At 40.1% G+C, this 72,089-nt stretch overlaps 1 protein-coding gene across 6 annotated transcripts; it reads right to left on the bottom strand.

Annotated features, from left to right (window-relative positions):
* Nucleotides 1–25,745: 25,745 nt before the first annotated feature.
* CDC7 (cell division cycle 7) lies at nt 25,746–52,657 on the bottom strand. Of its 6 annotated transcripts, XM_036445613.2 has the most exons (13): nt 52,530–52,657; nt 51,320–51,458; nt 51,108–51,110; nt 45,421–45,504; nt 43,646–43,781; nt 38,925–39,018; nt 38,698–38,840; nt 37,339–37,591; nt 36,623–36,718; nt 35,731–35,909; nt 34,944–35,026; nt 32,518–32,667; nt 25,746–26,710 (listed from the first exon to the last, which is right to left on the bottom strand). In XM_036445613.2, the coding sequence occupies exons 2-13, from the start codon at nt 51,393–51,395 to the stop codon at nt 26,322–26,324; spliced, it is 1,686 nt and encodes a 561-aa protein (XP_036301506.1). In that variant the 5' UTR covers nt 51,396–51,458; nt 52,530–52,657; the 3' UTR covers nt 25,746–26,321. The 6 variants fall into 6 exon arrangements, with proteins under 6 accessions (XP_036301506.1, XP_036301504.1, XP_036301509.1 ...); XM_036445611.2 differs by lacking the exon at nt 51,108–51,110 and having other exon boundaries at nt 51,293–51,458; XM_036445616.2 differs by lacking the exons at nt 38,698–38,840; nt 43,646–43,781.
* Between the last annotated feature and the right edge of the window lie 19,432 nt (nt 52,658–72,089).

The following is a 72,089-nucleotide window of genomic DNA, read 5'->3' on the forward strand; positions in this document are numbered from 1 at the left end:
GAGAGATCTGGTCCACTGATTCTGAAAGAAATTCACCAGGAAATTCAGGAATTGGATTGTTATGATGATGTTCCAGAAGATGATGACATGATTGTCATTGAATAAATGAGTAAATTCTTGATACTGTAGGATTCACAGTTTGTCTGGTTTGTGTTGACAGCTACCGTACTACTGTACTGTATACAGGTAATAAATTTCCTTTATTTTCATTTAACAATAAATGTGTACTGTATTCTTCTTTATGGAAAAATAAGACATTCCCTGAAAATAAGACCTAGCACATCTTTGGGAGCAAAAATTAATATAAGACACTGTCTTATTTTGGGGGAAACAGGGTATTTTGTTCAGCTACTCAGTTGTGTTTGTTATTACTATAATCAGTAGTGGTTACTAGAAAAGAAGCGGAATGTGTTTGTGGGAGCAAGAAGTATTAATAGCCTATGAGGCTGGTCTGAGAGGGAGACCCTAGTATCTTTCACAAGCCTGTATTCCATGCTCACTCAGACATTCTCCGCCTCCTGCAGAGGTGTTCCCCTCAGTAACCTTAGTTCCTATGAACGTTCTGTTCCTTTATCCTGATTCTGCTTTTTCTAGTTCTTGACATTTTGACTTTTTTTTTTTTCCTGTTCCAGACCCCTCACTTGCTTCTTGGCCTCCAATATGACTCTTTCTTTTACCTTCAAGCCTGTGACAGATAATTTTTTGGCACCTTCTGTGTACTCCGATTAGCATGGAGAATCCAAAATGAATCCGAGGCACACCTCCCATCTCACGGGGCTTACAGCTTTGCGTGGATGACCTCACTGCATTTTAGGGACTGTGCTAAATGCTTCACTTATCTAATCTAACTCTGTTTGCACAGTCATACCCAGAGGGTTCTAGTTGAAGAAGCCCAAGTTACAAAAGGTCAAGTAACTTCCCGAGGGTCACAGCTTATTAGTGACATTGGCAGGATGGAAGCCCACATCTGATTGCTTTAAAAGTCTGTCTTAACCCAAAACTATAAAGGACTTTTTGTTTTTAATCCCTGTATCTCCAGAGCTCAGGACAATGCCTGGGCTTGTGTCACACAATCAACATTTGTGGAAGGGAGAAAGTGTTGTTTTGAACCGTCTCTTGGGCTCCACCCTTCAACCATGGAGCCTCCTCCAGCCAAGGTCCCTCAGCACCTCTGGGCATCTCAGTCTCCCGGGTCCACAGGCCCAGCCCATCCTGTGGGGCCCTACCTCCCTGATTCCCTCTGCCGCTCAGGGGCAGGCAGCCAGACCAAGACTCTCTGGTCTGAGTGTGCAGTTAGAGCACATGTGTCAAACACAAGGCCCTCGGGCCAAATCCGTCCCGCCAGGCCTTGCAATGTGGCCCGCACCGCGCTGTCATCACTGCACTCCGCTGCGTTTCCATCACAATGACAGTTTATGACTGTTCAGTAAACCATTCGGCCCGCAATTTAGGCTGGATTTTAGATTTTGGCCCCTTCTCTGATTGAGTTCGACACCCCTAAGTTAGAGGAAGATTTCTGCCTAGAAAACACCTAGGCAGAAATGCAATACTACCCTGAAGCTGAATAATTTCTATAGTAGAACATAAAAATGTTGAAGGAATTTAAGTAGAAGAAGGATAGGCACAATCTGTGCTCTCCTGGTGTTCTACGGCTGCCACACGATGCCAGCTGCCTCCAACAAGGGCTGTGCGGTGAGAACCTGGTGTTCACTCCTCTTCCAGGCGACCTCATGCTGCCTCCTCAGCAAAGATGATAAGACCTTCCTTCCCTTTTCTGTTTCTCTAAAGGGAGAAAGCAACACGGGCACAGAGGGTGATTTAGGTTTCCTGTAGTGCAGTTGAGATTTTGATTGTCATTCTACTGTGGCATTTCCTTTTTCTGTGTACCTAGTGGGCAGTGAAATAAAGGCCTGAAGGCTAAAATAGATGAAAACTGGATAGCCAACCTAAATTAGACTTTTATCTTGTTAGCCCCTTTGGAAAGCTTTTTCAAGACTGGGAAATAAAGGGGAAGAATGAGTCCCATATTATAGACTAGGAAACCGAGTTAGAGAAAATGCGTGAGGGACCTGGAGTCACACTAATGGTTATTATACGGGACAAACAGACTTCTATATGCTGTATTCTTTCCACTGCACCACACATTGACCTGTGTATTGACCATTTTTGATCCTCATTATTGTAAGAAAATGCAAAAAAACACGCCACATATCTATATGTGTTTTTTTTTAATCGCCCCCCCCCCCCTTATTTTCCCACTTTAGAAGCATTTTCCATGACATTCGTAATAACTGATAAGGTTAACTAGGTTGTGGTTAAAACATTGAATTTTAAAGTCAGGAAAATCTTTCTATACTTGGGCAAACTAATTAGCCTCAGTTTCCTGGCCTGTAGGTAGAAATTACTACGCCCTCCCTCATTGGCTTAAGTCATGAGTAATTAAGTGAGATGATGCATTTAAAGCACTTGGCAGTGTCTGGCACACAGTTAGCACTAAATACTAGTAAATATTAGTTGCTGTAACTGTTCCTGAAGTTACTATGTGATCCCGGCTTGACTCCAAACAAGCCCACGCATGCGGCTTTCCGAGGCGCCCTCCTCGTTTGGGGAACCAGCAGCGTTTAGGCTTGTAAAGCCCAGTCCCCTGTAGTTGGTGTTTGTCAGTTATTTTCTTGACCAATTGTATGGCTTGTAGCTCCAGAATTGCAACCACATCCCTTTAGCCTTTACACTCATTTCAAACACGACTTTCAAAACCGTAATTTTAGCTGATTGTTTTTGATTAAGTCACAGAACGTTCCTCCTACATGTTCTTATGATTTCCTAGTAACTTGGGTCTGAAATGCCCATGCCTCAGGGTCTGGAGAAATTAGGTCAGAAATCATATCCATTTTGAAAGAGAGATCTTGCTTCCTTCATTCTCTATAGAAAAAAAAAAAAAAATGCCTCCTGGGAATCAAATGATCTGAAACATGTTGCAATAGAGGGGTTTAATGTGTATGAATTACATTAGATCGAAATCTATTTACATCTCTGGGGCTTTGCCAAGTCTAAAGAAGGAATTCTCCAGGAATAGACCTGCTCTAGTGTGTCATTTCATAAAATTTTTTTCAAAAGAGGCAAGCAATCGATGCCAACTGACATTGGCTTTTCTCGATGCAGAATGATAAGTATGGCTCCTTCATAGTTCTCATTTGAGGCACATTCCAAGCTTGGCCATTCAGTATATTTACAAATAATGTTTCAACATTAAGCATTTGCTTTTTCACCCCTGTTCAGTCTCCACCATTTATTTATTTGATAAGCATTTATGCAGTGCCTACTGTGTTCTCTCCACTGCTCAGTGTGCTGGAGACAATGTTGAACGAAGTGTTCTTTCCCTCATTCTAGTGAGGAGACAGCCAGTAACAAAACAAACAAAACCCATAAGCCAATGACATATCTAATATTGAGGGAATAGGGAAATCTAATAGGAAGTAACTGATGACTACTTTATATTATACCTCGCTGTTAACACAGCATTCTCTGAGGAAGCAAAGGACAAAAGCCTTCCTGGGAGGGGAAGACAATCTAGGCCCAAGGCTGTAGGAATTGGATGAGCCTGAGAGTCTCTCCCTGCTCTCCTCTCTTCTACCACATCCAATTGTACATTCCAAATAGCCAAGAACTGAATGACCCATTCTTATGACAGGAACTTGATTCCTTCAACTAAACCTTTACCTCCTTCACTCTTATTAAAACTTTCTAAAGTGTGAGTCTGAACTTTTCAGGACGTTTCTATAATCTCTACTGCTGATGAATGCAGCCACTATGCTCAGCTGATCAAGTAGAAACCTGGGGTTCATTTCAAGACTCTGGTATTTGATCAAGATATTTTGTTTGGTAAGCTGGCTATTTTTTTTAATATATTTCTAACTAGAAAAAGATAATTAAAAGTGCTCACATTACTTGACTTAGCCTAGATAATTTCTTCTTCTCTTTCCATCTTAAAGTTAGACATCCCTACACTTAGAGAGTACGTGCAGGCTGATTTCATTTTATGTCATTTCAGTTTATTGCATTTCACAGGTGGTGGGTTTTTCACAAATTGAAGGCAAGACTCCCCATTAGCAAAAAGATTACAACCACTTTATTGTGGTGGTCTGGGCTCAAACCTGCAATACTCGAGGTATGCCTGTGTCAGTCAGGGAGAGCAAGGTTGGGTTATAATGAGTAAACTCCATACCACAGTCCTCCGTGGCTCTCCTCCAAGTGATGCTGCAGGATCCATATTCCTTTCATCTTATATTGCTGCCATCTGGATTCACTGCAGAAGGGAAAGTGAGAACCTGGACAACAGCACAAGGAACTTCATGGCCAACCCTGAGAGTGACATACATCATATGTACCCTGTCCTATTAGGTAGAATCCGGTCATGTGACTGTAAGCTAATATGGGTCCCCAAGGGTTTCTGTGAAATGTAGTTTCACTGTGGGCTTGGGAAAGAGATGAACAACATGGGATTTGGTGAGCTCTGGGTTAGAAAAGTGAACTAGAATGAATACCCTGTTCCCCCGAAAATAAGACAGTGTCTTATATTAAATTTTGCTCCCAAAGATGCCCTAGGTCTTATTTTCAGGGGATGTCTTATTTTTCCATGAAGAAGAATACAGTACACATTTATTGTTAAATGAAAATAAAGGAAATTTATTAACTGTATATGGTACGGTAGTATGGTAGTTGTCTACACACACCAGACAAACTGTGAATCCTACAGTATCAAGAATTTACTCATTTATTCAATGACAATCATGTCATCATCTTCTGGAACATCATCATAACAATCCAATTCCTGAATTTCCTGGTGAATTTCTTGTGACTCCATTTCTTTCTGAATTAGTGGATCAAATCTCTTGTTTAGCCTGGGGGGGGGGGTTATTTTCAGGGGGATGCCTTATATTTCAGTCAGAAGGAAACCTGTAAGTAGGTCTTATTTTCGGGGAAACACGGCAGTTCGCTTATTAGATGCCGTTTGCAAGATCTGGGGGCAGAAAGATAGGCTCTTGAGATCATATTCCCAAACCAGAGCTGGGGCTGCTCAAACTTCCCTCCCACCCCTTTCAGCCCCACCTACCGTCTCCCAACAAGTCCAATGCAAGAGTAATAGTTCTTACATCTTAGTGTGTGCATCAATCACCTGGAGATCTTGTTAAAATGCAGATTATGATTCAGTAAGTCTGGATGGGGCCCAAGATTCTGCATTTCTTAAAAACTCTCAGGTGAGACTGATGCTATTTGTCTAAGGACCACACTTTCAGTAGCAAAGATCTCCCATTGGTTCTCAAACATAACTGCATATCAGCGTCACTGTGGTTGCTTGTTTAAGTTACAGGCTCAGTCACCTATCTGATGTGCTCAAGGGCTCAGAAAGTCCTGCTCTGAAATAGTTCCCCTTCAGAAATTTCCATCTGCCTTTTCCACCAACCCTCTTCCTTGGGCTAAGAGGATGCACACAGAAAATCAACCTTGTGGGGGCCAGACATGGCGGGGATTTCCCTTTTCTGCATCCAGCACAGAAAGAGAGATGAACAAACCGGTTCTAAGTGGAGGTGGCCATGGATTGAGAAATAATAGAAAGAAAGAAAGAAAGAAAGAAAGAAAGAAAGAAAGAAAGAAAGAAAGAAAGAAAGAAAGAAAGGAAGGAAGGAAGGAAGGAAGGAAGGAAGGAAGGAAGACACAGAAATAGATTTAAAGCTGGGAGCTGGATGGGATGCCATCCTCTCTGGTGGAGAAGCAGGTAGACAACAACAACGTGACCCCTCCCAGCATGTTTATTTTATACCTCCAATACCAGGAAGTAATATTATACAAAGCTTAGGATCAAAGGAGCTTATTTGCATTCTTAAGTAGGCCCTAGCATTCCTGTTGCTTGTCTGGATTTACATATCTAGACCCATCCCTGCCTGGGCTGATATGAAGGCCAAGTTGATTACATTTTCTGCCATCCTGTGGAAATGTGTATCCTAATGCGGCTCTGCCAATCGTCTCGGACTCAGCTGGCAACAATTAAAAGAAATGCCCATGTGCCTTCCCAGGCGTCCCTCTACACAACCTGTTGACCTCACTGCACACACATCTTGGTCTACACAGAGGAGGCATTGGGGGACCTGGGGTTTTGAGATGGGGGGTATGGGAAAGGGTAGCAGCTCTTCCAGTTCTAAGGAGCTACTCTTGGGCTTTTCCTTCAGACATCCAAGAGTTTGTTTAGTTGTGAGGCACCCATGAGGTTTGGTGGGAGTTGGTCAACACAGGCATACCTTGGAGCAGTTCCTGAACACCGTAGTAAAGGAAGTCATAATCTTTTTGCTGGTGGAGAGTCTTGCCTTCTATTTGTTAATAAATAAATAAATAAATAAATAAATAAATAAAAGAATAAAAGCAGCATCTGTGAAGCACCATAAAGCGAAACACAAATAAGAGGAGGTCTGCCTGTATACTATGGGCCAAGAACTGAAGGGGGCAATCTGGGAGATGGGGAAAAGAGGTGAAAAGAAGCAACCCCTGGCTTTAGGGAATTTAAAGTTAAGGGATAGAATTTTAGATCTTTCAAAGCCCCAACTAAACACATGCAAAAGTAATCAAACAGAACCCTGGGCTGCTGAAAAGAAAACACAGGGAAATGAACTGCCTCGGGTTCAGAGAGGGAGACTTCAGGTAGAAGTGAATCTCACACTGGTTTTGCAGGAGGTAATCCAGGGGGATTAGTGGAAGTGGTGGAGGAGGTGGCAGAGATTAGGGACTGAAAGGTAAAGGCCCTGGGGTGGGAGGAGGCAGGGGGAGATGAAGGGAGAGGGAGAGGAACAAGGTCTAGGAAGGACTGCCCTTAAAAGCCATCAGATTTTCAAAATTGGAAAGAAATTGAGGTATTTGTCAAGGACCCACAGGCACTCTCCTCTAACAGCTCCAACAGTGAGGTGAGGCCTGGGACAGCGACCAGACCACATCCTGCCTCCTGGCACCTGGATGGGCCCTCCACACTTCCTGCCTGGGCTTTCAGAGACCTCCGACTGGTGTTATTGTGATCATTCTTGCCCAGCAGTCAAATAACACCCAACTAGAGGGCTGTCAACTGCAAACTGTTCCAGTCTACTGCACCCCTCCCCGCCCTATTCCCAACTATTCCGAAGTAGCTGATTTTCCACACGCTTCTGAGCAGGGTCAAGTGAAAGGCACAATCGGGGCTTCTGAGGGGGAGGAGAGGGGCAGGGAAAGAGCTGTCTCCCTTCAAGACAAAGCTGGGTGAACAACTGAGTCTTTGCCTCGTTGACAAAGAAGAATGAGGGACTCATGCCAGACTGGCTTGAATTGACTGGAGAAAAGCAACTTTTGTAATTCACGGCCCTCTGCGTGCTATGGGAACGCTGGCAAAGCAGCGAGACTGGCATGTACTCTGCAGGCAGAAAGAGCATGAACTGTGAAACAATTGCAGACTCCAGGGTCAAGCATGGAGTTCCCCAGTGCCCCAGGGAGACAGGGATGGAGTTCCCCAGTGCAGCTTTAGGGAGACAGGGGCTGCTGGGGGAGGGGCCTGGCTGCCCCTGCAGGCCTCAGGATCTCCAGCTTTGGCAGCACTAACCAGCAGGCGAGAAAGGACTGTGCCAGCCCATCTACTTCCATAATCACGTGAGATTAAATTAGCCAATCGGCGGTGGCCACTGCAGGGTCCTATGGAATGTCTCGGAGGGTTGGAAGGCTGCTCTGTTTGGAGAACAGGTGCAAAGACAAGTCAGGAGGTAGCATGAGGGAACCCCTTCTGTCACTTGGTCAATGAAGCTTCTCTGGGTGTCTGCCCTGAGCTCAGCATGGCGGCTGAATTTGGCTCCCACTACTTAACCACTGGGCTTTGGGGCATAGAATAGTGAATAACTTTGCAGAAATGAGGAGTACTGAAGACTTGCCCCTACAGCCACTACATGAACCTCAAAGATATGGAGATATCCCTATTAGTGGCCCATGTTAGAATGGGAATAATATAAGCAGACTGGGAAAATCCATACTGATTACATAGCATAAACCAGCTGTGATGATGTGCTAATTTGGGTGGAGAGATCTTTGGGGCCTGTGTGATCAGGAAGTTCTGCGGAAGAGGGAGAACTGGAGTCGGGTGCTAATGATGGGCAGACTATGAACAGGCAGAGTGAAGAGGGAAGACATGCCAGTTGGGAGGAGGCAGCATGGGAAGAGCATGGGGGAGAGAGAGCACAGGCAGCTGGAGTCTAGAAAGGAGCTCACACAGGACCCCACAGGGCCTAGCTGCCAGGGTCTTCTCCTAAGACTCGCACTGAGCTCTGTTTGGGGTTTAGAGAGAACTTTCATCAGAGTTCCAAGCATTTTAGTTGATTTTCAGTTCCCCCTTATAATCCCCATGAAACAGGGCAAAGACACATGTGCTACTCCGCTGAGATTCTTAAACTCTGGTGCTGAGAGGATCAGGCTGTTCGGAGGGAACTTTAGGAGAGAAACATAGGTTTCTTAAGAACTTTGAGTCTTTTAGGCATGAAGTCAAGAAAGCAGGAGGAGCTACTGAAGGGATGCCCTAAAGAAGCAGACAGTCTTTGAGCACGGGACTGGCTGTGAAGGCAGAAAATTGGGCTGTTAGACAAGGATCATGGGTTGGGGAGAAGAGAGCTGACAAGAGAGTCTCAGACCACGGCTGGCAAGTTTCTGTACCGTAGGATCCTGCGTATCCGCAATACCTTCTTCTTTTTTGGAAGAGGCATCAGGGCTCCCTCTGAGAAGAGAGCATCCAGGATCTGTCAAAAGAACAGGGCAGAAAAAGGCAAAAATGTTTGTTCGCACCACTTCTATTCAATAGTATACAGGAGGTCCAAGCCAATATAACTGGGCAAGGGAAAGACATTAAGGACATACAGATTGCAGAGAAAGAAGTAAGATTGTCCTTATTTGATCTTGTATGTAGCAAAGCCTAAGATTTACTGCCAGGGTTCCTCACACAGGGCGCCACTTTGCTGGGGCTGGCCAGCAGCTCCGAATGCTGGATGAACAGATTACTCCGGCAGAGTTTCACTGTGGGGAAGAGGGCTCAGGGACAGCCCGGCAGCCTCGATTGCCTGCCTCGTTGGGCTTATATTGGAATTTTTATCTTTAGCTACAATCAGGAGGGTGAGTAATCTTGGGAGGACACATGTTTACATTGTCCTCTAGGCAAGGACATCCAGGGATTAAGCATAAGGATCGCAGCAAACACCTGAGGGTCTGCACATGCACAGGCTTGTTTGGAAAGATCAAGGAATAAGTAGGGATGCTGCCTTCCACACTCCCCTAAATTGGAATTCTGATAAATAAGTCAGGCAGCCTTCCACACATTTCTCTTTTCTCCGAATGTCCTTCTTACAAACTTTCCAGCCAAGTCTTGAGTGCTCCCCAACAATTTACAAAAGTCTACTAGACCCAATAAGCAAGTTTAGTAGAATTATTGCAGGATATACACTATTAACAAACAATCAAAAATGAAATTAAGGAAACATTTCCATTCATGACAGCATAAAATAATAAAATACTTAGAAGTAATTTTAACAGAAGTATAAGACCTATACACTGAAAACTTCAAAACATTGCTAAGATAAAGTAAAGAAGATCTAATCAAATGGAGATATTCCATATTCATGGGTTTGAAGATTCAATGTTGTTAAAATTGAAATTGTTCCCAAATTGATCTATTGTTTTAATGTAACCAAATCAAAATCTCAACAGACTTTTGTTTTGTTTAATTCTAACATTTATATAAAAATGCAAAGGGCCTAGAAAAATCAAAATAATTTTGAAAAAGAAAAACAAAACTGGAGTTTTTATTATCAAGACAGTGTGGTATTGACCTAAGGATATGCATATAGGTCAATGAGACAGAATAAACTCCAGAAATAAACCCTTACATTTATGATCAAATGATTTTGACAAAGGTACAAAGGCAATTCACTAGTTTTTTCAATAAGTGATGCTGAAACAATTGGCTATCCATATGTAAAAGAAGAAGAAGGAGAAGAAAAAGGAGAAGGAGAAGAAGGAGGAGGAGGAAAAGGAGGATGAGGAGAAGAAGGAGGAGGAGGAGGAGGAGGAGGAGGAGGAGGAGGAGGAGGAGGAGAAGAAGAACTTATATCCTAACTTAAATTTAAAACTAAAACTTCTAAAGGAAAATAGAAGAAAGGCTTTGTGAACAAGGATTAGGCAAAGATTTCTTAGGTATGACACAAAAACATGACCATTAAAAAAAAAAAAACATTGATAAATTGGACTTCATCAAAATTAAAAACCTTTGCTTTTCAGAAGATACCATTAAAAAAAATGAAAAGGCAAACCATAGCCTGGGAGAAATTATCTGCAAATTATATTTCTGCTAGAGGACTTGTATCCAGAATATGTAAAGAACTCTTACAACTCATAAGAAGATAAACAAATTGTTTTGAAAGAGCAAAAGATTTTAATAAGCATTTCTCTAAAGGAGATATACATGATCAATAAGCATATGAAAAGATGCTAACATCATTAGACATAAGGAAATGCAAATTAAAACCACAATGAACTACTGTTTCCCACCACTAGAATGGCTATAATAATAGATCCACAATATCAAGTATTGACAAGTGTGGGAGAAAAGAGGGCCACATGCTACCCTGACAAGCCCAGGGGAGACCTGCATGGAGGCCTTACATGAACTCGTGCTGAAAGTAACCACACAGGATGGTCCGCACATAAAAATTCCTAACTAAAAGCAGGTCATGGAGGATAGTCATATTCTAGGCCTGTGGCTTCCTTGACAAAGTCAATCTTTACCTAAGCAAGTCTGTCTATTGTTTTTTTTAAAAAATTGATTTGAGAGAGAAAAAAAAGAAAACATACCCATTGATTTGTTGTTCCACTTGTTTGTGCACTCATTGGTTGACTCTTGTATATGTGCTCTGACCAGGGACCACAACCTTGGTACACTGGGATGATGCTCTAACCAACTGAGCTACCTGGCCAGGACCTGTCTATTGTCTTTTTGCTTTTAAGGTAACATACTTTTGAAATGTCAGAGTAATCCTTTCCAGTCACCTCAGGGTACAACTGCACACAATAGAATCAATCCCTCATTCTTATCTTCTTCCCCAAATAGCCTCTCTCTGTGTTAATTATTAACTATCCCATTCCCACCAATGTAAAAGAAGGATGTGCTTCTCTATTTTGCCTTATTATCCAATCTCAGAGATTTCCTCACTTTACTTTCTCCCTCCCCCTTAATCTATCACCAATGGATTTCATGTAACCCTCCTTACATCTCCTTCTCTGGAGCATTTTTCTCAATTCATTGAGATTTTTCTTCCTGGCAATTGTCAGTTTTGCTCAAAAATGATTGTGGAGGAAAAAGGGGTCCCATACTAAACCTGACAAACTCCAGGGAGGCCTTACAAACTCAGACACCTAACTGCAAACACAGAGGATGGGCTGAAATTAAAACCTTCTAGCTGAAAGCAAGCTATGGCAGGTAGTCACGTCCTAGATCAATATCTTCCCTGACAAAGGCCAGTTCTTTATCTTAACTGAGCCTGTCTATTGTCTTTTTGTATCTAAGATAACATACCTTGGGAATGTCAGGGTATTTCCTTTTTTTCCCTGAACCCCTCAGGGCACAACCAGAGCAGAAACCACAAATCCCCTCATTGTTATTGTTAGGTGCTCACTGTTGACTGTTAACTATCCTAAACCTACTGATGTACAAGAAGTGTGTCTCTGCATTATACTTTTTATCCAATCCCAGAGAGTTCCCTGCTTTGCTTTCTCCTACCTCCCTAATCCATCACCAATGGATTTCATGTAATGCCTTTATGCCTCCTCCTCTGATTGTAAAGTATAGTAAAATGAGGTGCAAAACTGCCATTCTCAGGAGCATTTTCTCAATCGTTAAGGTTTTGCTTCCCAGCAATTGTCATCAGAGTTTGGCTCAAATAAACTCATAAAAATTCTTACAGATTTGAACATTTCTTTTTTTTTTAATTTTAAAAATTCTTTATTGTTGAAAGTATTACATGTCCCGCTTTTACACCCTAAGACCCCCTCCAGCCCACCCCAGGTCTTCACCACCCCATTGTCTGAGTCTATGGGCAATGCATTTCTTATGTTGATAAAATAAAGGTTAAGTGAGGGCCCTGGAGCCAGATCGTTTTCAATATTATTTTCCTCATTTCTTATCCATCATTCAACTCAACTCAGACTCCAGGAGTTTAATAGGCAATAGGAGGGCACTACACCTGTATTGACAGCCCCATCAAGACTGTACATAACTGGGAGAAGAAACCCCCTCCCCACAAGAATCCAAGTGATTTTACCAGAACGATGTAGGAACATGTGCTGGGCATCCATAACCACAGCAAGTGTCCACTGCGCATTGCTGGGTGGAGGACCGCCAGCATCCTGAGGCAGAAATGAGTTGTCCCATTAAACCACCACATTCCCCTCCGCTTCTCCAGGAGGCATTCACGGAGGAAGGGAGGAGAGGGTGGAGGAATCTCTCACAAAGCCATCTTTGAATGCCAGCTGGTCTCCTACTTGGGAGTTTCTACAGTGTTTTTGGAAAGTGAGAACTCACTTGTCTTCCAATCCAACCACCCCCCCCCCCCCACACACACACACCCTCCTGCTCCCCCCACTTAGACCTGGCCTGGTTGGCTTTGTTTGTTGCTTCTGTTGTTATTCACACCTTCCTGTGGGATCATTTCAAATCCCCATTTCCTGACGATCCAACATCCTTCTGCAATCAATGGGCAGGGGGTAAAGCCTGCCAAAACCTCAGGTAGCAGGCCTACCCGGCACCATTTTCAGCAACATCCTGTGTTCACAGCTTTCCAGTTCAGCTCCAGATGCCAATTTTGGTTTGTGAAATTTTCCATGGCCTCCTGCTAGGCTGGTGTTTACATATCCCAGCCCATAGGCCTAGTGACCTTGGCCAGATTATACTCTTACGCCAGGCTCCATCTCCAGCCTGTGCCTTGTGCCATTCCTACCCACACAGGACACATTTGATGTAGGCATGCGCTCTTACTTCTGAAGCACCCCAACAACCCCACTTGGGGGTGGGGCGTATGTCAGGAACCCAGAGAGGTTTAAGGACCCCCGGGGTTGGTCATATGGTGTGACTATGGTAGAACCAGTTTTGAAAACCAAGGCTTTCAGGCCATGGCCCTGTTACACCCAGACTTCGTGATCCCCAAGGACCACCAGGGAGCCGAGTCCTATGCAATAAACAAAAGAGCCTGTTCCATGCTAGCATGGGCTTCTCCCACTCACGCAGGCAGCATGGCGGAAGAGAGAGTGAATTTCGCCCAGTCCAAGGGTTTTACTCCGGTCGGTGGTGATGTCCCTGCCTCGGCTAACCCTGATTGGTTGGGCGAGGGCTAGAAATAACTCCGCCCTGTGGGGCGGAGTAGGGAGCTCATCCTCCCCCCACCCTGCCCTCTCAGACCTAGATGCCTTCATTAATAAAAATGCCAAATCAGGTCAATGAGAGGCTTGCAGTCTGGAACAATACACCCGGAGAGTCCGAAGTTCTATATTTACAACAAAGCTCGACTTTTCTGTAGAAGTAATTGGCCCAGAGTTTTCCTTTAGCAAGTACCCACGATGTTGTCAGGCTCTGGGCTAAGCAGTTGATGTATATTATCGACAATGTTCACAGCTGCCTTGGTATTTACTTCACAGTGGCTCAAAGTCATTTGTCTCAAATCCATACAGATAGTAAGTGCTACAACCAAGAGTCAGACACAGCAGTCTGATTCCAGAGCTCTCATTTTCCCACTGCACTGAAATTCATAACTGCCTCCCGTAGGTGTTTTCTCTTTCTGTGATCACTATATGTATTCTCTTCTCTCTTCCTCTCTAAAACCTTTCTAGGAGTCTCCCTGTCCTTTGTTTTAGCAGCTTTGTTGACGTGTAATTGACATACTACCAAATTCACCCCTGTGTACAGTTTAATCATTTAAGTAACTTTATACAGCTGTACAATCACTGCAATTATCTTAATAATCCAGTTTTAGAACACTTCCATCTGTGGATATAAGAAATGTTCAAACCAATAGGGCATTTCTATAATGTCAACATAAGAAATGTCCAAACCTGTAGAATTTTTATGAGTTTACTTGAGCCAAACTGATGACAATTGCTGGGAAGCAAAACCTTAACGGATTGAGAAAATGCTCCTGAGAATGACAGTTTTGCACCTCATTTTACTATACATTACAATCAAAGGAGGAGGCATAAAAGCATTACATGAAATCCATTAGTGATGGATTAGGGAGGTCAGAAAAAAGCAGAGCAGGGAAATCTCTGGGATTGGATAAAAAGTAAAATGCATAGACACACACTTCTTGTACATTGGTAGGTTTAGGATGTTAACAGTCAACAATAAGCACCTAACAATAACAGTAAGGGGATTTGTGGTTTCTGCTCTAGTTGTGCCCTGAGGGGTACAGAAAAAAAGGAAATACACTGACTTTTTTTTTTTTCTTTTACTATCTTACATGCAAAAGAAGAATAAACAGGCTCAGTTTAGATAAAGAACTGACCTTTGTCAGGGAAGACGTGACTACCTGCCAGGGCCTGCTTTCAGCTGGAAGGTTTTAAGTTCAGCCCATCCTGTGTGCTGCGTTAGGTGTCTGAGTTTGTAAGGCCCCTGTGCAGGCCTGCCTAGAGCTTGTCAGGTTTAGGATGTGGCCCCTTTTCCTTCGCAATGTACACCTGCTACCTGAATCTCATCTCTGCCTCTCATGTCGTGTCTTCGGCCACACTTTCTCAACTCCTCAGTTTTGTAAGCCCTGATATCATGCCAGTGAATTCTGTTTTGATTAAATTAGCTGCGTCCATTCTGTTTCAAAGAGCAGGCAGAGAGCACGGCGGTGGCACCCTTGCTCAGGCCGTTTTCACAGATGCAGTGGGAGGAGAAAGAGCCCACCCTCAGTGCCCCGCTCAGTAATCTGACTCCTGAGCTTCCGAACCGCCTGACCACAGATAGGCCAGTCACTCACTGCCCCTGAGCCTTAACCTCCTCGGTGAAAGGAAAATGCTCTTACTTTGCAGAACCATTAGGATTAAATGTATGTACCCATTTGTTCATTTAATATTTACCCTGCAGCCACCATTTTCCTGGCACTCTGAGAGGAGCCAGAACAGAGGAGTGAACAAGACAGATGTGGTAAGTCCCTGTCTGCATGGAGCATACACTCTAATGGAAAGGGAGACATTGCACATCCATTTGTAAATCCCTCAGCACTGACTTGAATCACGTGATTTCAAGATGCGAGTGCGAGGCTCAGGGTTTGCGATTGTACTATATTACACAGCAGGTGCAAGGCAATGCCAGGCCTCAAAGCCCAGGAGGCTTTCCTTGTGCCCTTGGATTCCTTGTATTGGCTCAGGTCCTTTGAGCATGTACGACAGAAACCGACCCTCATCAACTCAAGCACAAAAGGGATTTTTTTTTGGAAGGAAAGTGGGGCAACTCAGCTAATTGAAGGAACTGAAGGACCAGACCCCCAGGTGAAGTGGGAACAAGGGTAGCTTCAGGGACATGTCTTTGATCTTCCTTCAGCTCAAGGACTAAGCTCAAGCTCATACTAAAGTTGTAAATACCTAGAAGTGAAAATCTGAGAGCCCGCCCCCCCCCCCCCCCCCCAGGTGTAAGCCCTGGATCAATCAGCCATGGTGGAGTGTGTTGGCGGGTGGGGAGGGAGAGTAGGAGAGGGCAGGATAACAGAACACTGATGTGATGGCTGAGGGCCACGCCTGTGTATTAGAGAGTTTCCCAAAGTAAAAAGAAACTGTTGAGATCTGGGCATACGCCCCTACCTGAGTCTGCTGCAGCCATCTTTCTAAATTCCCCAAATAAAACTGGGTAATGGAAGGGTTAAGTGAGAAAAGCTCCAAAGCAACTTTAACGTTTTAACAATTAGCCATTGAACACTTAGTCTGTACAAAGTGCTATGCTAGACGCAGTGTGGGGAAAGAGATGCGGTTGGGATGTGGAAACCAGCAAGGCCTGGCTCAGGGTAAGAGAGGCATTTAAATCATGACGACGCAAGGCTGGACAAAGGAAGCGGGCCTCCGAAAGAGGTACAGAGTGCTGTGAGGTCCTAGAGTACGGAGAGATTTCCTAAAATTTATATTCGGGGGGGGGGGGGGGGGGGGGGGTCCGCGGGGGAGGGGAGGACCAGGAAACGAAAGTCCAGATTTTCCTCCTTATTGTCACTTCATCATTTGCTGGAGAAGCTACAGGACACCACGCGGAGAGGAACACAATGTTCTTATTTCCACCTGCTGCAGCTCCGCTGCCAGTTCCAACATCTGCACCCTGTAAGAGTGCATTTCGGGAAGCTTCAGGCTCAGGGGGCTCCGGTGCCCCTGCCAGGCCTCCACTCAGACGGACTGTTGTAAGCACAGCATCTGGGACGGACAAAGGGAATCGCCGCCGAGGACTCCTGGGAGATTTCAGACGTTTGCTCCCCCGGGGAGGCACTTCTGAAAATCTGCGAGCACAGAAGGAGGAACCCCTAGAATCCTGAGGGAGCGGGTTAAGGACAGAGCCCTTTGCTGATAACAAGCTGTTCAGGGAGGGTTTGCTGCGACATTTCCTAACTCAAGAGCCGCAGGCCCAAGGCCGGGGTGTCGCAACAGATTTGGCTCCCTCTCACGCTGTGGTGGTGAGAGAGTGAGAAGAGTTTAAACATCTTGATCCCCTTGGGGTTATCCAAACAGTCTTGCGTTATTGAGAGCTCCAGGTGCATCTCGGGACCCTTCAGGTCAGGGAAGAGGACCTTAGGGCTTGATGTGGAGGTGGGAACGCCAGGGCTTCCTCACGTTTGTTCTGTTCTGCCAGGCCTCTTAGCTTGTTTTCAGTGGGTGGTTCCAGGAGGAGGGAGGGCAAAGGGGATCCAGAGGAAGGGAGGGAAGCAGGGGCAGGGAGAAGAAGGAGGGTGCATGGGAACAGGGAGAAAGGGGAAGACGCATGGGTTTCACTATTGAAGTGGGAAAGCTAAACCAAAACATAATCAGTCTCACCCTTAGCAGTAGAGAGCAAGGAAGTGATTGAGGTGAAAACTGAGCCAGTCAATCATTATTTCTATAGATCAAGCATGTTAAACTCAAAGGCTAGCACAGGCCAAATAAACAAGGCTTAAGTTTATGTGGGCCACAAAGAAAAAAAAAAAAAGCTTCAATTTTCATGGAAGTATAGGTTTATTTTGATAGAGACATGCTAAAAACAAAGGGCTGAAATAAATGAGTAATCACTAACACATTATGATAGAACTTTTTTAAAAAAGTTAATATTTTTTCTTGAACATTAACTTACCAGACACTGCATAACTGTACAAATTAATAAGTGCAACGCAAATAAACCTATTTTTCTTGTTCTCCGAAAGCGAACTATTTTCTGTTGCACACACCAAACAAGTCAGTCCAAGACTAATGACGTGGCAATCAGCTGTTAAAACATTCGCTGCTAGTATTAGTGGACAGAAATGGTATGCCTGTGCATAAGGAGCGTAAGGGGAAAATGAGTGCAACACGATTATAGTAATCAGTCATTAGCAAGCATTGTAGTTCATTATTAATAATTATGTATAACAGGATATTGTAAACATTAAGTTATAACATTTTTATTAAAATGTTTCTTACATACTGTTACATTGGCTGGGCCACAGAAATGTCCATTGTGGGCCACGAGTTTGACATACTTACTGGAGACCCTCTGTGAGTCAAGGATTGCTGCATTTTCTTTGACTTGGAAACTTAGGTACAGAGAAACCTCCAGAATGTGCACTTGAAGACTTACAAAGAGATAGCAGACACCTCCTCGTCCTTCATGCCTGAGTGGGTTTTATCTCTAGAATGCAGCTTTCCTTAAGCCAGGTATCCAGTCTCCACTCTGGGTCTGAATGCTCAGGATGCTTTTGTTCGGAGGTTGGGCGTTCACGCTCACACACAGATGAGACACCCTCAACCTGAAGGCCAGAGTCAGTATTAGGGGAGTCAAGGTGGGCAGGGGTTCCTAGGTCATCCTCATAGTCATGACAAGGAAGGACAGGGCCTCAGATTCAGACTTCTGACATGTATTTCCAGTTGAAGTTGTATTTGGCTGAATTACATAAAAGAATTGTTTTTCGAGGTAAGAAACAAACAAACAAACAAAAAAACCCTGACAATTCCATGTGGCTTATGTGGCTTAACTTGGTATATAATATACATTATAAATTATATGTATAAGATGTTAATTCATTAGATGACATATTTAAAAATTAGCATGTTTGTAAACCTTTATCATCTTGTCATTCTTTTTAAAGTAATATATTGGGATCTTTAAAAAATGAAGTGACCTTGATTCTGGCTAAAGCTGGTTCTACCTTTATCTTGGGTAACTCACTGGGGAGGCCTCTGACATGTGTAGATGAGTGCCATGGGCTGCTCAAGACCTAGAGCATGTCCTTGGAAGTGCTTCTCATGTTCAAGTGTATCTTTTTCTTTTCTGAATGTTACATCTCAGCCTCGTCTCTCATGGTTAACTGCCTAACCCACATGGTTCTCCTGTTGTATATATTTATATCACCTTATCTTTGCTCAGATGATTGCTCACAAATATCTTCTTTGTCTCTTCAAATCTTCTGTGGCCTCCCAAATTCTTGCTCTGCAAACTATGTTTAATTGCCTTCAAAGTTTGCCATTAATTCTAAATTCATTAAAAAATTCAGGCCAACATAAAATCTGTTTATTTAGTGCAGCTGCTATTAAAAGTCCATCTGGCTAACTCTAAATGTATAGATGATATTATAGTAACAACAACAAGAAGAAAAGACAAGTATGAATCCCTGCTGCTGTTTCTCCTTGGCTTCACTGAGCTCCTCAAAAACAACAAAGGAAATAAAATTATTTGCTTCACTGTAGCCTTGCTATGTGTATATTACTGTGTGTGCTCATTTTTAACTAACATTTGAGGCCTGATTATGTGCCAGACTCTGAAGATACAATGGTGGGTAAAATAGACATGATTCTTCTTATCACGAAGTTTACAATCTAGTAGGTGGCACAGATGAGAGGTATATGCACAGAAGACTGCAGAGTGCGTTGAAAGTAGTCATTCCTTACCATAGGGGTTTGAGTGTCCAGCACTGTTCTAGATTCTAGAGGAAGAGATGATAACAAATAAACCAGGAGGCCTGTTTGAGGATTCAACATTGATCAGGGCACCGAATGATGAGCAGAATTGGGGGGTCAGGGAGGGAGAGTGTGGTGCATTGAATTCAAAATGAGCATTCAGCCCTAGCTGGTTTGGTTCAGTGGATAGAAAGTCGGCCTGTGGGCTGGAGGGTCCCTGGTTCCAGTCAAGGGCACCTGCCCAGGTTGTTGGCTCGATCCCCAGTAGGGGGCGTGCAGGAGGCAGCCAACCAATGATTTTCTCTCATCATTGATGTTTCCATTTCTCTCTCCTTCTCCCTTCCTCTCTCAAATCAATAAAAATACATTAAAAAATGAGCAGTCAAAAATGTCTTCCTAAAAGCAGTGATGTCTGAACTGAGCCCTGAAGGATGGACAGGAGTAATCCAGGTGACAGAGGCTGGGCTTGATGAAGAAGTGTCCTAGGCAATGGAAGCAGGATACGCACAATCTCAGGGGAGAAGGAGCAGAACATATATGTTTTTGGCTGGAAAAGATGAGGGTGTGGTTGAGGAGCACTAGCTTCCCCTTTGCCTGGTAAAATTGTTTTTATTGTGTCAGGGCCAGGATTTTTGTGTGCCATCTTTTCTGTGTTAGTAGCCTTCTTTACCATGCACCAGTCGAAACATGTAGACTGATGACAGGACATGCCAAAGGAACTCCTGCCATCTGGTGGACAGACAGAGCTTCACAATGCATAGAAAATTAGCATTACTAGAATCAGGACCACAGCATCCCAGATTATGGCAATTTTCCATTCAGTGGTTTAAAAGCCCTCCTGTGCTTGAAAAAAGAAAAGAAAAGAAAAGAAAAGGAAAGAAAAGAAAAGAAAAGAAAAGAAAAGAAAAGAAAAGAAAAGAAAAGAAAAGAAAAGAAAAGAAAAGATTTTCTATACCCAGACATTTATAATCTGGGTATAGAAAATCAAGGAAATAATAACTGTGATTGAATCAGTGGTCAGCAAACTGAGGCTCGAGAGCCACATGCGGCTCTTTGGCCCCTTGAGTGTTCTAACACCACTTCTTCAAAATAGACTCACCCAGGCCGAAAACCAACTTCTGTGCATGGACCACAAAGTTTCAATTGCACTGTATGTGCATGCCCACACACTGTATTTTGTGGCAAGAGCCACACTCAAGGGTCCAAACAGCCGCATGTGGCTCTGAGCCGCAGTTTGCCGACCACTGGCTGGAATGATCAGAGCTACACAGATTGGAGGGAAAGGCATTGTAGGTAATGGCTAAAGTCCAAACTAAAAGTCCAAAGAAAGACCCCATTGGGGCTATTCTGAATCTAAAGTTTAGCATTAAATTTTTGCTTTCATTTAAATCACATATTTATTGGGAAGAGAGGTAAGAAGGAGATGGTCTACTGGAAAGAGATTATATAAGGTTTGGACATGATCCCTGGTAGGGGGCATGCAGGAGGCAGCAGATTCATGTTTCATTCTCTCCCCGTCCCTTCCTCTGTTTCTAAAAATCAATAAACTATTCTTTAAAAAATAATAATAATGTGTTTTCTTTTTCACGAAGAGTACACATTTGATATGGACATCGTTTATATATGGAGTTTTAAAATAAGAAAGTAAAAGGACATTCAGAACACAAGGCATTCATATCACAAGCCTTGGGGAAAAGTGTGAAGGAGCATTGCTAATACTTGTCTAAAGACTGCTCTCATACACACGAATACGAAGGGACTGGTTTTGTTTTCAATCAGGACATTTGAGTGTAGGGAGACCAGCAACACGCCAGAAGAAATAAACTTCTACTGGGTAGAAACAGTCAGAGGAGTGTCTAGAAAAATTCAGAGGTGGCTGGATTCCCCAGCCTCCTGCTCCCTCTGCTTATGGACAGAGCGAAACTAACCGTGAGGCTACAGAGCTCTACATCTGCTTCTGATTTACTGGCTTGGTCTTGTCCTAGTTGGAGTAATTTCCAGATCATACGCTACATTCTTCAGAGAACTTACAGAAGGAATTCACACAACAGGGAAATACATAATTACATAAACACATTGGATGCTGATAAGGAGCATATGCAAAAATTCTGATTACAAAGAAATTACTAAATGGCTCTTTTATTTTCTGATCTGTACCACTTACCCTCCCTCCCCAGCTGACAAAGCCCATCCCTGATTCATCCCTGGTTTCCAAATAGAGAGAATGATACTGGCCTCCTCTAAATTTGGGGCTAGAGGTAAATCTAGGAGCTATTTATTCTCAATTTGCCTTCATAAGACAGCATTAAATTGTCTTGTGCTATAAACCTGTTACTCTCCTCAAAGAACTGCTTCAGTAGGGTCCAAGATGGAATCTGCTTAAGGGCTCGGACAGCATAATGCATTAAATTTATTTATTTTTTATAGCTTTAAAAAAAAGTTTGTATTGATTGCCAAAACCGGTTTGGCTCAGTGGATAGAGCATTGGCCTGTGGACTGAAAGGTCTCAGGTTTGATTCAGGTCAAGGGCATGTACCTTGGTTGCGGGCACATCCCCAGAAGGGGGTGTGCAGGAGGCAGCTGATCGTTGTTTCTCTCTCATCGATGTTTCTAGCTCTCTTCCTCTCTGTAAAAAATCAATAATATATATATATATAAAGTTTGTATTGATAGAAACATGAATGATGAGAGAGAATCATTGTTCTGCTGCCTCCTGCATGCCCCCTACTGAGGATCAAGCCTGCTGGGAATTGTACCATAACTTCCTTGTTCATGGATCCACATTCAACCACTGAGACACACTGGCCTGGAAGTAATGATGTGTTAATTTAAAAGGACATTTTACCCATGGTTCAAGCTTAAATTAAAATTCTAAACCATTGACATCTGTTTTCTAGTCATCTTTCTCGCCTTACAAAAGCTATATACACACTTGCCAAATAAGTTTTTGCTTATCCTCTTGAATTCTTTTCCATATATTATTTTGTTAAAATTCTAAAGCATTTATCGATAAATCAGATATCAAGGACAGTATATAATTTTAGTTCACTTTCTTCTATTGAGGAAAAAAATAAGCATTTCAAACTGAATTCAAACTATTTTGCAATCGCTTTTCTGAACTTCATCTTTATAATTTCCTCACCCAATTGCTTTCTCAAGATCATGCCTTTTCACTTTAGATTTCTAAAATGTAATTATTTACTGAATACTTGCCTTAGCACTGACCTCTGTGGTTACTCCGTTGAAAATCTTGCTGTAATTTGACACGCATTCATTAACTACTTCTGTTACTGATCTGGTACACGGGTGATAATAACCATCTTTCAAGAAAGGCAAACAATTCAAACACAATTTGACAAAATTACGAAGCAGCAACGTCAGTTTTGAGAACACAGGAAACAATATGAACAGAGTTGAAGCTTCTGCCTAGGATTGGTGTTCTTTAGACCATGGACAGCCCACACAAACGTAGGCGGAAACAATATATCTGCAGGCACTGGCAGACAGCATTACCCGCCAAATTTGGCCAGTTTAAGATACATAACTTTTCAGTGACAAGTAGGGCTGAGATTACATAAACAGCAGAAATTATGAAGATATGAGCCTACGGGTTTTCTGGGTTTCAAAATGTTATGCAATCAGTAACATGCTGACATCTGTAACACCATTTTATTCCCAAAATAAAGATGCCAGAAGCATAAAAGATGAACGTCACTTGATGACTTTTGTTCAGAAGTTGAAATAAACTCAGTTTAATTCTTTGAAATAACCATTCTTGAGCCACATTTTTATTCAGGTCATTAAGACAACTATAATCATCTCCTTAAAAGGAAATGTTTCATTAAGAATACAAAATGGGGAACTGAAAATATCGAGGGGAATACTATAAAAAAGTATATGATTGTCTAACCACTAAGCTGTATACCCAAAAGCAATAATAATAATAGTTAATAAATAAGTGGGGGGAAAGCTAGAGCTGCAGCCCATTTTGAAAACTAATATTTGTAGCTTGTTGTAATAATAGTTCCAAATGTGTTTTTTTATTTTTTAAATATATTTTTATTGATTTCAAAGAGGGGGAGAGAGCGATAGAGACATCAGTGATGAGAATCATTGATCAGCAGCCTCCTGCATGCTCCACACTGGGGATCAAGTCTGCAACCCTGGGTATGTGCCTTGACTGGAATCAAGCATAACCTCTTAGTTCATAGGTCAAAGTTCAATCTTAGCCACAGCAGCCAGGCTAAATGTCTGTTTTTTACTACACTTGATCTTAGCCAGAAGGCCGAGAAGCAATTAAATGTCTGTTTTTTAAATGAAAGCACCCTTACTGGTTTTATCTTGAGTTTGAGCAGTAAGAATTTAAAAAGCTGAAAATGAAAAATAGCTGGATATTCTGGTACCTTCCATATTAGTAGGTAATGGCATTAACTACTTACCTTCTTAATCTTTCCCTAAAAATGACTCTTTTACCTAATTAAACTTTCTTAAAGAATGTCTCCATCCCTGCCCTTCTGGTAAATTTTTCTTTCTGGTAATTTTCTGTTAACCTTAATCACATTAAAAAAATTTTTAGCTAAGACTTCATTTTTGTTATTTAAATGCTTTATTATTTGTGATAAATCTATATATATATATAAAAGCCTAAGTGACTGAATGACTGGAATGACTGGTTGACCAGTTGCTATGATGCGCACTGACCACCAGGGAGCAAATGCTCAACACAAGAGCTGCCCCCTGGTGGTCAGTGCACTCCCACAGCCAACCTTTCACAGCCACTGGCTGTTCCTTCTGCGCCTAGCCCAGCAACCATTGCCTCCTCTCCCACCACGCCGGGGGCTTTCAGGCCCCAGGCTGGGATTGGGAACTGGGGCTGGGTGATGGCAAACATGGCCCCTTTCCCAGAAGGGCTGAGAGCTGGCAGCCAACCTCCTGTACCCCATCCCTCCTCCTGGCTGGCAGCCCTGATCAGCCTGCCACAGCGACAGTGAGGGAAGAGAGGGAGGGAAAGGCGAGGAACTGTGCAGTAACGGGGTGCTGGCACGGGCATCCAGCATCTGTTCCTTCCACTCCTGGCCTGGCAACTGTCACCTCCTCTCCCAACTCCACCAGGACCTTCAGGGCCCCAGGCTGGGACAGGGAACTGGGGGTAGGTGGCGGATGTGGCTTCTTTCCCAAGGGGGCAAAGGGTTGGCTCCCTCCTTGGGGCTGGCCGCCAACCTCCTGCACCCTGTCCCCCCCCCAACCGCAGGCCCCGATTGCCAGCCAGGCCTAGGGACCCACCTGTGCATGAATTCATGCACTGGGCCTCTAGTATCCTATAAATCACATGTGTCAAACACAAGGCCCGCGGGCCAAATCCGTCCCGCCAGGCCTTGCAATGTGGCCCACACCGCGCTGTCATCACTGCACTCTGCTGCATTTCCATCACAATGAGAGTTTATGACTGTTCAGTAAACCATTCGGCCCGCGATTTATGCTGGATTTTAGATTTTGGCCCCTTCTCTGATTGAGTTCGACACCCCTACTATAAATGAAATGAGCTTTATTAAAAAATAAACTCTTCTATCTTTCATACAATATCACTTGAGCCAGGGACTTTTTTTTTTTTTTAATCTACTGCCTACTATTTGCTGGAGAGCATTCATAGATCTCAGACAGAAAATACTCTCAGTGGCCAATATTTTTTTTAAGGTATTTTTTCAAATGAGTAGATTGACATAAAATATATAAAAGGATAACTTTATTAATCATACAAATTCAAAAACAAGTTTGTTTTTTTTAAGATGACAGAATAAGACAGAGTGGATCAATAATAATGGTTTATATACATACCATACTTACCAAATAGAGTAGGTAGATGTACCAACTTCAATGTTCAAAATAAAATGAATGTCATATGTTCCTAAGCTGGTTCCACACTCTATGACTTCTAATGATGGAAACTCCTCAAAACATCTGCATCCTGACTTATTTCCCATAGGAAGTCTGATATGCTGTCATTGATAGATATCAATTTGGAATATAGGAATACATAAATCTCCCTCTTTGGTCCTCTTTTGCTTTGCCTACTTCATTATCTCTCTTCCCACCGTCAAGAATAAGTAATCACCTTCTCTGAGCAGGACCAATTTAGTCAAAACAGAATACAGAGATTGGGACGGATCTAGGGAGATGAAAAAAATCTCCATAATAGTCTCTGTGTTCACTCTTTTAGCACCTACCTAATAATATGTACGATGGTGAAAAAGGGCCTACACAATGAGAGAAAAAGAAAATAATTTTGCCTGGGGTGGGATAGAAGGGGTTGTTGGGGGGAAAAGGAGGATATATATAATACTTTCAACAATATTTAATTTAAAAAATAATTTTGGATTAGCAGTCTTCACCTTGGTCCTGTAGCTTCCATTTATCAACCAGTATATGCCTTATTTTAAGTTTCTAACTATAAACATATACAATATTTAACAATGCACCCAAAAGCTTTGTGGAAAGCAACATATAATTTTCAAGAAGAATGTGTAAGGTGGGAGTAGAGAAGGCAAAAAAATCAAGTTAGAAACTTTTTTAGAAAAGGCAATTCATAAAATAAATGCTTCCATAGAATACTTTTTTAACAGATGAATTCAATTTTAAGTGATATCTCCCCTAAACATGTTCTCATTATTTGTTTTAGTGTTCATAAAAGGCATAATATATGCCTCAAGGAGGAGACTGTCTTAACCCACAGAATGGCGAGAGCACCAGTACCAGGTTGAGTTTTCCAAAAGTGCACACAGCTCATAGTACGAAGAAGCCCATTGAATCCCTACCATATCCACTAATTTTCAGACTTGCACCTTGAACTGCCAAGGACTATGCTCCTTCAGCATATGTCAATGACAAGTAATTAGGGAAATTAAAAAACTGATTCTCCTGGGGTAGATCCAACTCAAAGAGATAATGCTGTTCATCCAAAAAACTATCCCAGGCACCTAAAAGAATCTTAATCCTTATTTTGGAATCTTCTAAGAGAGAAAATACTAAAATTTTAAAATAAATTATTCATCCTGGCCTGGTCTCTAATCAAGAACTTACAGCTCCTCAAAGAACTCTTTCACCCCACCTCACAATCCACAACAGCAAATAATAAATGAAGAACTAAGTAATCATAAATTCATATTTTTAAAAAAAGGATGCAACAAAGCTTCTTCTGCTGTTATCCTTGAAGCTGGATTTAGATCCAGAAGTCTATCAAGCAGGTCATAAGCTTCATCAGGTACCATGTCCCAGCCTTCCAGATTGGTAGTGTGCGCGTCCAAACCCCAACAGCCATTTCTGTTCCCTTTGTACAAGTGCCCTGAGTGCTGTGCGTGAGATGTTTGTAGGAGGCGAGCAGCTTTATGGTCAGTCTTCTCTGAAAAAGTTGGGTCATGAGAAGCAGGTCCTTGTATGTCACTTGTTAATTTGGGAGTATTTGCATCTATGCCTCTGAGCTTCTCACAGAGTTTTCTCAAGTCTTGTGCTGGGACTTCTTTGCTACACAATATTGATTTGCCTGGAAGAGAAAAATGACACATATTTTAGATTATTTGAGCAAACCAGAAGCCTCTCTCAAGGAACATGCAGGTCCAACCATTGCTACATGGATGTATTTACATTGAGCATGACACAGCGTGCAATTACTTGTCATAGGTACATTTTAAGCTGTGTTTTGCACTACAGAGCTGAAGGTGAAATCATAAAGTGGAGGATCGTAAATAGAAAGCAGTGACTCACTAAGCTAAGGCCTCACTTGACTCTGCCAACATCTCCAGCTTCACCGTATCCTTCTGTAATCATCAATCAGCCACAGTATCTATATGAACTAGACTATGTGGTTCCTGTCTTGGCCAGAATGCCCTGCCTTCCCCCATGTGCCCAGATAGTCCATTCAACTCAAGAATTACCTCTGCGAGGCCTGACACTGTCAGAGAGTTGACCATTCTAAACTTCTATAGTATATTGTGAAGATTTCTACTATTACTTTGCTATCTTGTGTTGTAACTGATAGAATATGTCTGTTTCACCTACTAGACTATGAGCTCTTTGAAAATAGGGATATCTTATTTATTTGAATTCCTCAAATTCTAGACAATGTTTGGAACATACCAGATTCTCAATACCTGCTGAATAGGACAAAAGGCATTATTCAGCCTCTCATGTCACTGTTCAAATATCACATCCTACAGAGACTGTCCTTGACCAACTTATCTAAAACAGCTGGGCCCTCCCCACTCCCTTTCCCCTTTTACCTTTCTCAATACTACTGATCCGGATGGCAGAATATATTTATTTTGTTTTCCCCTTTAGAATTTAAACTCTGCAAGAAGAGAGACTCAATAATAGTCACTGGCAACATAAAGTACCAATAAATGTTTTTGAATGAATGAGTGATCTTGTTGGTGATCTGTTTTTAAAAATATGTCTTTAAAACAGTTTTGCCACAGGATTATTATTAGACTAGAGATCCAGTGCAGGAGATTTGTAGGAGAGAGTGGGGGAGGTTGTCCCCTCAGCCAGGCGTGTACCCTCTCACAGTCTAGGACCCCCTAGGAGCACACTGACCACCAGGGGGCAGCTCCTGCGTTGAGCGTCTGCCCCCTGGTAGTCGGTGAGCGTCATAGTGACCCTTCTGCCATTCGGTCAACTTGCATATTACACTTTTATTATAGGATAGGCAAAAATAAATTAAGCATACAAATGGGCAATAATGTTTTATTTTTTGCTTTATATTTCCTTATTAAATAGAAATGTAACTAAACAATGAGTAGCACAGTATATAGATTCCTTTCTGGGGTATTTGTTAACAATGTGGATTACTAAATCAATTAATTAATCTAGCCTTGGATAATACAAAGTTATTTTTACATATTCTGATCTAACCTAATCAGGAAAAAAGGAGGATTAGCATGGCAGACAGGGAGGAGAAAAAGAAAACAAATTACTAAAAACTAAGTTAGTTGAGGATACAACATACCAATCTTTTTTTACTTTTAATTCTATTTTATCACTACTATTCTCTCTAGAAAATTATAGCTAGATAAGAATAGTCATATAATTTTATTCCTTAATTTACAGGCTACTCTGAAGTTATGAAATAATGTTATGCGCTACACTGCATCTCCCCAAGTTACACAATATGCCTAAATCATTTTTATACATATCCAAAGAGAGGACTTATTATTCAGATGCATTCAGTAAGAAAATATTTTGTTGCCCTAGCTATTTGGCTCAGTTGGATAGAGCGTTGGCTTATGGAATGAAGGATCCCAGGTTCAATTCCTGTCAAGGGCATGTACCTAAATTGCAGGTTCAATCCCTGGCTATGTTTGGGCATGTGCAGGAGGCAACCAATCGATGTGTCTCTCTCACATAGATGTTTCTCTCTGTCTCTCCCCTTCCCTCCCACTCTCTCTAAAAAAAATCAATGAAAAAGTATCCTTGGGTGAAGATTAACAACTAAAGAATTTTTTTTTTGTCTTCTGAATTTATTTGACACAACAGGTACTTACATGACAACCTATCATGGGGCCTGATGTAATGGTTGAGGACAGTGGGGCAGGTTACACACAAGGAAAAAGAATTAGAAGTATTCTCACTGATAATCTTAGGTAAGTTGCTTCTTTGAATCAGAAAGAATAACACACTGCCGTAACCGGTTTGGCTCAGTGGATAGAGCATCGGCTTGAGGACTGAAAGGTCCCAGGTTCGATTCTGGTCAAGGGCATGTACCTTAATTGCAGGCACATCCCCAATAGGGGGTGTGCAAGAGGCAGTTGATCAATGATTCTCTCTCATAGATGTTTCTAACTCTCTATCCCTCTCTCTTCCTCTCTGTAAAAATCAATAAAATTTATTGGGAAAAAAAAAGAAAAGAAAGAATAACACAGCCATGGTTGCTTAAGTTTGGAGTACTGTATCCAAGTTATAGTAAGATTTGACTGACATATCTATAGAAGTCATATTAACAAAACTGAGACAATTGCTATCTATGTAGCACTATTTTTTTAGTAGTAAAATAACCATTACAATAATAAATCTCTAAAAGCTCTTGCCTGCTATATGACACTTGCCCTGGAATGTTTTCATGTCAGATGTTGTATTTCCATTATTGGGCCTGATTATAACTGTGATTACAGATGGAGAGATTTAACTCTTCAACAAAATGCTTTGGTTTTCTCTGATAAACACCACGTTCAAAACTTCTCATAAAGTTGTTCAATAGTAGATGAAAGTTTTCTTAATCAGTTGAGTCTAAATATACTCATGTAAGAATATAATTTTCAAGATATCAATCTTGCTTTCCATTCATGGTCATTCTTCCCTCGTATGTATGTATTACGTCAGCCTATTTTCCTTAGATAAAATTTTCTTTTACAATCCAATTAAAAAATGGACAAAGGATCTGAACAGACACTGTATATCAAAGAGGATACACAGAGAACCCTGGCAGGTGAGGCTAAGTGGTTGGAGAATCAGCCCAAGCACCAAAAGGTCTTGGGTTAATTCCTGGTCAAGGGCCTACACGTTGGTTGCAGTTTCCATTTCCAGTGAGGCACGTGCAGAAGGCAACCAATTGATATATCTCTCACACGTTGATGTATCTCTTCTCTCTCTCTCTCCTTCCCTCCTACTCTAATAATGAGAAAACATATCTTCAAATGAAGATTAACCAGCAAAAAGATATACAGAAGGCCAATAGACATATGAAAAAAATGCTCAACATCACTAATCATCAGAGAAATGCAAATTAAAACTACAATGAGTTATCACCACACACTTGTCAGAATGGCTATAAAACAAACAATAAGAGTTGGTAAGAACATGGAGAAAAGGAAACCCTCATGCATTGTTGGTGGGGATGTAGATTGGTGAAAAGCAGTATGGAGTCACCTCAAAAAATAAAAATCGAACAGCAATTCTACTTCTGGTATATATCCAAAGAAAACTGAAATGCTAATCCAAAAGAATATATGCATTTCCATTTCATTGCAGCGTTATTTACAAGAGCTAAGATTGGAAGCAGCCCAGTGTCCCTCAGTAGATGAACACACAGAAAAGCTGTGGTGCATTCACACAGCGGATACCACTTGGTCATAAAAAGGAAATCTACCCTTTGCAACAGCATGGATGAACCTGGAGAGCATTATGCCAGTGAAATAAGCCAGTCAGAGAAAGACAAGTATCATATGATTTCACTCATATGTGGAATGTAACGATCAAAATAAACTAAAAAACAAAATAGAAACCAACTCATAGATACGAGAACAACATAGAACTGTCAGAGGGGAGGGAGTTGAGGGACTGGGTAAAAAAGGTGAAGGGGTTAAGGAAAAAAAAAAACCAAAAAAACAAAAACTTGTAGACAACATTATGGTGATACTAGAGGGAAAAGAGGGTAGGGGGAGATAGAAGAGGAAAAAGGAAAATATTTTTTCTTTTGATAGATGCAAGAAAGGTACAAATTGTGGATTGGATTGACTTTGCTACAGAAACACTTTTTGATAAGCCTCTATTATGAGGCTTTCTTTATAACCACCACTAAGTTTTTCTGATGAATCAGACCATGGCACTGGTGCCTAAGCAAGGGACAATTATTTTTTTAAACAGAAGTAGGTCTTGGTCCAAATCACTTGTTCTTGTTGTTTTTAACTAACAAGCCTGGACCCTTCCTATGAATATTTATCTGACTCATATTTTCCAGGAAGGGATGAGGTGATACAAGCATATGTATTTCTTGCAGTTCCTCAGATAATCCTGATTATACCCCTGATTAAGATCCAATTTATTAATTGCTCTTTAATGAAAATAAAGTAGTAATTTATTAAAATCCTAGTGTGCTTTCATAGTAGCCATTGATAGATGTGATGAATATTAGATGTGGTTGAAATAAGTCTTCAAAGATATATGAGAAAGTAGAGGCAACTCATCCTGATCAAATAAAATTATTGTACATCCATATTTACTAAATAATTAGCCTCCATTCTGAAAACCAAAACAGTACAGCTCTCATATAATTATATCAGAAGAACAGGAATGTTTCTTGAATGTTTATCATGTGTATTTTAACAAATGGTCATATAGCGGGCTTGTCATGCTTTATTTAGGCTATGTTTGAACTTATTATTTTCATTAATAAAGCTGAATGCATTTGAATGTACAAAACAAAACAAAACCCTCAAAAAAACAGACCCATTGATCCTTGGGCTGGGCACAAGACAGCTAAGTGATTTTATATATATATATATATATATATATATATATATATATATATATATATATATTTTTTTTTTTTTTTTTTTTTTTTCATAGAGGAAGGGAAAGGGAGATAGAAACATCAATAATGAGAATCGTTGATAGGCTGCCTTCTCCACGTCCCTTCTGGGGATCAAGCCCACAACCTGGGCATGTGCCGTTGACTGGAATCAAACTCAGGACTCTTCGGTCCACAGGCTGACGCTCTATCCACTGAGCCAAATCAGCTAGGGCAGCTAAGTGATTCTTGAAGTAATCTGACTGAAATTTTATCACAAAAGGGTGTTTCATATTGTGTGGTAATAAATGGACTCAATCACACCCACCCACTTTGAAAAATACTAACATAATTTGCATGAAGAGCAAACACAAGGTAGGCAATTGAGCTCATGTTTGGCCAGAGCAAGGCTGGAATAATTCTCAGGTACCCTATGATGTACACTGTATCTCCCAGTCTAGAACTATAAGAACTAAACACTCTGTGTAGCTAAGGAGATGATTTCCCATGTCCAATATATGCTTACAATAATGCTATATCAGTAAAGGTGTTCTGTTCATTTTCTTCTCTGCTACAATAACCCTAAGAAATTTGACAACTAATATACATTCTATTCTCATTTCTTTTGCTATCCTCATTAGACTGTATTATAATTAAATGATTACCCGCTATTATAAATTAAGATCATTTAAAGAAGGCCCTAAAACACAACAAATAAATTTTTAAATATTATTAAAAATATTTATGAAATAAAGTCAAAACACAACTATCGGGAATTAAATTTTGTGCCTTATTCTTTTGTTTAACATTACAGAGTTAAACTTTAAATATTGGAGAAGTGTAGTATTTTGTGCTTGACAAGATTAAATAAGTATATATATAGAAGAGAGTGATGAAAATTTTTCTTATACAATGCAATCAATTTTTAAGCATCTGAGAATTTTTCTAACATGAGAGAACTTTATGAATACAGAATGTTTATATGCAGAGAATTTTATAATAATTTATAAAGTAATTTGTGGAAGAAAATCAAAGGCATTTGTTTTGTTCTATAATATAAAACTGCTTACCAAAAGTTTTAGCAGCCTGGATAGTTTCTCTGGATCCACGAATTGTCATAATTTGAGCCAAAGCAGTTAAATCATCACTTGCTTTATAAAATGGATATCGTCCACTGAGCAAAGAAATAAATATGACACCTGCAGACCACATGTCAATAGCTGTAACAGAAAACAAACTCTTACAAAAATTCCTAAATCGATAATTTTATCATCTACACCAGTAATTCTCAATCTTTACTTACATTCAAATTATCTTGAGAGCTTTAAATATTCTGATGCCCAAGCCCAATCCCTCAGATATCCTGATTTAATTGTTCTGGAGTAGGGCTCATGCATCAATGTTTTCAAATGTTCCCCAGATGCTTTTAATGTAATTTCAGATTGAGAATCTTTTGTCTAATATCTTTAATACACAATGCAATGTTACTTTTTCTTTAGCAGCATTCTTGGTAAATTTAAAAGGAATTTAACCATTAAAAAACACCAAGTAAATGCACATTTTAGAAGGTCAAAAGAAATCCAAAACTAACTGTGTGGGGAAAATCTAGATGCTCCTAAAAAATTATACACCACAGTAAAAGTGGTCAACTTTAGTGAAAAGTATCCAACAGTAGTAGCTCTTCTTCAGCCAGGTGCTAACCCTACCTCTCATTATAGAAACTTTATTCTCCAGAATTCTGGCAGTTAAAAATAAAACCAGCTGTTTAATGTCAGAAACGTTTTATCTTTTAGGGAAATCTCTCCTGTTGATCTCTTAGTATCCCCAAATTAGTTCTCTATTCCCTTAGCCACTGCATCACCTGCCTTTCTTTGGTTCCCTTTGTACCCCTGCCTACTCCGTCAGTTTTCTCCAGGCCCCAAGTGCTGAGGTTCCCCAGAGCTCCCACCTCTTCCCCATTACACTTTCCCTTATTGGCTCATCCTTTTCATGGTTTTAACTACCATTTACATAATGATGACACTCAACTGAATTTCCAAACCAGACTTCCCCAAGCTTAAGATTTACTTTTATTCTGTTAGCCATTTCCACCTGAGAGTAACGCCCCCAATCTTATCCTTCCCTGTGAGTCAGCTGCTTCTCCATTCTCCACCCTGGTTACTGGTGCCCGCCCAAATCCCCCGCTAGGAATCTGATAAACATCTTTGATGCCTTCCCCACCTATCCACCTAGCTTTGCCTTCCCAATTCTTCACTTTTCCTTTCATTCCCATTACTAATGCCTTCATTCAGGTTTTCATTTTCTCTCACTTGTAGGTCACCGCCCTCCAAAATCTATCTTTTCTTACACACATGCCAGAAAATTTATATAGAAAAATTATTACCATCTCTGTCTCTTCATAACTTTCTAATACCTAAAGGATACAGTCCAAGTCATTTAACAAGTGTGATCTGGCCTTGTCCCTCTTCACAGGATTATTTCCCAGCACTCCTTGACTTCCATTTTATATTCTAGCAACACTAAATTTTTGTTTCCTGCATGACTAGATGATGCTGTGTGTTGAGTTCCTGTGCTCATGCCTCGATGCCAAGCCCCCTTCCCCCAATTTACAATAAACCCTCTTAGAGGTTTCTCTTCATAAAATTTCTTCCAAAATCCCTTCATGTAGGATAATTCGGTATCCCTAAAATACCTCATATAAAGTTTTATAACCACACTTACTGGATTATTGTAATTATTTGAGAGTGTGTCCTAACTAGAGTATAAACAAATAGTTTCATTTCTTTTTTGTATCATTAGTAAGCACAGAATACACACAATGAATGAATGCATTTTTTTAACATCCATAATCCAAGTGTATGGCAGGATTCATCTATTAAAAAAGATGTTTCCAGGTTCCAGCTCCATAACAACTTTCTTATTTCTCAAAAAATCTTTTTAATGCTATTACATTGTTTTGCAATAACAAAATATAATTTTAATGAAGCACAATCGCATGTGCATCAAAGAAAAATTTTGAGGTATTAGGCAAATAGATAAAATTCTGCAAGTCTTAAGTTACCAAAGACTACTAAACACAATTTATTCCAACAAAGATGACGTTAACAATATTCCTGGCAGACCACCTGCAGACCACAGGTGAAAAAATAAAATGTGATCTATTTAAAAAATTGTGTATCAGATGGTGTGGCTCAGTGGTTGAGGTCATGGTTTGATCCCCAATAAGGACACATGCCCAGGTTGTGGGCTCAATTACCAGTGTGGGCCGTGTAGAAGGTAGCTGATCAATGATTCTCATCATTGATGTTTATCTCTCTCTCTCCCTCTAGAAATGAATTTTTTTTTTTCTAATGAGAATGCCACACTGCTAGAACTACTTACATAATTTAATTAAAAGCAAGAGCTAAAAAAAAAGTCAGAAATAGATAAGATCACAAAATAAAAGATACTCAGGATGAAACTTTTAATTGGGTTCTATATTTCTAGTGCAACATACCTGTAGTTTGATTGGGGCACTTTGTTAAGACCTCCGGCGCTCTGAATCCTGGTGTACCTGCCCTAGGGGCAACCTGTTGTCGCCTTATGATGACAAAATAAGATTTTTCTAGTTAAAGTTTAATTACTGAAGAACAAAAAAATAACACTTATTAATTTACTTCACAATATATTCTACCTTGATATCTATATAAAAAGTCATTATAGAGCAAATGATAATCCAATGTGATGAAAATTCTGAATTTACTTCTATGGATCCTTCTCCACTATCTCTACTATTAATAGTTCCCAGGCCTTGTTCCAGAAAGGTTTTAGGGTAACTTCCTGGTATAAAAAGAGGTAGTAGGATAAGAGCCATAACAGAAAAATAGAACTCAATATGAATTCAGAGTATGCAAATTTCCTTTTATTTGGAGTAATATACTTATTCACTAATACATTTATTAATTATTTGATTCTGGTTATTCTACGTTGGCAGGAATAAAGAAAACAAGAGATTAAATCAGCAAGCAAAACGTGCAATTCTAAGGTTCTGGAAAGGCGATTCCCCCACCAAAATTATTTGCACATAAGACAAGTGTGTTTTCCAAAGTGCACATATCATATGAACACTATATGGCAATAGTTATCATTTGCTCTTCCAGGTATCGCTCTGCATCAGTGCCCATGTAGTTCACAAACTGTGTTGCTCTCTTTTACTCACTAAATCAATTGACTCAGAAAATCGCAGTTTTTAATCTTGCCTAGCAGTATGCTGGTGACTTTATAACACCGTCCAAACACATTACCTTGAAAGGCAAATACTGCAAACTTTATCTGTTGCATAACAGTCACAGGTCAGACTGACTGGGCAAGAACTGGTAGTTTTCTTCATCACACCACTATTCATAACTTTGGCAGAAACAGCTTTCTTTTTGGTTGCTAGCTTTCTGTAGATTACATCCACAGCCTTTGACTGCTTCATAAGCTGTAAGAGAAAAGTCATATTTTCTATTTTCATGATGCCTTCAAATGATAGTATGGCAAAATGCAAAACTTTTAAAACTGCTGCATGTACTATTGGATTATAAGCAAATAGTTGTCTATTAAAACATGTAAGGTCTTTTAGATTTTTCTGTTGAATAAACTTATTAAAATTTACTAATTAGTCCTAGTTTGGTAAATAGTTAACTTCTACTTTACTCGAACTTTTCCTGAGATGTTACAAACATATAAAAGGTATGTTCTAGTGTCTAACTCCATTTCAGAACTGTAAACTGCATCGTTACATTGGCTAAAATCAGAGTTTTAATGTGTTGCTCACTCTAGCTAGCTGTAGCAGGATAGCTTTAACATTGGTGACAGTTTATAAACTTTACAAACATCTTTATGTTATCAACTGTGTCAGAAATGTGTTAGCTGTTGCAAGCTCACATTCTAGCCAGTGAGAGAAAAGGCCTTAATGATCCAAATGTTCCTTTAGAGAAAGAACAATCAGCTAATGAAAAATTTCACCAGAAAAGTTCAGGAAAAAAAAAGGAAAAAAAAAAGTGCTGACTAGATACTCAAAGCAAGTAAAACCTTCTGCCAAAGCAAAATTCTGCTTTTAAAAATTCCTGACAATAAATACTAATCTAACCATTCCCTAAATTCTCTTCAATGCACGACTAACTGATTGCACTAATAAGCTACATTACTTACTTTCACTGTAGGGCTCTCATGTGAAATGGAGCTGTGTATATTGAAATTTCTTTCTCCAAAAACAGAGCGCTGGACAGAAAGGCCTACAGAGCCATCCTACAATACCAACAAAAACAAGGAAAATAAGGATTATATCTGTAACACTTTCTGCCAGCTGTACTCTGCCATAGTTTTGAAAGAGTTAAGTGACATGAAACAAAAACAGCTGCATCCAAGTCATTCTCAGGCACCAAAACACTTCTGTGAAAGGAGAAAATAGTCTAGACAGAACTCTTAACACCCATACAATGTTATCATAGTCCACAAATCTAAGTAACTAAAAAAATTCAAAAACCACCTGCACGGTTGTTACATTTGGCATTGCAGCTAAAATGGAGATAGACACTTCAGAATTTCCCCCTGTAACTAATGTTTTCTTGTAAAAAGGCTAATTAATCTGAACTTTAAAACATGCAGGAAAAATTTATTACTTTCCATTTTTGTTATATAATGTAATTGTAATGGCAAAGACACCATAAATCTACCACATAAACTTCAGTTTTAAAATGGGAAAACAAGTCATTAGAAATCTTTGTAGAAATCTAATCAACTGGATATATAACTGAAAAACTATTTTAAATTGCAAGTTATTATTCTAGTACTATATCTCCCTCTGTTGGATGAAGAAATACATTTCTAAAACTGTGTTAGTACTTAAGAAATAAAAGAGGTAGAACCTTTCCATCTTTTCCTTGTTTAATCTGAATCTGCGCATGTGTGTAGGGCCTTTTCACAGAAGTCTTTGTGGTGGGCTGCTGCTCCAGCTCCCTCGGTACTGCGGAGCCACTTAATGACATCTTGTTTCCGGAGATCACATGGACTTTATTTTCTGAACGACTTTCCTGCTGAGCTTCAGACTGGACAAATCTGAGAAGTTCTATTTTCGTATCATGGGTCCCTTGGGCCAAACCAAAGTCTACCAAGGCATACCTAAGAAGCAAAAGCAGGTTTTTAGTTCTCTGTAACAATTAAAGCTCATTAACATCATAACTATAATCATACAGAAACTGTAATTGTTTTGTGACCAATTAAGAATTTATAACATTCTTAAAAAAAAAAAAGAAAAACAAGTTTTACAGACAAGGTAAGGATTTAATAGCTAACTAAGATTGAAAACTAAGAAACGATGTATCACACACCCACATCCACACACAAATCTTTTATCCTCTTTTTCCAATGGCTTGTACTGGCAAGGAAGACAAGGAATGGAGTGTATAAAAGCAATCCTTTCTTCTCTAATGGTACCAGAAATGTCATCTTAACAAATATTTTTTTTGTTATGTTGTTAATCCTCACCTAAGGATATTTTTTTCCATTGATTCTTAGAGAGAGTGGAAGGGAGAGAGGGAAGGAGAAAAAGGAGGAGGAAGGAGGGAGAAAGAGGAAAGAGAGAGGAGAGAAACATCCATGTGAGAGAGACACATCAATTGGTTGCCTCCTGCACATATGCCCCAACGTGGCTACATGCCTTTGACTAGGAATTGAACCCACGTTCCTTCTGTGCTTGGGCTGACACTCTAACCACTGGCAAACACTGGCCAGAGCAGCAAAAAAAAATTTATTAAACAAATTTAAAAGATAAAAGTTAGAGTTCTATTCTTCTTATCACTTAATATGATCCATTTGAATGAAGGGTAATATTTGAGTTTCAATGCCTCTATGTATACATATAATCAGCATAAAATTACACATAAACACAAAACTTAGTGTGGTCCGATCCCCTCATTTACTAAAAAAGAAAAATGAAGCCCAGAGATAAAAAAAGAAATGTATAAGGTCAAAAAGGATGAGACCCTTGCTAAATTTTTTAGCTGAGTGCCATTTCCACCAAGCCAGGAAACAGCTAATGATGCACACTGCTTTGCTAATACAAATTTACCTTCTTCACTATATTCCCCTTCTCTGATCATAATGAAAATGTGAAACAGGCAAAACATGTGCCTGGCTGCTGTAGTATGTTCTAAGTTCTAGGAGATAGATCCCCTGGCAAAAATTCACTCAAGTGTAAATCTTTTCTTGTAACTTCCCATACTTACTTTTTCAGGCGCCTATTATATAAAAAATTGCTGGGCTTCACATCACGGTGAACAATACCAAACTGATGAATGCGTTTCAAAGCTTTGAACAGATTAAACATATATTCCCGTACTTCTTGAAAGGAAAGGGAATTCAAGATATCCTAAAATAAAGTTATAAATAAGGTCATAACATTTTTAAAATTAAACATTTAGTTAATAAAAATTCAAGAAATATTAAAACTTACCAAAAAGGACTCATGCTCCAGATACGGCATAGCAATAACCACATGATCGTTTTTCCTAAAGCAATATTTAACTCCCATGACATTGTCTTGCCCCCTAGTGGAAAATGCACATTGAACTTTAGAGAAAAGGTCAAATAAACTGAAACTTCATGCCTATTTTTTTAATGCAATTTTAGTAATGCATAAATAATGCTAGAAAACTAACTTAAAACTATCATTATATAGGATAACATACAAATTTCACTGACATGTACAATATAGTTTTTATTAAAACAAAAATAATACCATTTATGAAGTTACTATAGTAACTAAAACATGATATAATTATAGTTTTAATGGGATGAGTGACAGAATGAAAAGAAAAAATGAATAAGAATGAGTTAATAAGATTAGTAGCAGATACGATAATAATAGTAAATTCAAAATAAATAAATTCAAAATAGCCAAATTTATTCACTATATGCCAAGCTCTGATCTAAGCACTTCACATCTATTAACAATTCACTTAATGTTCACAACCCTATGAGGACGGTGATTTTATTTCCTCCCCCTTTTCTACACGTAAGGAAACTGAGGCACAGAGAGGTTAAGGAGTTTCCCCATTAAACTAGCATGTCACGGAGCCAGGATTTGATTCCAGGCAGTCTGCTCCTGATCTATCAATATGTATGCTCTTAACCATGATGCTACCCTGCATCCCGAAAAAGGGTAAAGCTGATTTCCATGACTTTGAATCTAAGTGAGTAAAACAACATAGATGCCAATAAAATAAAAAAGAAATCAGGAAAAGAAGCTTCAAAACCAAGACCTGATTATGTTGATAAAGATATAGAGATATAGGACTAACTCTTAAGTGAAAGGTCAGTGACAGTTCTTGCAGAGAAGTGAAACATACAGCAGTGAAAATTATTAGAGAGAAGAAAAAACTACACTTTGGAAAATTCTCAAGTTGGAGGTCAAAATAAGGAGGAAGGGGCAGAAAGCCCAGACAGAAATATCACCCAAGGGAGGAGCTTTGAAGGAAGGGGTGATCAGCATGGAGGTCAAAGAGAATAAGAACAGAGGGAAGGCTTTTAGTTTGGCAAAGAGGAATTAACTGGTAATTTTTCAGAGAGCAAATTAAATGCAGAGGAAGAGGTAAACAGGATTTAGGGAAGGAAAATAGATGGAATTAGAACACAAAGACAATTTGTCTGAAATATCTGGCAAAGAAAAGAAAAAAACCAGTGTGGGAAGCTAGAAGGGAAGCAAGATCAGATACTTTTTTAGCATGCACTTTTAAAGTACAGGGAAAGAAAAGAAATTATCTTATTTAAGGAATAAGAATGCATACAATAAAAAAAGAGAATGTATATCATCTTGCCTTAGAGAGGCCATTTCATCCTCTTATCTTCTGTAATAAACAGAAGGATGAAACAAAGAAATAACCTTGTTCATTCATTCTATAAATATTTAGTGGGCACTGTTATTTGCTAAACACTATGTCAGACATTAAGGATGCAATGGTGAATTAAAAGTTAACACCACTTATGCCCTCATGGAGTTTATTATCAGATAATAAACAAGATAACAAACAGTGACAGATGATGAATTTTTAAAGAGATCAAAAGGAGCTGTGACAATAAGAAATAGAATCTAATTTAATTCAGGGAAGAACTCAAAGAACTCCTTGAAGTGGTGCCCCTCTTGCTGAGACGAGGAGCAAACACTATGGGTAGTGGCCCTGAATGGGGTAAGAAAGCTCTTGACAAATCTGAGGAACTAAAAAAAACTGGAGCACAGTGAGTGAGGTGAGAAGATTTGAATGAGACAACGCTAGATTTTTTTTTCTCTTCAAAGTATTCTGGGAAACCACTGAAGGATTTTAAGTGGTTAAAGTAACAATATCCAATTTATATCGCATACATACCTATTTTTATATTTTAAAGATCACGCTGGCTCTTTTGCAACCATGGGATTAAAGAAAAAGGAGGACTGAAGTAGTGGTCGAGAAAATACAAAAATGTTAGATGAGTTTTTAGATATACTTTGGAGGCAAAATGGCCAAGATTTGGTGATGAATGTGGTTCAGGAGAAAAATAGAGACACTGCGTGCGGGTAAGTACTAAGTTTCTGGCTTAAGCAACTAGATAGAGATGGTGGTACCATTCACTGAGTTTGGTAGAGGAAAACCAGTTATTGTGATATGATTTTTTTTTTTTGTAGGCAAAGATGGATTAAAGTTTAGTTTTTGACATATGATGTTTGAGATGTTTATTAGGTACCCAAGTGGAAAATAAATGAATGGGACTATATAAAACCGAAGAGATTCTCCACAGCAAAAGAAAGAGACAACAAAACAGACAGCCAACCAGATGGGACATGATATTTGCTATCAGTAGCTCTGACAAAGGTTTAATGTCCAAAATATATAAAGAACTTGTAAAACTCAACACCAAACAAATAATCCAATCAAAAAGTGGACAGAGGGCCGAAACCGGTTTGGCTCAGTGGATAGAGTGTTGGCCTGTGGACTGAAGGGTCCCAGGTTCGATTCCGGTCAAGGGTATGTACTTTGGTTGCAGGCACATCCCCAGTGGGGGGTGTACAAGAGGCAGCTGATCAATGATTCTTTCTCATGGATGTTTCTAACTCTCTATTCCTCTCTCTTCCTCTCTGTAAGAAATCAATAAAATATATTTAAAAAAAAAAGTGGACAGAGGACCTGAAAATACACCTCTCCCAAGAAGACATACAAACAGCCAAAAGATATATGAAAAGATGTTCAACCTCACTAGTAATTAGGGAAATGCAAATTAAAACTACAATGAGACACTACCTTACACCTATTAGAGTGGCCATTATCAACAGGACAAGCAATAACAAGTGTTGGAAAGATTGTGGAAAAGTAGGAACGCTCATTCGCTGCTGGTGGGAATGTAAACTGGTAACACCTCTATAGAAAGCAATCTGGCGATTCCTCAAAAAATTAAGAATAAAGCTACCATATGACCCAGCAACCCTACTCCTAGGGACATACCCAAAAAACTTAAAATAATTTATTCACAGATATATGCACCCCTATGTTCACTGCAACCAAAGTGGCCTGCGATAGAGGACTGGATAAAGAAGATGTGCTATATATACACAATGGAATACTACTCAGCCCTAAGAAAGGATGAAATAGCATCATTTGCAGCAACATGATGGACCCTGAGAACACTATGCTAAGTGAAATAAATCAGACAGAAAAAGCTAAGGACCATATTTCACTCATATGTGAAATATAAAACTGAAACTTATGAACATAAACATCAGTGTGATGGTTGCCAAAGGGAAGGGGGGAGAGAAGTGAATCCTTATATGAGGTGACAGGAGAAGATGTGATTTGGGTGGTGGGCACATGGTGTATATACAGAGTTTATAACTTAGAAATCCATACATGAAACCTCTATGTTCATGTTGACTAATGCCACCCCAATAAAATGTAATAAAAAAAAAGAAAAGAAAATTATAAATAAGCAGGTGGATATATACCAATCTGCAGTAAAGAAATCTGAGGCTAGATATATACTTAAGAGAATAATTACTATGTATTTAAAGTCATGCGGAAATACATGATCCTAGAGAATAGGCAGATTCAAGAAAGCCCCGGATCAAGCACTGAGGAACTCCACCATCTGGGGGTCAGGTAGAAGAGGAAGAGCTGGCAATGGACAATGAAATGGAAAGGCCAAATAAAGCAGGAAGAAAAAAGAAGTATGTAGCAGTATAGAAGACAGGTTCAAATCAAGTATGTTGAACACTGCCTAGAGTGCATGTGAATACATACAGGAATTGGCAAAATGAAGTCACGGGTGACTCATCTAAAGGAGTTTCAGTTTAGCATAGAGAAGAGCAGCCACACTTTATGTGTAGCGAATGGGGGTGTGGAAGTGAAAATAGCACATGTAGATTCATTTTGGGGAAGTCTGACTGTGAAAGGGAGCAAAGAAATGATGGAGCATCAAGAAGTGAGATGGCAGTACAGGGGGGATAAGAGATACTATATCAGTCAAAACCGGTTTGGCTCAATGGATAGAGCGTCGGCTTGGGGACTGAAGGGTCCCAGGTTCGATTCCGGTCAGGGGCATGTACCTTGGTTGCGGGAATATCCCCAGTGGGGGGTGTGCAGGAGGCAGCTGATCGGTGACTCTCTCTGATCGATGTGCCTAACTCTCTATCCCTCTCTCTTCCTCTCTGTACAAAAATCAATAAAATATATTAAAAAAAAAAAAAAAAAAAAGAGATACTATTTCATGTCCCCATGTTGGTAAGAATAACCTAGCCTAGAGAGACAGACCAATGAGAGAGACATGCCAGGTAGTTCTGTTGCTCAAAATAAAATATGAGATGAGGCTGTCTATAGCTGGGGAGATGTGAAATATAAGTTCCCCACATTATAAAAAATATCTAGACCATATGCCAAACTTTATGATTTGGCAAGAAGATGAGAAAAAAATGTGGTAAGAGAACTGTAAATCAAGCTTATTTCCACTTATCTCCAGGAAAATCCACTGCAAAAAAATTAGTATAAATTTAACAAACCATTCCAAGGTTAGAAGAAAAGTACTAGCAAATTGCAAACACCTGACTGAAGAATATGTTTAATTAATGGACAATCTCACTATCCCCATTAAACAGCTACTTAAAAATCTTAAAAAATTTATACAGCCAGTTCAATTAAAATTTTAACTGCCTACCCAGCCACTGTTAGGCACTGGAGTTCAGCTGCAATTCTTATAGGATGACTTGTTGGAATTAAGTGTTTTAGAGCAATTTTCTCTTCAGGTCCTACTTGTAACTGTGCTGTGGCCAAATAAACAGAGCTGAAAGTGCCTGTAAAACAATTTATTAGATTTTTCAATATTTGGTTTTTTAAAGTGTTAATAAAATAATGCTAAAATTGATCATAAAACTATTTAGAATTATCATACTCATTAATATTTTAATAACAAAGAGCAGACACACCTGTGAACACAACTTATTTTCAACTTTTAATAAATTCGGAACTGTACTCAGTTTTTTAGGAGATACTATATTAATTTCTAGGGGACACTATAGTAAATCTGTTTGACTGGGTTAGCATAATGTCATAATCCATTCTAAATAAGTATTTTTCTATAATATTGGCATTTTAAACTACTTTCTTAGATACTGGTCTGTTAGAAGTAAAATTATAATAGTGTTAGGGGGAAAAAAACACACAAAAACACCTGGGCTTTTAAATTTAGCATTAAACTAAAGAGAGAAAAAAATTGGTGGCCAATTAAACTTGAGAAATACTGATTTAAAACAAACTGACAAATTTTTTTTTACTAAAATATTTTCCAGAGCTACTAATGTGTTCATCATGAACAATCAAAAGGAAACTATACACATTACATTTCTCAAACTTATTTAGTAAAAACAGCTATCAATCTGTAAGGACACTGTTGTTTTCCAGAACAAAGTTTTTGCACACTAAGTCAGTGTTCAAAAGATAAGGAAAAGATATAAAGATCTTACATCCCAAATCATCAATCTCATCTTCAAATTTCTCTGCCCCCAATGACACAGATTTTTCTATTTTTCCTTGTGAAAAGCAAGCAAGAAATTATATGGAAGATTTTTAATATTTAGGGATTTCTCTACATAATCACCAAAAATTCCATTATCTTTTTATTATCTCATTCCCTTCACATCTGTTTGCTAAATTTACCCTTCATTAAATCAAAATGATTGTCAGTTTTCCCTTTTTTTCGATTTCTTACTTAATCCTCCCCTAAGGATATGGTTTTCATTGATTCTAGAGAGAGAAAGTGAGAGGGAGAGAGCAAGAGAGAGAAACATTGCTCCATTGCCTCCTGTACCAGATACATGCCCCAACTAGGGATCAAACCCGAAACCTGGGTATATGCTCTGACCAGAAACTGAACTCGAGGCTCTGCAGTGCACAGGATGATGCTCCAACCAACTGAGCCACATTGGCCAGGGCAGCTATCAGTCTCTCAACGATATTTATGTTAATACTAATCATCCTATAAATATTGTATCACTTTATTTTTATCATTTTGCCATCTAATTTTCATATATGTTTCAATGTACAATTCTACCTCACTGCAGTTGAGAAAGAGATAAGACTTGGCTTTTTGTATTAAGTCTCTCCATCTGAATATTAAAATTTTCACTTTTAGTAATTATAACTAGTAATATATTATTAATATAGCAATATTTTTAATAGCATAAAAGTTTTATAAAGATTAAAATAGGGCTGTTCATTTACTATAAATACTTATTTATCCTGTTATTCTTTCAAGGGAAAAAAAGAAAAGCTGCTACCTTTATATTACTACTAATAACAGTAAGATAAACATGTTCTTAATATTTTTTAAACGAGTATGTTTTTCAATAAGAAATAATAATGAACATCAAGATTAAATAAGGAAAACAGAAGAGGAGAAAAAAAACTTAAAAAGATAAGTATATCCCAAATTACCTTCTCCTATTTTGTCCTTTATCCTAAACACATTACGGAGCTGTGGTACAGCTTCATAAAGCTTCTCGATATCTTTTTTAACACCTATCAAGGAAAAAAAAAATTTATAATTAAGATTAATGAGCGTATATTTTACACTTTCTTTTTTGTTTTTCAAAATATGTTTTTATTACTTTCAGAGAAAGGACAGGAGAGGGAGAGAGAGAAACATCAATGATGAGAATCATCAATCAGCTGCCTCCTGCACATCCCCTACTGGGGATTGAGTCCACAACCTGGGCATGTGCCCTGACCAAGAATCAAGCTGTGAATCCTGGTTCATGGCCAACACTCAACCACTGAGTCACACCAACTGGGCATACAACTTTTTTAAGTTAAAAAACTCAAAATTCTAAAACATGAATTAAGTTACAAATGTATAGGTATAATAAGCCTTAAAAATCGTAAAAATAATTAAAACCCCATCCAGTTGTTGTAAATCACATACAACTCCATCAAGTTGTTGTAGTTCACATACACCTCTTGAACTAACAGGCAAAATTGATAAGCCCCAAAATAACACACACAGAATTTCTATTATTTTGGAATTATTACGTACTAACAGATACACTGTCTCTGCCTACAGTACAACACAATGAAGAAGCTAAATTTAAAAAATAACAATTTTTTCTATGATCACTAGATGGCATGACAAGGATATAATGCAATCTCCTTGGAAACTACTTCCTTCCCCCAAAGACATAAAATCTTACAGGCTTGGGAAAGTTTTGTGTATTGTATATTCACAGTATTGCCTCAGAGAGAAAGTCTACTAAGGCTCTGAGGAATGTTAAAAAATATATTTTTTAAATTATCTCATTAACAATGGCATCCTCTATCCTTTACCACAAATAAATTGTTACTTTTTAATAAATGCAAGTTCTTTATAAAATATACATGGTTAAAATAAGAGAAGCTATAATACAAAATGAGATAAACTACTGGAGACAAAAGAGAACTACATACTTGAGTCATCAGATTTTATTCCAATATCTAGGCTAACCATCAGCTACTTTTTAAGTTATCATATTACTCCACAAAGACTAACAGTTTAAGACATTTCAAAGCACTTTCACATGTATTATCTTTTCAGATCTTCACAACAGCACTGTGATATTAGCAGAACAGGAATTACTTATTACCCTGACTTTTCAGATAAAGAAATCCTATTCAGGGAAGTTAAATCATATGCCCAATTTCACAGAGGTATTGCTCATGTCTCTAGACTAGGGGTGTTGAACTCAATCAGAGACGGGGCCAAAATCTAAAATCCAGCCTAAATCGCGGGCCAAATGGTTTACTGAACAGTCATAAACTGTCATTGTGATGGAAACGCAGCAGAGTGCAGTGATGACAGCGCGGTGCGGGCCACATTGCAAGGCCTGGCGGGACGGATTTGGCCCGCGGGCCTTGTGTTTGGCACATGTGCTCTAGACTCATTCATTCTACAAACACTGTGTTTTAACCAATGCTCAGCAACGGCTATATTTTTAAAAATGAACAAATTTGGTGCAGTTCGTTCTCTAAGAGCTTAATCTAGTGAAAGAGACAGATATTAAAAGCTCAATCTCAATACAAGATGATAACCCTTACAACTTCATGTGGCTGGCTCAATGGTCAGTCCCCTCAGATATCTATTTAAATTAGCACCCTCCCATTATTCACATCATCCTATTTACTGTCTTTGGAATACTTATCTACTGTAAAATTATCCTGTTTATTATTTGTTTGCTGTCTTCCTCCTACCACTAGAATATAAGTTCCACCAATACAAGTTCCCTATCTGTATAATTCACCACAGCACATTCAGCTCTTAGTACAGTGCCTGGCATGGTTGTTCAATGAATGAGTTATTACCATCATTAGGGCCATTCAGAGGTAGCTGTAAAAACAAACAAAACAAAAAAGTTTACAAGTTACAAAAGAATGAAACCAGACAGAAGCAGCTACCTCACCACCAGCTACCACTTCACTCTAGAAACCAAAAATAAGGCCCAGGTGGGAAGAACAGGCTTTGTAAGTCTTGTTTGCCACAGTCCATTAGAATCTTTCCAGCTTCAAATTCATGGCACCATGTGCCTTTCAACTTGATAGTACAGCATTCATATTTAACCCGTATGTGCCAAATGGAGGCAAGGAGAAGCAGCAAAAGTGGTAAAGAAGAAAGCAAATGTAGGCAAGCTCCAAATAATTGGGATCCTCTTAAGGGCCCATTAACAATGGCTTAAAAAAAAAAAGGATTCATCATAAAGAAATTTACATTAGTGATATGTAGAGAATATGGTGAGGGGGAAAATAGGGCATTCAATAACTCTGTGAACAAAAAGTGACTCACAAGAAACAGGTCTGAAACGTTTATTTTCCTGCCCAACTAGTGTGGCTCAATGATTGAGCACAGATCCTTGAACCAGGAAGTCACGGTTCGATTCCCGGTCAGGACATATGCCCAGGTTGTGGGCTCAATCCCCAGTGAGGGGCATGCAGGAAGCAATGGATCAATGATTGTCTCAGCATTAATGTTTCTCTCTCTCCCTCTCCCCTCCTTTCTGATATCAATCAAAATATACTGAAAAGTTTATTTTCCTTTTTAAGTACATACCAGAGATATACAAAGATTTGTCTTATTAGGTCTGAAAAAACTATGTATAAAAGAAAAAATTCTAGGTTATAAGAAAGTGTTGTATCATAGTATAACTGCCAGCATTTGAGTAGTGCATAAAATCTTATACTCAACAATGTCTAGATATGATGAAATGTTTTAGAAACCTTGTTTGTAGTATTTTTATTATTAAATGTATTGAAGTGTTTTTGTGCAAAAGCTTTGTAGTAGAATAACAGAGTTGCTACTATCCACTAGGTAGTTTCATGTGGCTATTCACATTTAAATTAAATTAATAAAATTAAAAATTAATTTCCTCAGTTATACTAACCACATGTGACAACAGAAAAACACTTCCATTATCACAGAAAGTCCAATTGGACAGTGCTGATAGAGAAGCAAGCCTGGAATCTAAAGATCTGGGTTTCACTCCTATCATTAAATCACACAATGCTCAATTCTTAACTTATAAAACAAAGGCTTTGGATTAGATGAACTTTACTTTCCAGCTATTATAGTCTATGGCTTCCCATTAGTTCATTTTGGAATTTCCCTTTGCATAAGCATGCACTGGCAATAAGTAGTAGAGATGCTGGTCAACTAATAGAAATTACCAGGAAGGAAATCCTGGGCACGGGGGATGGGAGGGAGTGGAGGGAGCTAAAGGAGAGAGGCAGGGCCAGAGCAAAGGCAGAGGCGACTCCAGCTGGAGTGAAGGCGGAAGGTGGCGGCCAGAGTGAAGGCCTGGGTCCCAGGTGCCAGAGGGAAGCTGGTGCCGTAGTCAGGGAAAGGAAGGCTATTCTTACACGAATCTTCATGCATCTAGTAGATGTAATAAGAAAACACTGTAATGCATAAGCCATGTGAATGACTATGTAAGCTTAATGTACTTCCATACCACTACTCACTATGACTTACCTACCATTACAAAACTCTAAATGTTTATATTAAGATTTCCTGTCACAACAGAACAAATTTGACATTTTCAAACAATAATAAAACTCCCTGACAACCAAAGTGAATGCAAAATCCTCAAATTCTGAAAGGGATGAGAGCAAGGAGGCAGAAGGGAACATTCATATCATGCTAGAAAATATTAGTAAAGGAAGAGACCTTGTTATATATAATTATATATATAAAAAGTTATTTAAATGTCCATATTTATAACGAAGTCTCGGCTTCTGTTTTTTCCGCCTCATAATATTTCCAAGTTGGCTTTAATACAACAACAGCCTCCTTAACTGTGCTCCCTGCTTTCACGCTTGTTGGCCTATATTTCTCCACATAAAACCCAGAGAACTGCCTCCTCTCACACTTCACTTGTATCACCCTCCCACTTCCAGCCCAAATAACCTCCTTGCTGTTCCTAAAAACTAGGCACACTCCCCTCTGAGGGTCTTCCAGTTTGCTGTTTCCTCTGCCAGGAATGTTCTTGGATTATGACAATGTTTCTTACCTAAATTGCCTTTTACTATTTTCTATCCTCCAGTGCATCTAATACACTGCCACTAAGATAATCTTACAATGCCACTTTCACCCATTTTCATGGATGCTGTCCCTCTTCTTTTCCATTCTGTTGCAATTACCTGTTTTTCATGGTCCAGTTTTCCCCTCGTGTCATCGGACACATAACACAGTAATGCAATTACTGTATTATTTTTCTTGTAGTTTAGCACTCTGCATTTTGCCTCTTCAATTATACTATGAGCTCCTTGAAGGCAATATCTCATACAGCTCCTAATATAGGGTGTACACTGAGTCATGAGACAGTTATGTGTGTGGAACCCATCAGCTTTCCTTTCCTTACTGAAGTTATATATTTGATATAACCTTAGCTTTTATTCAGGGTCATAAAAAAAGAACCATATGAAAAACATTTCAATATGTCCTATAAATTACCAAAGGCACTGTTTATAATGTTCAATGTTCTGTTACATAAAAGCCACAAAACTTTAAAAATTTAGAATAAAATTCACCCTACTTTTTATTTCCCAGATTTCCAGAAGAATATTAAAAGAGTAGCTTTCACCTGAACATAATGCTAGAACATGGTAGTTTAAAATTCTGCTCATATTTTTTACATCCATTCTGCCTAATGTATACCATATGTTATATCATACATTTTTTTAAAAAAGATAAGCCCAGCCAGCAAGACTCAGTGGTTGACCATCGACCTATGAACCAAGAGGTCACAATTCAATTCCTGGTCAGGGCACATGCCCAGGTTGTGGACTCCATCCCCAGTAGGGACAATGCAGGAGGTAGCTAATCAATGATTCTCCCTCATCATTGATGTTTCTACCTCTCTATCCCTCTCCCTTCCTCTTTGAAATAAATTTAAAAAAAGTAAAATATGCCCTAGCCAGTTTTGCTCAGCAGACAGAGCTTCAGAATACAGACCAAAGGGTCCTAAGTTTAATTCCGGTCAAGGGCACGTATCTCGGTTGCAGGCTCCTCCCTGGCCAGGCGCTGGTCAGGGCACATGCAGGAGGCAACCAATCGATGTCTCTCTCTCACATGGGTGTTTTTCTCTGTCTTTCCTCTCTCTTCCACTCTCTCTAAAAATCAATGGAAAAATATCCTCGGGTGAGGATTAACAAAAACAACAACAAAAAGTAAAATAAAGTTGGATATGAGAAGCAAATATAAAGCCTAAGTTGAAGAGAACTCTAAAGTTTTAACATAAACATATGGGATAATAGTAGCTTTTATCACCACAAACAGGGACATCAGGAAGGGTATAAATGTTGACAGGGGAGTTCAGTTTCGGTCAGAAATGAACAGCATGTGATGTCAGCCCTGGCAGGTGGCTCAGTTGATTAGAGTGTCCTCCCAATATGCCAAGGTTGCAGATTCTATCTCTAGTCAGGGCACGTAAAAGAAGCAACCAATGAATGCACAACTGAAAGAACAAATCAATATTTTTCTATCAAAATCACAGGCCTAGGAGAAGGGAACTTCTAGTTTGGGTATCAACAAGCTTTATGTTCTTAGATAATCAGTAATATTTAGAAGCAACTTCATCTGCAAAATGACACTGATGGACTACATTCTCCTTCTAAAATGCAATTCAGTCCCAAATCTAGATCTTAGAAAACCTAATTGATGTGTAAAAAAATGCTCTTATTTATACATAAATTCACTTTAAGATTCAAGAAGTTGTGTGTGTGTGTGTTTAAATATTTGAAATTATACAGAACGGTTGCCTGTACATCTTTAAAATGACACACATACCTGATAGTTTAAAATTCTGCTCATAGCTTTTTAAAGAGCCATCCACCTGTAACCGGTCACGCCGGGGAGAAAAAGCCATAGGTTCGTCCACCTGAATCTCCATCGCGACACACCTGGGGTGCAAAATGCCAGCTAAGGGGTCATGTCCACCGAGGGAGCCAAGCAGCTGTGAAAATTCGAACACCAGAGAAGGCAGAAGTTTAAATTACTCGCTGAACCAAGCACTGAAAAATGACAAAGGGGCAAACATGTAAAAAAAAAAATTAAAAAATAAAAATAAATCATGTGTTAACATCCGCGAAGGAAGGAAGAAAACTGTGGACCATTGATAAGGTTCCGTTTGCTTCCCTTTCCCTTTCCAGAAATATGGGCAGGGGGCCCGAGGGCCGTCTCTAGCCGGGAGAGCCTCCGGGTGGTGGGCTCAGCTGAGGGCGCTTGCCAGGGCCCCCCAGGCCCGGCTCCGGGATCCCGGGTGTTCGGTCGAGGCAGGGGGGAAGCCCAGAGCCGATGCAAGCATCTGCAAGGTGGATGGTGACAGACAGCTGGCTAGCTGGCGCCTTCCTAGGGCCTTCCTAGACCCCTGGCCCGAGGCAGGAACACACACCTCTCATGCCCTCCGCCCTCCCCTCTCCAAACAGCTCTATAAAATAAGTATCTAAGCCGCTTTTTGGCGCGAACTTCTCTGGCCCAACCAGGACCAGCGAGCTTCGCCCGGTAGGGAGCGCAGATTAAAACCTCCCCCCCTCCCCCCTTTTAATCGCCTGGATTCCGTGTCTTGCTTCTGCGTCGCTAACCTCTCAGCTGGGACCTTACACCGGGCACAGGGGGTGGGGGAGGCTCCCGTGGGGGCAGCGGTTGGACCGAAGGGGACAAGAGGAAGTCGTTCCACTACGGAAAGGGAGTGCCAGGAAGCTCGGCCGAGGCCCCAGGCAAGCTGGTGGAGAACTGACACACCACCCCGGGCACGAGCGCCCGGAGGAGCAAGGGAGAGGGAATGAATGGATCCCGCTGGGGGCGCGGACCGCGAGCCCCGCGGGGAAGGACCGTCCTCCCTCAGACCCGACGCCGCACGGGAGGCTCAGTGCGCAGGCGCAGCACGGCTTCCCGCCGCGGGCCGGCGGGATCCCGGGGCGGGTCGAGGAGAACGGCTGCTGCCACCAGACTGAAGTCACCACCCGAAATTCGTTCCCGATCCTTCACAATCCCGCGCCACGGAACAAACCGTTGGAAAACTCACAGTTTAAGGGAATGCGACTTCGGTGGCTCCCCAGACGCCTGGGTCGCCGGCTCCAAAAGCCCACCTCGTAGCGCCTCTGCCGGACGCGCCTGCGCAGCACTTCCCGCCAGGGTGCTCCTCAGCGCTCCTAGCTGCGCATGCGCAATACGAAGCCCCGCGCGCGCCGCGGGTTCTGCTCCCGGGCGCCTGCGCGAAGGGGCTGGGTTACTGCCCCCGGCGGTGGCTGGCCTTAGGCGGTTACGGAAATAGAACCCGGGAATAAACCTTTAATAAAAACATAGAGTGAGCTCTAACGATAAGTAGCCTACACAATTTTTAGGGAAGAAGCTAATTCAGGGGCAGAAAAAAATCTCAGATTCTGGAGTGCTATTATATCCCAATTGGGCATTACACACAAGACTCATTTTGACTCCCTGCTTTTGCTTCTTTTTGTTGACTACCCTACTCCGTTAAAAAACAAACAAGAACAACAACAAAAAAGACACAAAATGTGCAACTGCTGGTTAGTTATGGCTGTATTCGCAGAAAACAGTCCTGTGGCATTCAGTCAGTGCATGTATTGAGCCTATGGACGGATAAGGGTCACATGCTGGCCCGTAGAAGGCCTTCATAGCAGCCTTGCAAACTCAGAGACCTAAAGTAACCACAAAAGAGGGTCTGAAATGAAATCTTTTAAAATTAAAATCAGTTTATGGCAGGTAGTCTTGTCTTACACCAGTCTCTACCCCAGCAAAGGTCAGTTTTTATCTTAACTGAGCCCGTCTGTTGTCTTTTTACATCAATGATAATGTACTTGGAATGTCAAAGTAATGTTTGTTTTCCCGATCCCTTAAAGCACAGGCATTGCTCTGCAGATACCACAAATCCCCTCATTGTCACTGAGTTAATTGTTGACTGTTAACTATCCTACACCCATCTAAATAAAAGAAGTACCCTGTTTCCCCGAAAATAAGATAGTGTATTATATTAACTTTATCTCCCAAAGTTGCGCTAGGTCTTATTTTCAGGGGATGTCTTATCTTTCCATGCGCTAGGTCTTACTTTCAGAGGATGTCTTATTTTCGGGGAAACACGGGTATCTATCATTTTACTTTCTATCCAATCTCAGAGGCTTTCCAGCTTTGCTTTCTCTCCCTAATCTATCACTGATGAATTTCACATAACCAACTTCTGTTATCTCTTTTGATTGTAATGTATAAAATAAGGTGCAAAAACTGCCATTCTCCAGAGCATTGTCTCAATCCGTTGAGATTTTGCTTCCTGGCAATTGTCAATAGTTTTGGCTCAAATAAATTCACAAAAATTTGTCACGTGTGTGAATGTTTCTTATGTTGACAAGCCTCTGACTATGAGACGATTTTCTAGAGGCTGGAATATATAGCAATGACCATGACAGAAAAAAATGATTTTTGAAACTAAATTCCAGAGAGTAAGTGACAATAAACAAATGAAGGAGTGAACAGCATTCTTTCAGATATTTATTAGTGCTTCAAAGAAGGGTTTTGATAGTGACTAGGAAGGAGGCATCATGCTGGAAGCCAGGTAAAGAGATTACCAGGTAAAGAATCGAGAAAGTGCAGAGTCAGGAATGAACTTGATATGCTTGAGGGGGGCAAATTTTCGTAGAACATCAATATCAGACAAGGCCACTCTGTGACCATGATGGATCAATACAGAAACGAGATCACTCTGTAATCGTGTATGAACATAGACAAACATTGTCCAAGCCTCCCCAAAATGAGCAAACATTTCCCTATCCTGGTTAATATGAGTGACTGTTTCATTGTCATCAATTACAGTTTTAGCCTCAGTCCTCCTAGATAATACGGATTAAAATGCCAAATTCTAGCCCTGGCCAGTGAGGCTCAGTTGGTTGAGCATCATCCCATGCACCAAAGGGTTTCCGGTTCAATTCCTGGTGAGAGCACATGCCCAGTTGAGGTTCCATCCCCATCCTAGGGGTGCATAGGAGAGGTAACCTATTGATGTTTCTCTCTCTCTCACTCCCTTTCTTTCTTTCTTCATCTCTCTTCAAAAAATGAATAAAACATATTTTTAAAATATTATAGGATTAGCCCTGCCTTTCTACAGCTTCCAATTCAGAGAAATATTCCTGTTCCTTGCATCTTTCCCTAAATCATCTTACACAAACCCAAATTTCTAATATCCTCTTACTGAGGTGTCCCATGGTTCTTCATAGTATGCATTCTCACTGAAACAAATCATAAACCTAACTTGTTCAACTATAATTGTTTTCTTAGTGGTCTTTTTAAAAAATATATATATACATTTTATTGATTTTTTACAAAAAGGAAGGGAGAGGGAGAGTCAGAAACATTGATGAGAGAGAATCATCGATCAGCTGCCTCTTGCACACCCCCTACTGGGAATGTGCCTGCAACCAAGGTACATGCCCCTAACTGGAATCGAACCTGGGACCTTTCAGTTCGCTGTATCCACTAAGCCAAACCGGTTTTGGCTCTTAGTGGTCTTTAGCTGGAGAGCATTGATGATAATGAAGTTTGAGATGCCTATTACATACCCAAGTGCTAATGTCAAATAAACATAAATATTTTGGACTAAAATAGAGTTTAGGCTGACATATAAATTTAGCAGTTATGAATTATATGTGAAACTTAAAACCTTGGGACTAGAAGAGATTGTCTAAGCAAAGATATAGAGAACTGGGCTATGAGAATTTCCAACATTTCAAAGTTGGGCAGAGGAGGAAGAGGCAGCAAGAGACTGGCTGTTATTTTACAGGACAGTGATGCGATAGAAGTCAAAAGAAGAAAGTTTTACAATTGAAAGGAAGTGGTCAAAACAATAGCAAATGCTGCATGGAAGTCAAGAAGTGAGACACAGAAATGGCTAATAGATTTGGCAGTGTTGCAATTACTAAAGCCTCTGGCAAGTGTAGTTTCAGTAGTGCAGTGTGGCAGAAAGACCAAGTATATTGAAGAGCAAAAAGATGTATGTATATATATAGGGAAAAGATTTGAAGTTTTATTTCTTTTTTTGTTGTTAATTTCTTGGGGAGAGGGATTGGAGCTGGGGGGGGGAAGATGGCTAGAGTGGGTCAAGTAAAGAAGGGAAGTTTTTTCTTTTATTTATTTATTTATTATTTTTTAATAAATTTTTATTGTTCATATTATTACAAATGTTCCTTTCCCACCCCCTTCTCACCCCACCCTCTGCCCTTTCCCCACCCCCCATTGTCCTCATCCATAGGTGCACAGTTTATGTTCAGTCTCTTCCCACATCCCCCTCTCCCCTTTTCCCCAAGAATAAACAGTTCACTCCCCTTCCATACCTCTGATTCTATTATATTCAACAGTTAATATTGTTCCTCAGATTTTTTTTTTTTAGTTTCCTTTGTTTTTAGATTCACTTGTTGATAGTTACGTATTTGTTGTTCATAATTTTTATCTTTATTTACTTTCTCTTCTGAAAGAACCCCCTTCAGCAATTCATATAATTCTGGTTTGGTGGTGATGAACTCCTTTAGCTTTTTTTTATTAGTGAAGCTCTTTATCTGACCTTCGAATCTGAGTGATAGCTTTGCTGGATAGATTATCTTTGGCTGTAGGTTCTTGCTATTCATCACCTTGAATATTTCTTGCCATTCCTGTCTGGCCTGCATGGTTTCTGTTGAGAAATCAGCTGACAATCGTATAGGTGCTCCTTTATAGGTAACTACCTTCTTTGCTCTTGCTTCTTTTAATATTCTCTCTTTGTCATTTGCTCTTGGAATCTTAATTATGATTTGTCTTGGTGTGGTCCTCTTTGGATTCCTTTTGTTTGGAGTTCTGTGTGCTTCCTGGACTTGTAAGTCTAATTCTTTCACCAGGTGGGGGAAGTTTTCTGTCACTATTTCTTTCAGTATGTTTTCGATATCTTGCTCTCTCTCATCTTCTGGGACCCCCATAATTCTGATGTTGGTTCGCTTGAAGTTGTCCCAGAGGTTTCTTACATTATCTTCAACTTTCTGGATTCTCTGGCCTTCATGCGTCTGCGGAGGAGTGTCTTCTGGCTCTTTATGTTCCAAATCTTTGACTTGATTCTTGCAATCTTCCATTCTGTTTTTAGGACTCCATAAAATATTTTTTATTTCAGAGATACAAGATGGCTGCGCCTAGGTGAACACCTAGCCGCAGCTGCACACAACAATTTCAATAAAATACAACTAAACTATAAAATGGACATTGCCCAGAACTACAGGAAGGTTGACTGACTGGAAATTCTACAGTGAGAAGCAAGGAGAAAACCAGAAGGAGGCGCGGAGGAGCTGGAAAAGCCCAAGGTACGGAGACGCGGGCGCGCGGAGAAGACGAAGCCGGAGAGGAGGGAGGCCGAATGCCTGGCTGGCGGTCCCAAGCGGGAAGGAGAGAAAAGCTCCAACTCTGCTGGGCCCCCGACTGCTCTGAACCCCAGTTTTAGGCCAGACCCCAGGGACTCAGGCTCAGCCATAGGGAGCCGGGCTGTAAGGCGGAACCCCAGGGAGAGGCGAAAGGAGGTCCCGGAGGCGCGCACACTGCGAGTAGAGAAGGGACGGTCGGCTGTGCCGCGGGATTGCCCTGACGGGAAGGAGACTGGGGCTCCAGACTGCTCTGAACGCCACCTCCAACTCCACTTCCAACTGAACTGAACCCCAATACCGGGCTCATTGGGGGAGAGCATAGACTGTTTGGCAGCAGGCGAAAATCGAGGGCACCTTTCTCTCAGAGGCGCTGGCAGCAGCGAGCACTGAAGGACCCGCATAGGGCGGGGCTGACGGAAGCCAAAGCTGCAGGCTCCACCCTGAAACCCCGTCCCATTTGTAACTGCGAAATGCGACAACAAAATAGATCACAAACGAAAGAAATGGAGGACAAAAAGTGTCTGGATATAGAGTTCAAATCTACGCTTATAAGGTTTTTCAAGAATTTCCTAGAAAAGATGGATAAGGCCTATGAGGATATGAAAAGAGATCAACTAGAATTAATAAGGAGTCAACAAGAAATGATAAGGGATCAACAAGAAATAAAGAATACATTGTCTGAAATAAAAAATATTTTACAGAGTCCTAAAAACAGAAGGGAAGATTGCAAGAATCAAGTCAAAGATTTGGAACATAAAGAGCCAGAAGACACTCCTCCACAGAAGCTAGAAGGCAAGAGAATCCAGAAAATTGAAGATAATGTAAGAAACCTCTGGGACAACTTCAAGCGAACCAACATCAGAATTATGGGGGTCCCAGAAGATGAGAGAGAGCAAGATATCGAAAACATACTGAAAGAAATAGTGACAGAAAACTTCCCCCACCTGGTGAAAGAATTAGACTTACAAGTCCAGGAAGCACACAGAACTCCAAACAAAAGGAATCCAAAGAGGACCACACCGAGACACATCATTATTAAAATTCCAAGAGCAAAAGACAAAGGGAGAATATTAAAAGAAGCAAGAGCAAAGAAGGTAGTAACCTATAAAGGAGCACCTATATGATTGTCAGCTGACTTCTCAACAGAAACCATGCAGGCCAGACAGGAATGGCAAGAAATATTCAAGGTGATGAATAGCAAGAACCTACAGCCAAAAATAATCTACCCAGCAAAGCTATCACTCAGAATCGAAGGCCAGATAAAGAGCTTCACTAATAAAAAAAAGCTAAAGGAGTTCATCACCACCAAACCAGAATTATATGAATTGCTGAAGGGGGTTCTTTCAGAAGAGAAAGTAAACAAAGATAAAAATTATGAACAACAAATATGTAACTATCAACAAGTGAATCTAAAAACCAAGGAAATTAAAAAAATCTGATGAACAATATTAACTGTTGAATATAATAGAATCAGAGGTATGGAAGGGGAGTGAACTGACGATTCTTGGGGAAAAGGGGAAAGGGGGGCGTGGGAACCTGGTGGAGGAGAGCAATGGTGGGGGGGAAAAAAGGAACATTTGTAATAATATGAACAATAAAAACTTATTAAAAAATATATTTTTTATTTCAGACAATGTATTCTTTATTTCTTGTTGATCCCTTATTATTTCTAGTTGATCCCTTTTCATATCCTCATAGGTCTTGTTTATTTTATTGGCCTTTTCTAGGAGATTCTTGAACAACCTTATAAGTGTGGTTTTGAACTCTATATCCAGTCACTTTTTGTCCTCCATTTCTTTCGTTTGTGATTTATTTGGTTTAGGCATTTTCGCAGGCAGCTTTCCTGATGGGGCGGGGTTTCAGGGTGGAGCCTACAGCCTTGGCTTCCATCAGCCCCGCCCTATGCGACTCCTGAGACTCAGGGTCCTTCAGTACTTGTTGCGAGTGCCTCTGAGAGAAAGGTGCCCTCGATTTTCGCCTGCTGCCAAACTGTCTATGCTCTCCCCCAATGAGTCCGGTATTGGGGTTCAGTTCAGTTGGTAGTGGGATTGGAGGTGGCGTTCAGAGCAGTCTGGAGCCCCTGTCTACTTCCCGTCAGGGCAATCCCGCGTTACAGCCGGCCGGCCCTTCTCTGCGCGCAGTGTGCGTGCCTCCGGGACCTCCTTTTGCCGCTTCCCAGGAATCCCGCCTTACAGCCCGGCTCCCTATGGATGAGCCTGGGTCCCCGGGGTCTGGCCTAGAATTGGGGTTCAGAGCAGTTGGAGCTAGGCCCAGCACAGTCGGAGCTTTTCTCTCCTTCCCGCTTGGGACCGCCAGCCAGGCATTCGGCCTCCCTCCTCTCTGGCTCTGTCCTCTCCGTGCGCGCCGCGTGTCTCCGTACCTTGGGCTTTTACAGCTCCTCCGCACTTCCTTCTGGTTTTCTCCTTGCTTCTTGTTGTAGAATTTCCAGTCAGTTGACTTTCCTGTAGTTCTGGGTAGTGTCCATTTTATATTTTAGTTGTATTTTGTTGAAATTGTTGTGTGCGGCTGCGGCTAGTTGCCTACCCGAGCAGCCATCTTGGATTCTCTCTCAGGAAGTTTTTTCTTGTTGACATTGTTATGTTGGTAGATAAAAATTTATATTATAATTAAAGGCCCAGTGCACAAAACTCGTGCATGGGAGTGGGGGGGTGGGAGGAGTGGTGGTATCCCTCAGCCCAGCCTGCACCCTCTCCAATCTGGGACACCGCCCTCCCCCATCCCACGGTCTAAACAGGCAGTTGGATATCCCTCTCACAATCCAGGACTGCTGGCTCCCAACTGCTTGCCTGCCTGCCTTCCTAATTACCCCTAACCACTTCTGCCTGCCAGCTTGATCATCCCTAACCACTCCCATGCCAGCCTGATTGATGTCTAGCTGGTCCCCTGCCAGCCTCTTTGCCCCCAACTTCCCTCCTCTGCTGGCCTGGTCACCCCTAACTGCCCTCCCCTGCTAGCCTGATCACCCACAACTGCCCTCCCTTGCAGGCCTGGTCCCTCCCAATTGCCTTCCTCTTGTGGTGGCCACCTTGTGTCCACATGGGGGCAGCTATCTTAATTTTATGTGTTGGAGTGATGGTCAATCTGCATATCACTCTTTTATTAGATAGGATGGAATGATCTAGTACAGAAAGAGAAACTGTTGATGTTGAAGAAAAAGGGAATATTTATAAGAATAAAATAATAGAGGAGAATGAAGGAATGCATCCAAAGCATGGGAAAGGGAATGGATCTTTGAAAAGAACTCAGATTTCCATTCTTTCAATGGGAGGGGAAGACAAAAGGTTAAGTCAGATGTAGATGTTTTGTTTGGGGGGGGGGGGGAAAGGATAAGGTAGTTCCTACACGATCACATCAATTTTCTTAATAAAATATGAGATGAGTTCTTTAGCAGAGAGTGAGGCAAAAAGTGGGTATAAGTGGACAGAGGAATGAGAAAAGGTTCAGAGGTATCTTCTGGGAATGAGAAGGTGAACTGAGGAAAGACTGTAGTATTGCCAACAGGGGTAAGTGCTCATTCCAATTTGTGTAATGAATTTAAAGTGTGTCCTGCAGACAGAAAGGTCCTGGGTTCAATTCCAGCCAAGGGTGTGTACCTCCATTGCAAGCTTGACCAATCCTCAGCCCTGGTCTGGGCTTGTGTGGAATGCAACCAATTAATATGCCTCTCTCATATTGTTGTTTCTCTCTTTGTATCTCCCCCTCCCTTCCACTCTCTTTAAAAATCAATAGAAAATATCCTTAGGTGAGAATTAACAAAATAACAACAACAACAACAACAACACTAATAATCCTATATAATAAGAGAGGAATATACTAATTATCCGTTATGCTGTGAGGCATAATGACCAACAACGTAACAACTGGATCCATCTGCAGGAAGATGAGGATAAGCACACAAAAGAGGGCATTAACTCTGTAATAGGGAATCTTTTCTGGGGAAATTGAAGTCCAAGCAGGGTTTTTAAAAATTAATAGGACTTCACCAGGTGAAGAGGGGAAGGAAGAGGCGTCCCCTTAGGCATACAATGAAGACTGAGACAGATAAATGTGTTCAGGCAGCTGTAAGTTGTTTGGTATTACTTCAGCACAAAGAGAGAAAGATTGGTAGGAATTGAGCTAGAGAGTACACAGGGACCTCATCCTGAATCTTATTGTGTGGCATTCTAAAATGAGCATGGTAGAGAGCTAATAAAGGGTATTAAGTGGGGAAGAGAGAGAAATAAACTTGAGTTGTATTAAGATCACTTTGAGTTGAGAGTAGAAAGTAAACTGTAGGAGGAAGAGGCCGCAAGCTGGGTGAGCTATTCAATAAATGTTTAGAAAGTGGGCAAGGGCGAGAACTTGAAATAGGAAATCTGAAATGTCTCTTTGGGAAAGCTTCCATTGTTGCGTTTACTCCTACATGAGGCTTTACACTGCCTGCAAGGCATTCCTATTTTGTTTGTGTTTCTCTTTGAGAGATGTTGAAAGGAGAGCAAGCTTCCAGTTTGTTTATGAACTAAGAGATTTACAAGGAAGCAAAAGTAGCAACCCTGTTTGTATTGCTGATGTGACCACAAGAGTGCTGATTGTAGTGTTGCCAAATGTGACCTCCTTTGCAAAAGAAAACAGTTGGAGCAATAATAACTAGATCAGTGATGCTAAAGAATGGATGTAGGAACAAATTAGCCCATGAAAAATACATCCCTCCTGATGTAGCCATTAGGGAGAGCGGTGCATTAGCAAGCAGTGGGGTCCCTTTTAGAAGTGGGGATTGGGGAGAGGACAGCCTGAATCTTGGACACAGGATCTTGCTTATCTGGGTGATGGATTGAGACTTGATTCTGTCTTTTTTGGCTTTCCCTGAAAGTTGTGGTCAAAATCTTGGTCCAAGAAGGATCACTAACATGGCACTTTGTTCCAGACACATCCAGAATATGCTGCTCTGGGTCAGTGCAGGGAGAAGACAAACAGAACAGGTACGCTCTGTATACTATGTGTGGACTCACAACTAGATCCTACAGCTGGTGGCACTACTTTCTTTTTGGCCTTTTGCTCCTTGAAAAAAAATGGGCCTGTTTGTTTTTAAGAATGTAGTGGACAGTTGAAACAGAATTGGAGTAAGGGGTTCCAACGCCCACCCCTTTCCTCAGGGTTCTGCTGTAGGTGAAGTAGTTAGATGATATTGAAGCCTAATCTTGCATTAGAATAGTGGGGGAAATGGGCATTTATAAGTAAAAGAACATAGTACGGCATTGAGGGCATACATTTCAGCAACTAAACTAGGGGACTTCCTTCCCTTCCTAGCATCCTGAACGGAAATTAGGAAAGTTCAGTAGCAGTGCTATAAGGGAAAGCCTCCGAGAATTCCCTCTCAATCCCATTTTATCTATATTTGAATTATTGGGATAATGAGAGGAAGAGAGGGGGATATATTTAATGGGCATTGTCATATTAAGCATTGGCTCATAGTAAGATCTTAATATGTGTTATCTTATTCTTTTTTTCATTGGACCTATTTTATGGGCCAGGAAAATGAGCTTTAGAAAAGGATAAATTGCTGACAATGCTTGAGTGCAGGACTCTTTGATTGCAAAGGTCTTGATTTATATTAGACCTGTACTACATTAAAAAAATTTACTGTGATAAAATACATATAACCTTAACTAACGTAACCATTTTTAAGTGTTCATTTTAGTGGTATTAAGTATATTCATATTGTCGTGTAGCGGTCACCACCATCCATCTCCAGAACTCTTTTCATCTTATATAACTGAAACTCTACCCTTATTAAACAATGACTCCCTTTCCCTGCTTCTCCCACCCCCTGGCAACCATCATTCTTTTTTTTTCTTTTTTAAATATATATTATTGATTTATTTTTTTATTTTATTTTTTTTTACAGAGAGGACGAGAGAGGGATAGAGAGTTAGAAATGTCAATGAGAGAGAATCATCAACCAGCTGCCTCCTGCACACCCCACACTGGGGATGTGCCCGCAACCAATGTACATGCCCTTGACCGGAATCGAACCTGGGACCTTTCAGTCCACAGACCGACGCTCTATCCACTGAGCCATCATTTGGCAACCATCATTCCTTTTTCTGTTTCTATGAATTTGACTCTAGGGACTACATATAAGTGGAATCATACAGTATTTGTTTTTAGTGTTTGAATTATTTCATTTACATAATGACCTCAAGGTTCATTCATATTGGGCAGTCAGAATTTCCTTCCTTTTTGAGGCTGAATAATACACCCTTATTCATGGGAGATATGTTCCAAGTTTCTCTCTGGCATATCTGAATTGCCAGTGTCACTACTCTTGTGCTTTGGGGCCATTATTAAGTAAAAGAAGGGTTATTTAAATACAAGCACTGTGATACCACAGCAGTTGATCTGATAATGTAGGTGGCTACTAAGAGACTAACGGTCAGGTAGCATGTACATGTGGAGATGCTTAATTAATTTTTACTTATTGGTTTTAGAGAAAGAGGGAGGAAGGGAGAAAGTGTGAGAAACATCGATTTGTTGTTCCACTTATTTATGCACTCATTGGTTGATTCTTGTATGTGCCCAGACTGGGGATTGAACCTGAAACCTTGACATATGAGGAGGATGTTCTAACCAGCCGAGCTACTTGGCCAGGCTAGAAAGGCGCTCTCTCTCTCTCTCTCTCTCTCTCTCTCTCTCTCTCTCTATATATATATATATATATATATACAATATATATATATTTGCTTATTTCTGAAAGTTTATATACTTGCTTACAAGTATATATATTTAAATATTGATATATACATTTATTTAAATATTATACTTGTATATATATTGATATATATTATTGTTGTTGTTTATTTCTGAAAATTTCCATTTAATATTTTCAGGCTGCTATTGACCAAGGATAACGGAAACCATGGAAATTGAAACTGCAGATAACGGGGCACTACTGTATTTCATTGTATACATGTACCACATTTTTAAATTTTATTTTAGAGGACATTTATTAAAGCTTGGGATAGTGAAACAAGGAATGGCCTAGGTTGACAGGAGAAGGACTAGGTGGGAAAATGAGCCTAGGTGGGGCTGCTTTAGCTCACTAAGAAGTCAGAGAAAAGGGGCCATGGGGACAGGTTCAAGGGGTTTGCTTGGGATGAACTGCCACTTCCCATTGCTGCCCTGGTTGCAAGACTCCTGGGGTCCCCCAGAGTTTAGGAGATGCATGCCTGTGGGGAAAGGAGGGTGGGGGAAGTACGGGCATGCTTCTGGGAGGGAGAGCATATCCATATACCACATTTTGATTATCCATTCATCCATCATGGACCCTTAGGTTGTTTTTCACATTTTAGCTATTTTGAATAATGCTGCTATGAACATGCATGTACAAATATATCTTCAACATTTTGCTTTCAGTTCTTTGGGGGTAGATACTCAGAAGTAGAAGTGCTAGATCATAGTGTAATTCTATTTTTAACTTTTTGAGAAATCACTATACAGTTTTCCATAGAAATTGTACTATTTTACATTCCCACCAACAGTGCACTAGTGTTCTAATAATTTCTCCACACCCTTGCCAACACTTATTTTCTTTTTGTTTGTTTGACAGAAGCCATCATAATGGGAGTAAGTTTGTATCTCATTGTAGTTTTGATTTGCATTTCCTAAATGATTATTGATGTTGAGCATCTTTTCAAGTGCTTGTTGGTCATTCATATGTCTTCTTTCAAGAAATGTCTATTTAAGTCTTTTGCTCACTTTTTAATTAGATTTTGTTGTTGAATTCTAGGAGTTCTCTATATATTGTGGACATTGATCCCTTATCAGATATATGATTTGCAAATATTTTCTTCTATTCTGTAGCTGTCTTTTTACTCTGTTGAGAATGTCTTTTGATGCATGAAAGTTTTTCCTTTTTATGAAATCCAGTTTGTCTATTTTTTCTTTTGTTGTCTGTGCCTTCGGTGTTGAATCCAAGAAATCATTCCAAATCTAATTTGGTGAAACTTTGCCCTTTGTTTTTCTTTTAAGAGATATGTATTATTTGCAATTTTTCCTATGCAAAAGGGAATCCAGCAGCCTGTGCCATATATTAGTTTGGAGAGAGAGAGAGGGAGTAAGGGAGAAAGAGAGAGAGAGAGAGAGAGAGAGAGAGAGAGAGAGAGAGAGAGAGAGAGAGAGGTATATAGTTTTAACTCATGTTTAGGTTTTTTTATTCATTTTGAGTTAATTTTTATAACTGATGTTAAGTAAGCATCCAACTTTACTTTTTTGCATGTGAAAATCCAGCTTTTCCAATAGACCTTAGCTATATATACAGTTAAGGTTTTATTCAACATAACTAGTAAATAAATGGCTCAGGTTACATTAAATTTGAAATTCATTTTGAAAGTATAAGTAATAATATGCTCTTTTATTGGAAAGAAGATACTGATTTTTGTGTTATTGTTTTGTGGCATAGTTTATTTTTTTCCGTTTTCTTTTCTTTTTTTAATAAATCTTTATTGTTCATATTATTACAAAAGTTCCTCATTTTCCCCCCCCTCCACTTCATTTCCCCCCCCCTCACCCCACCCTCTGCCCTTTCCCACCCCCCATTGTCCTCATCCATAGGTGCACAATTTATGTTCAGTCTCTTCCCGCACCCCCTTCTCCCCTTTTCCCTAAGAATCATCAGTCCACTCCCCTTCCATACCTCTGATTCTATTGTATTATATTCAACAGTTAATATTGTTCATCGGGTTTTTTAATTCCCTTGGTTTTTAGATTCACTTGTTGATAGTTATGTATTTGTTGTTCATAATTTTTATCTTTATTTTCCTTCTCTTTTGAAAGAACCCCCTTCAGCAATTCATATAATTCTGGTTTGGCGGTGATGAACTCCTTTAGCTTTTTTTTAATTAGTGAAGCTCTTTTTCTGGCCTTCGATTCTGAGTGATAGCTTTGATGGGTAGATTATTTTTGGCTGTAGGTTCTTGCTATTCATCACCTTGAATATTTCTTGTGTTTTGTGGCATAGTTTAAAGAGATAAAAATCTCACAGGAATAGATAAAAACAAACAAACACATCCAGATTTCAAGCACTGTGGAATAACCCTGTTATTATCACTAAAATTTAGAGACACTCATAGAATCAAATTCATATTTTAAAAACACAAACTTATGAAAGCTGAGATATTCTTTACTATAAAGTAAAACACTATTAAGACTGGGAGGTCAAGGAGCAAGCACTGTGTTGCGTCAAGTTTCAACTCCAGAAACAAACTTGCTTGAATCTGGCACCACTCTGAAAAGAGCTGACAAGTTCAGTTCAGCCATTAATGGGAAAATATCCATTACAATGACATCATAATGACTTGACTTTCAATTGCTTGTTATCGTTAAAGAAGATGATTTAAGGTTTTGAAAAATCCCGAGGAATTTTAAGTTCAGGGCCTTTGTCTTAGTGCCCTTTTTCTGGAAAAGAAAAATGCTGGAGAGTGCATTTTTAAAGTGACATATCAATATTGTATGAAACTTTGAATGTTCCTGTATGTTTTAAAATTCGAAAGTAAGATTATAAATAGTCAAATATTAAAAAAAAATCATTTTTATTGATTTCAGAGAGGAAGGGAGAAGGAGAGATAGAAACATCAATGATGAAAGAGAATCATTGAAAAGCTACCTCCTACACACCCCCTCTACTAGGGTTCAAGCTCACAATCAAGGCATGTGCCCTTGACCAAAATCCAACCTGAGACCCTTCAGTCCACAGGCCTATGCTTTATCCACTGAGCCAAACCAGCTAGGGATAATTAGTAAAATTTCATTTTAAAAACTAAATCTGTCACCAATTGCCAGGAAGCAGAATTCAATGTCTTGCACACCCCCCGCTGGGGATGTGCCCGCAACCAAGGTGCATGTCCTTGATCGGAATTAAACCCGGGACCTTTCAATCCGCAGGCTGACGCTCTATCCACTGAGCCAAACCAGTTTCGGCTAAATGCCCATTGTTTTAAAGACAGTTTATCAAGATACACTTTAATAAAGTTATATATATATATAAAACTTGTGTTTAGTGCTAGTGGTTTTTTATATTTAGAACAGTTGTCTTCTCTGTTTTAGGTTTTATTTAAAAAATATATATATATATTTTATTGATTTTTTTTACAGAGAGGAAGGGAGTGGGAAAGAAAGTTAGAAGCATTGACCAGCCACCTATTGCACATCCCCCACTGGGGATATGCCCACAACCAATGTACATGCCTTTGACCAGAATCGAACCTGGGACCCTTCAATCTGCTCTATCCACTGAGCCAAACCGGTTTCGGTTCTGTTTTAGGTTTTAAATATCAAATCTTGCCTCAAGGAAGAATTTTTAGGTTTTAAATATTTAGGTTTTAAATATCAAATCTTGCCTCAAGGAAGAATTTTTCAATTAGGTTGTAAATCCCCACCCTTCTCTCCACCAAATGCTAAAATAGAATTTAAAATGGAGAAACAGGCACAATTTATTCTGAAGTTTTAAACACAATGGTAAACTTAACTCTCAAAAATTTGATATTGGAGTATCAGGGGAATGTGAACTTGTTCGTGGGCCAAATCTACCTTGCTGCCTGTTTTTGTATACATGGCAAGCTAAGAATAAGTTTTACATTTTTTAATTATTGAAAAATATTTTAATAATATTTTGTGACACATGAAAACCAAATTTCAGTGTCCACAAAGAAAGATTTATTGGAACAGAGCTATGCTCATTTGTTTATGTACTGACTATGGATGCTTTTGCCGAACAATGGTAGGGTTGAGTAGTTGCCATATAGATGTGTAGCCCGAAAGTCTACAATATTTTCTATCTGGCCCTTTATGGAAAAAGTTTGCCAGCTTCTGGAGGATCACCAAGGCAGCTCGCATTGTGGTATGATCATACAAATTAAACAAATGTCATTAGGAGCGCAGAAGAAATTTCTACTATGCACAAATCAGCTGTTTAAGAGAAGAAAGAAAGAACACAAATACTTACCATAGCTTTATTAATTATAACAGGAAAGAATTTTGACTAGTGCTTTGTAATGGTAGTTTTTTTTCTTTTCCCTTAACAGGAGAGCTCACCCTCCCTGGGTGGAAAACCACGGAAGGCAGAGATGGAGGAACTGTGGCACGAATCATATGCCGACGTCTTTGTGACAATAGATGGACTGCCTTTGTGTTTAGTTTTGACATAAGGAGGGAGAAGTCAGTAAATACTCAGCACCTCTTTAAAATGAAAGCAAAGACTCAGTGAGTCTTTCCTTCCTATGCTTGTATAGGGGGAATGGGTTGTGGTAAAGCCAGTAAAATTACCTCGACATTCTTCAAGAACAATGATTCTAATCTTTCCTAACGGTTTAAGTCCTACTTATGAGCTACTCATACATTCTAAAACGTTCTCACTAACCACATGAAACAGATAGAATAATTTTACAATGGGAGCAAATTTTAAAAGGTTACATCATAAACTTTCTTATAGAATTTTATGACACCTCTTTAGAAAGCTGGAAGCTCCTCTGGATGTTCTGATACCATGGTGATATCCTCACTGTTTAAAAATACGCCCTGTAGTCTTCCTTCAAAATAGGGTAACTATGATTTCAGAATATGTGATAGGAAGCTTAAGATTATCTCTTACACTCTAGCCACCCCTGAAGATGGGGAGCTATATGCTTTAAAAATGTAGTCACCATCTCTTTCTTACATGGCTAAGAAAATGGCAGAGGGTGACAACTAAAAACAAAAGAGAAGGGAAAACAGAGGCCCAGGAATAAGGATGACTGGTACCTTCTTACATGTGCTATAATGAAGCATAACATCCCAAATAAACAGCAATGTTACAAAAAAACATTAAGATAAAAAATCAATATATTCTAATTTTCAGATCATATAAGTAGAAAACAATTGATTCTATAAACTCTCCTTTCTATATAGCAAGAACTCATACTCTGTGATCCATGCTAGGCTCCACCATATCAATATTTCTGGGCAGATGAAGCACATCTGGAACTTGTCAAAGTGAGTTAACTTTATAAGATAGTTCCTTGTAGCAAGACCCCCTGGCCAATGCATTCTTTCCACCATATTCCCACTGCAGTTTATGCATGGATAGTCACCATATATATTGAAAATGAAGAATAATTTCCCTTAAACTTTACATTTTGTTTGAACAAAGTGAGCAGTTCACTGTAAAAATTGCTCTAACAACCAGCATTCCAATTTTCTTTTCCTATTTATTTATTTATTTATGGTAAATCTTGAGTAGGTATCTAGTTATAGAAATGAACTAGTGGCCCAATGCATGAAATTCATGCATGGGGGGGGGGGGGCGGTGTCTCTCAGCCCAGCCTGCACCCTCTCACAATCTGGGACCACTCGCTCCTAAATGCTCACCTGCCTGCCAGCCTGATCACCCCCTAACCACTCCCCTACTGCCTGATAGCCCACAACTGTCCTCCCCTGTTGTGACCTGCTTCCTCTGCCAGGCTGGTCTCCTTTGCACCACGCAGAGCTGCAGGACCCCCGAGCCTCATCATATGGAGCAGCCACGCAGCCCTGTCTCCCCTGTGCATGCAACCATCTTATGGCGATCATCTTGTGGTGGCCATCTTGTGATGACGTCATGTGCAAGGGCCACCTAGGCTTTTATTAGTATAGATGTGTTCTTGAGATATGCCTACTTCCCTCTTTCATGCCATTTTGTAGTTATCATTTTATACTTGCTCTTTTTCACTAGGTTAAGAGGTCTGATGAAACACATTAATAGAGACTAACCATTCTATCAATACTTAAGGCACCTGGAAAGCAGTGGTATTCTGTTGGAACCCAGGATCCCAGACTCTGCCATAACAGCTTCATCCCAACATCTGATGCAATAATAACTCTTCAAATATTCTGTACATTAACTTGTGGGAAAATAACATTTGCTAAACCAAGATGTACAAAATGGTGTCTTTGTCTGAGTTCCCCTTAGGCCAGTAACATTTATTAGACGGTATGACTCAGGGAGCAGGCATACAAGGCAGGAAGGAGGAGAAGCCATGTCAAGGATGTCTTGAGTGCTTGATGATGCTATGGGTGATTGGCTCATGATATCTTCTGAGGATGCTTTTGAAATGTTATAGAACTTTCCACCTGGGTTTAAAAGCAGCAGCAAGTATTTGTCCATTGCTAAATACTGTTGCCCATTGGTCAACTTCAGTACCCTTCCAGGCAGCACCTATCAGTGCTAAGTGGGGTCTTATGGTTGTTCCACAGGTGTCAGAGTCACAAGAGCAGATGCTTAGTGACACTTCATAGGTTGAAGCAAAGGTAATATCCAATTACTTCAGCACATGCCCTGGCTGGGTGGCTCAATGGGTTGAAGCATCCTCCCATACACCAAAGATTTGTGGGTTCGATTCCTGGTTAGTGCGCATGAGTTGTGGGGGAGAGCAACCCATTGGTGTTTCTCACATCAATGTTTCTCTCTCTCTTTAAAATCAATAAGCATATGCTCAGGTGAGGATTAAAAAACATTGCTTTGTCAAAAAAATTAGTTGAAGTCTGCTTGGAACAAGTTGCAAAAGCAGGAAAGAAAAGAGAGAATGATTTAAAAACAAATTCTTGTGAGTGATAAAAAGAGGTGTTTGTTTGTTTGTACACAGGGCATTGAGCAGGGAAGCAAGTAGTATGAAAAAGAAGAAAGAAAACTATGCCTAGTATGAATCAGATAGGTACTGTGTTCTTTTTTCCCCCCGGAAATATTTTTATTATAATTGTCCAATAATCTTGCTAGGCAGGTAGTAAAGTAGGTTTTCCTTTTTTCAAACATAGTGTGATGGTTAATTTTATGTGTCAAGTTGACTGAACTAAGGGATGGCCAGATAGCTGTTAAAACATTATTTCTGGTATGTCTGTGAAGGTTTTCCAGAAAAGATTAGTATATGAATCAGTAGAATGAGTAAAGATCACCCTCACCAAATTTGATGGTCATGATTCAATCCATTGAACAAGGAGTGAATAGAACAAAAAAGTGGAAGAAGGGTGAATTTGCATTCTCTACTTGAGCTGGGACATCCATCTTCTCCTGCCCTTGTACAACAGTGATCCTGGTTCTCTTCCTCCTACTTCCCAGGTCACACACCTGGTCCAGCTTGACTCTGATTGGCCGTCTGGTTTGATAGCCTTGCTGTTTAGTATGTGCTGAGAACCAGCTGCCTCAGCTCCACACGAGAACCGGTAAGAAAGGCGGCTTCTCAGGCCCCATCCCACACCTACTGAGTCAGAATCCACATTTTAAAAACGATGATCCCTGTGCACATTGAGGCTTGAGAAATCCTGCCTCCAGGGCCCTCATTTAGTAGGATTGGCACAAGTGATTTGCAGACCCCCCCCCCCCCCCCAGACAAGTCTGATCAGCAAAAGGAGCCTCTGCTTAGACTGTGCTCCCTGGTTCTCCAATTAAAAAATAAAAAAGATAACTTTATAATGTTGCCAAACATTGGAAACTGAAGACAGAAATTTTTGTTTTATACTGGAAAGGAAGTCACTGTGTTTTCTCAGGTGCTTTCCTATTTCCTAATGCAGCTTATCACTTTTTCATTCAGTTGGCACCTCCCAAATGTTTACATATTTATGACCAATTTGGAGGGGTGCCATTTTACATTATTATCCAATTAGAACCATCCTGCTTATACATTTTGGGAGAGACAAGAAACGTAGGAAAGAGGTCATCTGGGCTTTCTTTGGACTTAAGGTGGTTTGAGCCTTTGGAGCTGGCAAGACACTCCTTTGGAAAGCCATTTTCCATTTGTGCTGCCGGATGCCCAGTTGTCCTGCCTTTCAAAGAACTGTAGTTGTGGTTGGACAGCATCAAACCTATTTGGCAAACAGTGTGGGGCAGGTGAGGACAGGAGGCTGTTTTTTAGCAGAGCATGACAGCCCCTCATCCATCACCTCCCAGCAGTATTTTAAGAAAGGAAAATACAAATGTTTAAACACTAGCTCTGTGGGTGAAAATTGTGCAAGAAGTATTGTGCCCGATGTTCTCTTTCTTCCACATCCACTCCCCACCCTTCACTCTGCTCTGTGCCCTGGGAGGCTGATCTCTGCTGACTGGACCACATCACCCAGACTCCCTGGCCCTCCAGACCCTGGGCAAGGTGGGTTGACTGGCAGGGGAGAGGGGAGGGAGAGAGAGAGGTTGGAGTTTT

This window comes from Pipistrellus kuhlii, unplaced genomic scaffold, assembly GCF_014108245.1.
Source record: "Pipistrellus kuhlii isolate mPipKuh1 unplaced genomic scaffold, mPipKuh1.p scaffold_m20_p_2, whole genome shotgun sequence".
NCBI classification, from domain to species: Eukaryota; Metazoa; Chordata; class Mammalia; order Chiroptera; family Vespertilionidae; genus Pipistrellus; species Pipistrellus kuhlii.

Bases quoted from the DNA above. Each gene is read 5' to 3' on its own strand.
- CDC7 (XM_036445611.2), bottom strand. From the start codon at position 51,395: ATGGAGATTCAGGTGGACGAACCTATGGCTTTTTCTCCCCGGCGTGAC. The intron at 45,505-51,292 runs GTATGTGTGTCA...TTTCCTTGATAG, and splicing joins GCAGAATTTTAAACTATCAG to GTGTTAAAAAAGATATCGAG. The intron at 35,910-36,622 runs GTAAGTAATGTA...TTTCTCTTACAG, and splicing joins ATGAGAGCCCTACAGTGAAA to CTTATGAAGCAGTCAAAGGC.